This window comes from Pinus tabuliformis, chromosome 3_2 (assembly GCF_031772625.1).
Source record: "Pinus tabuliformis cultivar Carrire ecotype Pingquan chromosome 3_2, CPIR1, whole genome shotgun sequence".
NCBI lineage: Eukaryota > Viridiplantae > Streptophyta > Pinopsida > Pinales > Pinaceae > Pinus > Pinus tabuliformis.
This window is the reverse complement of record NC_142302.1, coordinates 1,050,379,871-1,050,451,959: the sequence shown is the minus strand read 5'-3', so window position 1 is coordinate 1,050,451,959 and position 72,089 is coordinate 1,050,379,871. Positions and strand designations below refer to the sequence as shown.

At 37.3% G+C, this 72,089-nt stretch overlaps 2 protein-coding genes and 2 pseudogenes across 2 annotated transcripts; 2 read left to right on the top strand and 2 right to left on the bottom strand.

Moving 5' to 3' along the window:
* Positions 1-13,292: 13,292 nt before the first annotated feature.
* On the bottom strand, positions 13,293-14,087 carry LOC149184205 (uncharacterized; annotated as a pseudogene).
* A 12,083-nt stretch (positions 14,088-26,170) lies between these two features.
* LOC149184204 (uncharacterized) lies at positions 26,171-44,351 on the top strand. The gene is made up of 3 exons (XM_089415266.1): positions 26,171-27,125; positions 27,286-27,708; positions 43,603-44,351. Exons 1-3 carry the CDS (start codon positions 26,171-26,173, stop codon positions 44,349-44,351), a joined length of 2,127 nt encoding a protein of 708 aa, XP_089271392.1.
* A 1,588-nt stretch (positions 44,352-45,939) lies between these two features.
* On the bottom strand, positions 45,940-46,617 carry LOC149184203 (small ribosomal subunit protein uS5w pseudogene; annotated as a pseudogene).
* Positions 46,618-62,246: 15,629 nt separating this feature from the next.
* Positions 62,247-67,666, top strand: LOC149184202 (uncharacterized). The gene is made up of 2 exons (XM_089417422.1): positions 62,247-63,089; positions 66,949-67,666. The coding sequence occupies exons 1-2, from the start codon at positions 62,697-62,699 to the stop codon at positions 67,633-67,635; spliced, it is 1,080 nt and encodes a 359-aa protein (XP_089273548.1). The 5' UTR covers positions 62,247-62,696; the 3' UTR covers positions 67,636-67,666.
* Positions 67,667-72,089: the final 4,423 nt, after the last annotated feature.

Below are 72,089 nucleotides of genomic sequence, written 5' to 3'. Positions count from 1 at the left end.
GGCAGAGATCAACTTGGAATAGCTATCAGGAGCAAACAAAATCGGTTGAATGAGGGCCATTGGATCGCGGGTGGTAGATCCAACAGCTGATGAGAGCGGAAGGTGTGCGGGAGATAACGAGCAGGAGGAGGGCGGTTTCGCGGGCAGGCGTATTCTCCGCACCTACGGGGCTCGGTGGTTTCCGTATAAACCACCGCGTTCGAATAAGAAAGCAACACAAAAACCGCCACCCCAGCAGGGTAACGTGTGCGCAGGTCATGGGAAGAGGGCTTGTGACTACCATCAAATTAATCAACGAACGGTCAGGCAACAGGGAAACTGTTCGTGATTTATCATGCGGGGAAAATACGAAGACCGTTAGATTGAGGCACGACAATCAATGGATATAGTTGAGGCAGAAGGCTTTATGGGCGCGAGTTCATATTTTTGAACACCTGGGGACCAAAGAAAAGAGGGTTTAAAAGGAAAAAGGATCCACATTTAGTTTCGAAAGGAAACAGGGAAAACAAGGAAAGAAGAGGTTTGTAGGAGAATGGAGGAAATTGAGGAATAAAGATTTATATAGAAGAAATAGAGACAACAGCAGTTAAGAGGGTGCGAGGAAACCGAAGGAGAAGGAGGGAATGACCGTTGCGAGCACCCCTCTCGGCACAAACCAACCATCAGTCCTAAATTTGACCTTCAAACACTGAAGCTGTAGCAAAGCTAACACTGACTCCTTTTGGGGATGAGATCCTCCTTGTGAGGTCTCAAGAACTGCAGACTAATGCCTTCATGCAAAACCAGCTTTAAAAATTATGCCTAGTATCAATTGGGCATGGAGTCAAACGAAGTCTATGCTAAAAGAACACAATTATAACATTAAGGCTGGAAAACTTAAAATTTCAAAAACTGCCCATCTGTTGGACCATCAAAATTGTTGCCTATCATCCGGTTCATCATAGATCAACAAGACAAGATTTATTTGATCCCATACCTCAAATAGTTTAGGACATTTGTGCTTGATAGGTAGATATGGATCAAGTTTCATTCCCTCTCTGTGTATTCTCCTCCTTGGATGTTCTTCTTGGGAGCCTCTGTACACCTGCTGAATAACCATGTCTGTTGTGTACTTTTCTATGTCTTTTGTAGTCTGCACAACTAATATGAAAGATGCACCATCGTATTCTTATGCAAGGGACACAGGGACATTATCTGCTCCTTCATTTTTCTTGAAACAGTCCACATCCAAGTAGGAGTTCCAAGACTGAGCATCCTCTTCCTTTGTTATCTGATAAGCTTCCCTTTCAGTCTGTGTAGAGGCCACCTAAGCAGGCTTCAAAAAATCAAAACTGAGGTGATCAGTCTCAGCCTTGAGCATTGAGCTATTTCCTACCTCAGTGTTCAAGGGGCAACTTTGAGGGATTGTTATTTGAGCAGACAGAGAAACATAAGATGATGGGGAGCTTTCTTCTCCCTCCTTGATTGCTGGTCTGGGGACAAAAGGAGGCTAGCTAATTTGCAAATCTGCATAGCCATGTGAAGATGAGCTAGCTTTAGGCACAGACTCTTGGAGGACAAAGGGATCTGCTATTACTTGGTTCTGTTGATAAACTTGTTGTTCTACAGCTACAACAAACTGGCAAACAGTGCCTTTGGATATTTCTTTTTCATAAGCAGCCCTGGTTAGGAAAGGAGCACCTTCCAAACCATGGACCTCCTCATCATCATCAAGATGCTCTTCTTCCATGACTATATTCTAACAAAGGGTCTTCACCCTTTGATCTTCGTTTGCATCTCTGCTTCTCTGCAAAATCTGCAAATGTTCACATGCTCATGTATATGGATTTAGCTTTGAAGGAGGAAAGGAACAAGGAGCTCCTGCTTCTTCAGAATACTGCTCAGCTTTTAGTTTGGAAACTTCAGAGCTAAAAACTCAATCATCCTAGCTAATTCATCGATCTCAGGCTCTGAGGATGATGAGGATTCAACTCCCTGTCTTCTCCTTTCAGCATCTCCTTTGAGTCTTTCTGCAGCAATGATGTTTGCTTCTACTTCAAAGGCTGCAGCTTGCATATCAGCCAAAGAAGCAATCTTCTTTCTCTTAACAGTAAGCATAATTGAGAATCGAAAGCATTGGCATAAGTAATCATAGCAAAAGTAGGGGTAGGTTTTACTTCAACTGGAATTCTGCTGTACATTTGATTGAATCTGATGTTGAAATTAGATAGCATCTCACCATCTTCTCTCTGCAAGTTACCAAATTTAGTATGATAAAAGAGCAGATCTTTATTATTCCCCCAGTGCTTTAGGAACAAATCATCTAAGGCTTCAATGTCTGCAATATACCTAGGGGGTAATTCTCTAAACCATTTCCTAGCTTCCCCATCTAGGCTTTGGACAAAAACCCTCATCTAGACATCCTCTTCATTGATATCCAAGTTATCAGCATAGTTATAAAAGGCCTCTAAATTCTCTTCAGCTATTACTCCTTCTGCACCAGTAAACTTAGGCATAAATTCTTGATAATCTCCTGCAGGCATGGCATTCAAAGGGGTAGGCAAGACTAAGGGTCCATACCTAGCAGCAACTATTCTTTCTATCTTTGTAAGGGCTTGCTGACCTGCCATGACTGGGGTATATAAAGGATACTGGTAGACTGAGTGGAATGAATCAATGTAAAGGATAGCAGAGACAGAGGAATATAGTGGACAACATAGGATGCCTTTTTGAACTGAGGTCCGAAAGGGAAATGAATGACTAAGGAGCTAAATGAATCTCTGAAGGTGACATTCACTACTAGAGATACATGGAACTTTTAAGGCTTACCTGATCCTGGTGCTCCTTCCTACGAACTTTTCTTTTTCTTACAATCTTCTCAGGGTCAGGCACTGATTCAACTGATGGTTTCTAAGGATTTCTCCAAGCATGCCTCACCAGCTGCGCCAGAACTTCAATGTGGAGTCACCAAATGATGGTCTTCCTCCAGTGGAGTCGCTAGATAGATGATTACATCCAAATCATGTGCCTAGACCTTGCCTATCATCAAAATCTGGAAATGTGTTGTTCTCCCAGGGAAGCTGAGCTTCAATCTTCGATCCCTGGCAACGGCGCCAAATGATGTTATCACCCCAAGAAACTTTCCTAAGTTGTATATCAGAGATGCTCGGGAACATTACAAACTCAACAAAAATTTTGGAAAATGGTGAATGAATGGAAGAAATGCTGCATATTCAAGCCAGATAACCACTCCTACTATGCTTAACCCCAGACATGGGTGAACACCCCCAAACTACAAGGCTTTAGACCACCAACTACTCACAGTTTTAAGGAAAATGTGATGATGGAGAATACTGATCATACCAGTAGATGCACAAGACCCTGTGATGGCCACCTGCAACCAGTTAGAAGGTTTGTAAATCTATTTCTTAATGTACAGACAGGATGACAGCTCTTTGGCATTAAAACAACAGAAACCTGCATACAATTTCAATGATACATGCTAGATTTTAACACAGAGGTGGGATCACAGCCCCTCTAATGCTAAACACCAAGAGTACATGAAAAATGCATACAGACACAACCTGGAACAAAGAAGAAGAAGTGGAAAGTGAGCAATTAACAACAAAAGAAGCTTGCATTAGCTGAAAATGAAGACCAGATGCTGCAGGTATCACAGTAGTTACAGTCTCCAGAAGTTGAACTTTACATCAAAATAACATTCATCAACCTCATTACATTCCGTCTTCTGGATATATATAGAGGTTGATTACAAAATTGCTCTGCATAACCTATCGTGGAGGGGTCATAACTTACCACCAACCATATTTAAAATTTGATATGGGTCTCTGATATAATCTTATTGTTTTAATGAACAAAATGACCCTTTCTAGTATTCTGATGTCCTTCTCAGGCAGCTAGAGTAAATTATGGATGAAATTCCATGCCTGATAAATGCTCATCACTGCTCGAGGTCATCCTTTTTGTCCTTCAGCCATTATGTTGGTTAATTACAGTTGTTGAAGCTTTATTACGCAGGGTACAGGTAGCTGATGGCTTCGTGCTTCGGGTGAATGATACAGGTCAACGGGACGAAGACAACATGGAGGATGCATGGGTGGGACAGGAAGGCAATATTGGTTGTTGGATGAAGCAAACGAACGGTGGAGATCAACTTGGAATAGCTATCGGGAGCAAACAGAATCGGTTGAACGAGGGCCGTTGGATTGCAGGCGGCAGATCCAACGGCTGACAAGAGCAGAAGGTGTGCGGGAGATAATGCGAGGGAGGAGGGCGGTTTTGAGGGCGGGTGGTATTCCCTGCACCGCCTACGGGGCTTGATGGATTCCGTATAAACCACCGCAATGGAATAAGAAAGCAACAGGTGGCACACGAAAATCGTCACCCCCGCGGGTTAACGTGTGCACAAGTCACGGGAAGAGGGCTTGCGACTACCGTCAGATTAATCAATGGATGGTCAGGCGGCAGGGAAACTGATCATGATTTATCATGCAGGGAAAAGACGAAGACCGTTAGATTGAGGCATGGCAATCAACGGCTATAGTTGAGGCGGAAGGCTTTATGGGCGCGAGTTCATAGTTTAAACGCCCGGGGACTAAAGAAAAGAGGGTTTAAAAGGAAAAAGGATCCACACTTAGTTTCGAAAGGAAACGGGGAAAACAGGGAAAGAAGAGGTTTGTAGGAGAATGGAGGAAAGCGGGGAATAAAGATTTATATAGAAGAAACAGAGACAGCGGCAGTTAAGAGGGTGCGAGGAAACCAAAGGAGAAGGAGGGGAATGACCGCTGCGAGCACCCCTCTCGGCACAAACCAACCATCAGTCCTGAATTTCACCTTCAAACACTGAAGCTGTAGCAGAGCTAACAGGTAGCATGAGGGGTTATAGGCTAAATAACAATGTAACAATAGAAATATAATCACTCCATATCTAGGGACTAATAAGGGGCTAGTGGGCCTTATATAGGGGTTAACATGCCCCTCCACTTCAAACAAGTGTTGTCTTTAATATTTGACTAATTTCTAGTGATTTTCGAAGAATAAGTCATCTTAACATGTCATATTTTTCACTTGTAGGTTCTTTTGTTTGATGATGTACTCCACAACTATTGCATTACTTGGCTGCTTAATCATTATTTAAAGGGTTTTTTCTACTTCTAGTATGATTTTCCCTTCTTCATTAATCTCTAGTACACTTCTCGGATGCAAATGAATAACATGGTCATGATCTTGATTAGGTGGAAGATCCTTAGGTATTAATATAAATACATTGGGATGATTGTTGGCAGCTTTATGAAGATCCCTTGGCATATATGATATTGACGTTTGAACATTTAGTGAACATAATTGTGCCATTACGCCCAGGGGTCCCTTTTTGAGTAATTTTGTCATTCTGTTAGCGCTAATCACTTTAGAGGGTTTCCATTGGATACCTCTAAGCCCAATTTCCTTCCTTCTAAGGTAAATATTAGGAATATATCTTAAAAATTAAAGATCATTGTTTCCAATGATTGTAACCATTGAACCCCTAATACAACATCTATTAGAAAATTATATATTACATAGCAATGGAACACATAAAGTATTGCAAAAACACAAACACAAAAAATGCATAAAACAAGAGAGATGCAGATATATGTGGTTCACCTAGTTTGGACTACGTCCATAGAGAAATAGTCAGTCCTTCCTTTATATTATCCATCAAAATGAAGACACAACCTACAATAGATCCATTGTAATTTCCTCTTCGCTCTCACAGTCTCCTCTCTCTTTCTCCCTTAGAATACACACATATATATCCATCCGCAATAAAATTACCTCATATATAGTGAGGGGTTTCCTTCTAGGGAAAAAAAAAACCCTAAATTAAGAATAACTTCTATCGTCAGATCATCCGCCTAATGAACGAATCAGATTGACTACGAAATTACAATAGTTTACAAGGAAATTTTACATCTATTTTTAGCTTCGGGGGCACTGCCCCTGAACCCCTGCCAGGGGCCTCATAAAATCATCATCGCCCCCTGTTGGACCCTGCTGACAATGATCAAATGGGTGGCATTGCCACCTCATTACAAACTGGGGTCCAACGCAGCAAAACCCTCTGAATAAAGAAGATAATCGAGCTCCACACCCAACAATCTCCCACTTGGAGACTGATTATAGTAACCCCACTGCTACTCATTTTTTGGACAATTCTTCCACTTTGGACCTGATTGTTTCTCATCTCAATCATCATACTTGAAGACCAATCGAAACTTAGCAAAATCCCAATTTCTACCTAGTTACAACTTTTGTTAACATATTTGCAGCATTCTAGCTAGTGTGTATCTTCTCTAGCTTCAACTGTCCATCTTCCAACACTAACCGTATGAAATGGTACTAGTGATATATATGTTTAGTCTTTGAATGAAATTATGAGTTCTTTTCAATATGAATGACACTCTCGCTTTCACTATATAACATGTCCATCTCCTGCTTCTTGCCCAATTCATCCATAAACCTTTGCAAACAAATCATTTTGTTACTAGCCTTTGTAGCAACAACACACTCCGCTTCCATCATTGAAAGTGAAACAATATTTTGCATTTTTTAAACCCAACTAACAATTGTTCCACCTACAGTAAACACATACCCTGTGGTGCTCCTCCTATTATTTTTATCACTTGCTATACATGCATCAACATATCTCTGTAGAGAAATGTTTGAACCACCAAAACATAATTCTTGATATGGGATACCTCTCAAATACCTGAGAATCCACTTCACTGCCATCCAATGTTCTTTTCCTGGATTGTTCATGTACCTTCTTACAACTCCCACTACATGTGAAATATCAGGCCCTGTGCATACCATTGCATACATTAAGCTTCCAATTGCTAATGCATATCCATATCTTCCCGAGTCTTGGGACACATCTCCTTACTTAGTTTGAAATGGCTAGCCAAAGATGTACTAACTAGTTTTGCATTCTACATATTAAATCTTTCCAACACCTTTTGTATGTACTCATTTTGAGACAATGTTAATTTATGATTTTTCCTATCTCTAGTTATTCTCATACCAAGGATTTGTTTTATAGCACCCAAATCCTTCATTGCAAGTGAATTTGCTAATTTTCCTTTGAGCACATTTATTTCCTGCATGTTAGACCCTACAACAAGGATCTCATCTACATACAATAACAATATAATATAGATGCCATCATTTTTCCTTTTGAGATAAACGCAATGATCAGAGTGACATCTAGTATAACCTAGTTCAGACATAAACCTGTCAAATTTTAGATACCACTAGCTTGGAGCCTGTTTTAAGCCATACAATATCTTCTTCAACCTGCACACTGGATTCTCCTTCCCTTTGACCTCATATAATTGTGGCTACTGCATATAGATGTCTTCCTCCAAATCCCCATGGAGAAAGATCGTATTTACATCTAACTACTGAAGATGCAAATCTTTTGTTGCTACTAGACTTAAATTAGTTCTGCTTGAAGTCATTTTAACAATAGGAAAAAATATTTCATCAAAGTCTATACCTTTCTTCTGTGCAAACCCCTTCACCACAAGTCTAGCTTTATACTTTTTTCTACCTCCATCTTCTTCCTTCAACATGTAAACCCATTTATTCTGCAATGTTGTTTTACCTGCAGGCAGCTTGACTAGGTCCCAAGTCTAGTTATGTACCAAGGAGTCCATCTCTTCTTTCATGGCTAGATCCCACTTCTTCTTTATTTCTACCTACATTGCTTCTTCATAACATTCTAGTTCACCAGAATCAGTCAACAATACATAATATAATGAAGGAGAGTATCATTTAGGGGGACTACTTATCCTGGTAGATCTTCTAACACCACTTTTAGGTGTTTGAGGTGCATTTTGCTGTTGTGGTTGTTGTTGTTGTTGTGGCTATTGATCATTATGATTTTCAGACACCTTTACTTTTTCTGTGATCTCATCAAGCACTGTGTATTCTCTATTTTCTTTTTCCTGTTTCTTTTCCTGCATTTGATCCTTATATAAGGACCTTTCATTGAATATGACATATCTACTCCTAATTATTTTGTGATTTTCATAATCATAAAAGCGATAACCAAAATCAGTAACACCATATCCAATAAAGGTACATTTCTTTGATTTTGTCTCAAGATTTGTTCTATTTTCTTTATTAATGTGGACAAAGGCTTCACAACTGAAAGTTTTTAAAAATGAGTAGTTTACCTTTTTACATGTCCCTTCCTCCTCTGGAATACCACCATCCAAGGAAATTGAAGGCCCTCTGTTTATTAGATAAAAAATAGTATCTACATCATCTAACCAAAATTGTAAAGGAAATCCTGCATGCAATCTCATGCACCTTTCACACTCCATGATTTTCTTGTTCATCTTTTCTGACACAACATTTTCTTGTGGTGTTTCTGGAATTGTCTTCTCTCTACGAATTATGTGCTCTGAACAATACTTATCAAATTCTTTGCTGCAATATTCACCTCCACTGTATGACCTGAGACACTTAAACCTTTTTCCTGTCTCATTCTCAACCAAATCTTTCCATTTCTTGAAAGTATCAAATACATTAGATTTATTTAGAATACAATAAATCTAGGTTTTCCTGGTTGCATCATCAATAAAAGTAACATAATAGCGAGAGCCACCGAGAGATGATAACTGAGCAGGTCCCCAGACATCTGTATGCACAAGCTCTAATTTTTTGTTCTTCTTTTCTTTCCCAACTTTGAGAAATCTGACTCTCTTATGTTTTCGATAAACACAATTCTCACAGAATTCCAGATCAAAATTCTTCAAACCTAGCAGCAAATTTCTTAAGTGAAGAATCTGCATCCCCTTCTCACTCATGTGCCTGAGCCTATCATGCCACAATGTTGTATTTTCTCCTATTGAGGTTAAAGCATTAACAAAATTAGAAATACCATTACATAAATACAATGTACCAACCTTTTCTCCTTTTTCTGTTACTAGGGCTCCTTTAGTGACCTTCCAGGTTTTATCTGTAAAAGTAGTTACACAGCCTTCACCTCCCAATTTCCCTGTCGAAATTAGATTTTTTCTTCAGATCTAGAACATTCATTACCTCCTTCAATAGTCATTGGTTTATATTCTGCTATTTTATGGAAACTTTACCCATTCCAATGATTTTATAGGGTTTATCATCACCCAAATGAACCTGTCCAAAATCTCCTTAAACATAATCATGAAAATGTTTCCTATCAGTTGTGGCATGGAATGAGGCCTCTAAATCTACCACCCAGGGATCAATAATATTTTCTATTGAAATAATCAAAGCATATTGCAACACGTCACCTATCACATTCACTTCATGATTGTTTTCTTGTTGTGTGTGTCCTTCTTTTCCTTTCCGAGACTTACAGTCTTTCTTCAGGTGTCCTTTCTTCCCGCATTTCCAGCACACTATCCATGATCTAGACTTGGATCTACCTTTCCTTGATTTACTATGATATCATGGGCCCCTAGTATCTACAGTCAAATCATTACCTGATGTCTCACCAAAGCTTTTCCATTGCATTTCCTCGCTAAGGATTGCACCGACAACATTGTCAAACTTTAAAGTAGTAGATCCATAGAAAGAGTTACTAATGGCCATAACTAAATCACTCCAACTGTCTAGCAATGAGCACGTAAATAACATAATCCTAACTTCATCATCAAAATTTACCCCTACAGAACACGGCTGACTGGTAATCGTATTAAATTCACCCTAACTTCCACAAGGTATAATTATGAAAGTATATCAAACCAAATTATGAAAATTGAACTAGATATTCTCTGAGATTTCTCATTAACATGATCTAAGTTTCACTTTTTGAAACCTCACTAAAAAAAAGTTACTGTAAAAATTCCAAATTGACCTATTTGAAACTAATTTCAGGAGCATTCAAGAACCTAGACTTTCTTAGAGCATATATCCAAAATTATAGTGAACCAAGTTCTAAAATTGGAACCGTATGTTCATTGTGATTTTGCCTAAATGTGGTCAAAGTTTCATGGTCGAAAAACTTAAAAGAACTTATAGTAAAAATGTCGAACTGACCTATTTGAGACTGATTTCAGGAGAATTTAGAAACCCTAACTTCCTTGGAACATTTCTATGAAAATATAGTGAACCAAGATCTAAACTTTGAACCACGTATTTCTTGAGATGTCTCATCATTATTCTCCCAGTTTCACCATTAATTTCCCAAATGAAAGGTAAATTCTATGAGACCCACAATCCTTGTCAGATTGTTCGAACTCGGGGAGATATCAATCAAATGAAGGATTTCACACCTAGTTGAAATAATGTAGAGGGTTGGTTCGTGTCTTTTATGCATTTACCTTTCTTATTCTTATTCCAATAGGGGGCAACTAGTTCAAGCATCTTGTAGTGACCCATTGTCCTCATGAAACACTTTCTAGCTTGAAAGCATCTAGCGGTAAAGGCAATTGTCCACATGTATCACCATTAAGTACTTAACTTGGCTTTGACCCTATATCTATTTTGACTTTGCATAAGGAATATATTGCAATTATATTAAAGCCTCTATGTTAAGGTGACCCACAATGAGTAACCAAAATGACAAATATAAAGAAGAGAAAAGTGGTGTAATGGTCCCAACTAGGCACGTACATTTAGTCTTGCTAGTTATTAATAAGGATAAACTTGATAAATTGGGGTTGGTTTTTTGTGCAGTTCAACGGGTACCCATTCTTCCTTATATTGAGATTGTACCTTCTCCTTTTAATTTCAGGTGCATATAGAGTAGCACAATTACCAACTTAACGAAAACTATAGTCTCAATATGAGAAGTCTAGCCCCAAAAACCCATACTTTGCACAAGAAATATGAAAAAGCACCCCAAATCAAAAGCTGGTGATGTCAAATTACTTTTTTTGAAGGTTTAAATTTCCTATGATTTATTAACCATGGAAGAAAAACCAAAATCATGATTATAAAAAATGGTAAATTTCCAACGTTTTTCAACCATTGCATTAAAAACCAAATATCGTCACTAGGAAAAACTTTAAAAATCAACACCCAAAATAGTGAGTTGTTCTATCATATAAACTTTTTTTAAATAAAATTATAACACTTTTAAAATCTTGGCCTAAGACAAGTCGAACCCCTTTTCAACAAAGTATTAAAATTGTGGCACTTTTAAGCCATGGTGAAGAAATTTCATTAGTAAAAAAAAAAAAAAAAACCACTAATTAAAAAAGGAGTTGCCTTTAGTGTGACTTTTTAGAGCTTTTGCGATACATTTTTCCGGTCTAATTTCTTTAAAATCCTGCAAGAATTTATTGAAATCACAATTTTGATGAGTAACCCCTACACAATCCAAGTGCCGTAGGGGTTTTTCAGGGTGTTGAATCCATATATACATTTTAAATAACACAAATCAAGATTTCACCTCAAATTTTCCCTGGCACTGGAAAGTCCAAAAAGTCGCACTAAAAAAACTCCATTAAAAAAAAGTCAATTTATTTTATTAAAAAAAATTAAAAACACTTTATTCTTTAAATAAATTGTGGTTTGAAAAAAATAAAAATAAAAAAGAACATTTAAAAAACAAAGACCGAAAAATTCGTAGTAATTTAAAATAAAATTAAACAAAAATAAGAAAATAATAATAATTATTATATATATGAGAAAAACAATCAAAATAAAAATTGTAAACAAATAAGTTATTAAAAATTTAAAGAAAATTAAAAAATAAAAATAAGAAAATTAATAAGATAGATGAAGATTAATAAGAAAATTAATTATCTTGGTTATAAATGTAATTTGATTAATTAAATTCTATTTTAATTTATTGGTTGGAAAGAATAATTATAAATTAAATTTAAATGTATTTTAATTTTAATTATTATTTTTTTTCCGTAAGAAAAGTCGTAATTTTATTAATGAAAACAAAATTACATTTTGTATATGCTAAGTCGCATTCCATCTGCAAGTCAAATGACCTCATATTAGGGGTTTAATAAAAAAAAGTTTAATGTACATATGGGGAGAAAAACATGTTTTCCTCCCCTTTTTCTTCTCGACCTTGCGCCACTCCCCTTGAGATGGCATCGTGGATACAAGTTAAAGTGGATTTTCAGCGTCTGGTCGGGGATTTTCCTTGTCAGAATCAGAGGTGTCTGATCTGTGTAATCTTTTGGTTCCACCGTTTTCCATTGTATCTCGAATCTTTTCCGGGTGTGATTCCATAGGTCCTTGTGGAGATGTCTCCTGGATTTCTGCTTCTTTGTCTATTTGATTGTTCTCATTTAGTATGGGCCCTTCCACTTCAAACTCCTCCTCTTTAGGATCTGGTGGGGCGAATTTCCAACCCTTGTGTTTTTTCCCTATTTTCTTCTTCCTTCGGCTGTCTTTTTTGTCTTTAGGACATGTATTTTGTAGATGTCGCTGGCATATTTTGCACCTAAATGTTGTGTTTTCATAGTCTAGTGTCTATGTCCAGCTTCATTGTTTATGCTTCAGTTGTATGCGGTCCGATAAGCCTTTACTGAGATCTACTTCCACACATATGCGTGCGAATGTAAAAATTCTTTCCTCCACTCTTTGTGTGTCCATTTTAATATATCTTCCAATGGTGTTGCCTATACCTGCAAGAACCTGTTGGTCCCAGAAGTGTAATGGGAGGTTGTGCAGACAGACCCAAACTGGCATCCTAGAAACAACCATAGTATTGGCATTGAATTCCAGGAACCATGGTGTGATGAAAAGGCCCGTAGATCCCCAAAACCATGGTCCCTCCTGTAACACAATGTCTCTTACCTTTGTTGAATGGAATTTGACAATGAAAAACCCCTTGGAACAAAGGTGGATTTCACAGTGTAGAGTGCATTTTGTGAATATCCAATGGAAAAGTTCAAAAGGTTTTGGCCAGAAACAGTTGAGTCGACAAATGATGGCTTGTGATTCAAAATTATTACATGCCTCATATGTTTCTGGTATATCTATATTTAGTTCTGGTGTATAGTTTAACTCCTCCACAATGTATGGACTAGGTTCTGTTCCAGCTTGGTTTGGGACTACTATAGGAGTTTTCCCCCTTGTAAGATGTTCTTGAAGGATATTCCTCCATTTTTGTGCTTCTGTTGTGGATCTGTGTTGTTTTTTGTTTTTGTGCTTGTCCCACTGCCTCCCTCTGTTTGTTTTGTTGAACTTAAAGTTGTTGCACCACCTTGCAGCCTCAGGTTGAGTGTTATAGTAGATTCTAACATAATGTTGTAGCCGAAAATGGACCTAAGATGCTGTAGGGTTCTACCCCCATATCACAGATGTTGTAGTACAACCAGGTAGCCAATTTGTTGGGCAATGATATTCTTCAAGTTCATAACAAACTTTGTTGCAAGGACCCAAATCAAAGTAGATTTACCTGAAGGAGTTTTAATAAAAAATTGAAAGTGTTTAGAAGTTACCAAGGAAGGGGGTTCTGTGGTCCTCTGGGTCATGCATGACCGTGCAGCTTCAATGTCTTCATAATGCTCTGTAGTCTGTGGGTACTCCTCTAGCATCTTGACGGCCTTGACAAAATTACTGAGAGTTTTGGTCGACCCTCGCAAGGAGGTGAACACGTCTTCGATTCCAGCAAACTGTAGAACCTTCTTAGGCAAACGAGCAGCCACTATTCCGACACCTCTTGGGGGGGGCACAATTCTGACTGTTCTAGTGCCACATTTACCAGTGATCTTGACAGGTACAATGTGGGCTTTCTAGATCTTGTTACCCCAATCCCTCCTCCTCATGGGAATAACCAAAATCTTGGCCAAAATAATGGCTCTGCGTCTGGCCGTGGCCACCTCTTTGCTGCACTTAACGCCAAGCTCGATGTGGCCATTGTCGTTACCCATGATCTAGTGCACCTCAACGGCCAACAAGAAGAGATAATTTTTCTCGAGGGAACGGATTTTCCCGTATTTTACCAGGTGGTCGAGCTTTTTCACGGCTACGCACTTTCCTTCTTCATCTCTTCGAGGTCCTCGGCGTTCACCATGACTATCCCCGCGGCCTCTGTCACCTCGGCCTCGCCCAAACCCGTGCCCGAATCCCCCTCCTCTTTTCGCCATTTCTTCGCTAGGGTTTTCGTTCTGTCTAGTCTCCAATTTTAATTATTATTATTTTATAGATTGTAGTTATTTTAGTTATAAATATAATTTGTTTGATTATTTTATTTTAATTTTAAAAAATAATATATATATATATATATATATATATATATATATATATATATATATATAGGTTTAAATTTAAATTAGTTTGTTATTTCATCGATGTAGTTGAAAAAAAAAAAAACCCCACCTCAAGGGGAGAAAAACAGAAAAGAGAAAAGAGAGAATTACTTCGTTGGTTATTGGCCAAATTCCTATAGTGTTATGGGTTGTTGGGTTTTTGAGTACTGTTTTTTCAAAGCCAGTGATTGGGTATTTGGGAAAAAATTATACGAACGTAAATAAGTCTTTAATTTTAAATGAAAAGTGTTGTGTTTTTTTACCAAAAAATAAAATAAAATTACTCAAATCACTTATTTTCATTTTTCCGTGATTGAAATTGAAATTCGGTTAAAATTTTAAATTATAATAATAAATGGATGGTTTAAAGATTAAATCACTATTTTATGTTAAACTCAAATTTTGTTAAGGGACTAAAAAGAATAAACCATCAAATTAAGGAAGCCATATATTAACCATATCCCATGCTAAAATAGTAGTCGCCCATATCCACTGAAATATCTATCCTCGAAATTTTATTGCTCCGAGAGCTGTATTATAGTTCAATATAAGCACGATGTGTGATTTTCTCGGTATTAACATGGATTGATATATGCTTTAAAAGGGAAAAATACATTTAAAAATATGTTTGTATTTTTTTTATTAAATATCATTATTTTATTTATTATATTTTAAGATAAAATTTAAATTTATAAGAACAGAGAAATTTGATCTCTGATCTAAAATTGTAAGTAACTCTATGGAATAGATCCAAAATTAGATGAATCCAAAGTTACCAAATTTCGCTGTACTACCAATAAAAAATCGAAAATTGGAAGTTCAGTAGAGTGCACGAGAGATTAGGTTGGTTAGTATAGGAAGACCAGCGCGCAGATTTCCAATCATAGTTATAAATTCGAGCATCCCAATTACTCTTCAGAAACCCCTTCCGTAACCGGGAAATGGCATACGGTTACGGCTAATAAATGGTAATCTGGTTGTAATGGTAACGGGAAATTACTTTGATTATAATGAAAGTACAATGTTCCTGAGAAAACATAAATCAGCACATACATAACCAGAGTTCATAGATTCTAGGTTCTAAGTAGCCTGAGCAAAAGAAATATCGGCTCTATCTCTATGTTTGTTCTCCATCTCAGCCTAAACAGACGAGTGAAACACAGAGGATGCAGGGGATGCACATATGTGCAGTGCAAGATCCAAATTCAAATCTTGTAGTCCAACCATGTCAATAATATCCATCATATCAGATAAGAAGTTGGGGGCACAGATTTGTCAACGAAACAGAGTGGGAGATGGAGCCTGCTGAGAGAAATAGACTCGATCTCAATGATAGCCCTCCATATCCAATACAGTCCTAACAGAGACAGAACTATAAAAGTAACAGAGGAGGCTGATACAAAAAGAAAACAGAGTTTTGTAGATGGTGTCTTCAGTCAGCGTTTAGATCATAAAATGTCCAATCCCCTCTAGTGAGCTAGAATTCTTGTGGACTTTGGCTAAACCTTCTTTGGATAGACAATCTGCCTCTCCATTTTGCCTCTGGTATAGATATGTGAAATAGTGATAGAGTGAAACTTTTTGATCAAATATTGAATTCTGCATTTCCAAGCATCAAGATTTAAAGATTTGAAGGAACCTTTGTCTTTGCCCGGTATTAACATGGATTGATATATGTTTTAAAGGAAAAAAATAAAATCTAAAAATATGTTTGTATTTTTAATTAAATATTATTATTTTATTATTATATTTTAAGATAAAATTTAAATTTATAAGAATAGAGAAATTTGATCTCTGATCTAAAATTGTAAGTAGATCTATGGAATAGATACAAAATTAGATGAATCCAAAGTTACCAAATTTCGCTGTACTACCGATAAAAAAATCGAAAATTGGAAGTTCAGTAGAGTGCACGAGAGATTAGGTTGATTAGTATAGGAAGACTAGCGCGCAGATTTCCAATCATAATTATAAATTCGAGCATCCCAATTACTCGTCAGAAACCCTTCTGTAACCGGGAAATGGCATACGGTTACGGCTAATAAATGGTAATCTAGTTGTAATGGTAACGAGAAATTACTTTGATTATAATGAAAGTAAAATGTTCTTGTGGACTCTACGCTGCAACCTTCCTTGGATACACAATCTGCCTCTCCAGTAATTCAGCTCTGGTATGGGATCCCTTTCCACAAGGCAAGGGCTAACGAGCCTGCTATAGGGCATTAAATATGAATGATTTACCTCCAGGATGCTAATGTTAATTGGGAGATACTAGTGCATGGATATCGAGTTCCATAATATGATAATTAGGATCACATGTCTATATACATATATTGTTATGCATACGCTTGGATGTAAGCTAACCTGCATATTTGAAAGGGGACTATGTGATAAACAAAGAACCATAGTAGTAACTCATCGACGTCAAGACATTGAATGAGTAATGGTATGATATCCATTGTATAGTATTAGGGGAAGTGAATGGGAAGAGTAATTTTGGTAAATTTTCGTATGGATTTTTGGGGGGAGTCATTATGATGGAGGAGAGGAAAAACTTGGAGGACTTCAGGCACTACATGGTTTTATTTTTCAGTGAAGATTAAGATAGATGTTGGGCACTTATTGATTTAAGCACTCAACTCGGACATGCTACAGGCAGTGGTTTTGGACTTGGGCACAGAGGACTAGAGAACTTGGTGAGGCTTCCTAGAACTAGGTATATGGATAAGTTGTTCCTAGTTGGCTCGGTGGAAAATTTAGTTGGGTAGGCTTCAAAGGCCACAAGAAGGAAAAATTCTTTATGGAACTGAAAAAATATCCTAGGTACTCTTCTTATGGTTGCAATTATTTAAGTTAATTTATTAATATTGTATATGCATCAAAGAAAAAAATATATATACACATGCTTGCAAAATATATTTTTGAATGACCACGCTAAAAAAATTGTTGCTTTTTGTATCCTCATAATGTGCTATCAATTCTTCCGTAAAAATTGCCCAAGTGATAAATTGTTTATGAGAGCAAAGCCATTGACCATACAAACTGATTTGGTTCCAAATATAAAGTTGCAATATGTACCTTTTGTGTGCTTTGCACATTATTGAGATCGAAAAATTGCTCCATCTGTAATATCCATGTTGCAGGATCCTTGCCATCAAACTTCCTCATATCGATTTTTGGAATATGGTGGGTCTTTAATCCAACATTAGAGTCTATGTAATCATGATTAACATTTCTTTTGTTCTCATCATGAGTTTCCTTTACTACCCTTTCACCATTAGTGACCCTTTCTTGTAGCAACTTATTCATATTTATCTTCAATTCTTCCATGTCTGTCTTCAAATCTATCTTCAAATCATCCATCTTAGCTTCCATGTCATTCATCTTAGCTTATACACCTTTCTTTAAACAATCCATCTTAGCTTCTATGCCTTTCTTTAGACCATCCATCTTAGATTCTGTTCCTTTTTGTGCAAGGGACAGTTGTTGCACTTGGTCTTGTAATTTTGATATATCATGTCGCATTTCTTCCTCTTCTTCATGAGTCATGCTAGAGCTTTCAGGTTCCTTACTAGGGGTTTGCATTTTCTTCCCTCGGGGCAACAGTTAACGATAATAATGCTCTACTATGCCCTTTGAATTCCTTCAAAATAAATTTTCAAACCAAGCTTAAGCAAAAATTTAAGAAAATCTACACACCTTTTTTCACTTTGTAGGAGCTCGATATTGCCTATGATGTATCTCTGTACTTTCCGATCATCTAGATCTAAATTTATGACCTGCAGTAGCCCTCTGTGTCCTCTTTCCAATGCCTCAAGTCTGACCCAAATTGAATTCTCCAAGGAAGAGTTATGTGAAATCTCCCACAGTGACTTGATTATAGACTAGTTCAGTAGAGCGAACTTGTACGACGTGCCACGAGTCACTGTTTTTACCTTTGGATCTAAAAAATGCATACAAAAAACTACATTCCATCCTCTTTCTGTACCTTCTTATGAAATTTCAATCCGATCCCCAGAGAGAAAGTTATGACGCTTTTCCCTAGGTCACCTGTTTGGAATGTAATTCAAGAGTCTGCAAAAAGACCAACTTCCTCATATCATATCTCTGCAAATATAGTGCGAAAAGCTTTGAAATTCAGATCCGAGGTTCAGCATGATTTCTTCTCAAATGGGTTTTTTTTTTAACTTCTAAACCATCGCAGAAAAAAAGTTATAGCGAAAATTCCACGATGACCTGTTTGGAGTAGCGAAACCCTAGAATCCAAAGCTCTGATACCAAATGTTATGAAACCAGCTCAAGAAAAAGATAGAAAATATAGATCAACACCTTAGAATTCAACCTCTTTGAGGAGGCAACCTCCTTTACATTACGTAAATGAGCAATTCTTGGATGATTCAAATGACAAAACCTCCTTTCTATAGAGGAGCCTAAGGAGTCACAATATAACCCAGCCGACCTAACAATAATAATATAAAGCCACAAAAATAACAATAAAGAGATTATATGGGGCACAGTAATAACAATATGGGGATAATAGGGGCACAACAATATTAATAAGGGGTACAGCTACAATAGTTATGGGGTAATCACTAGTATTATAGGGATCCAACATATAGAGACCCAAATGTTGAGACCATGGTTGGAAAGCCTTACATTATTTTCTCGGAGGAAGGGTAAAGTCCATAAGACCCATAATCCTTGTTAGATTGTTTGAACTCAGGGGGAATAAATTAAATAAAGGATTTCAAATCTAGTTGAAATAATACAAAGGGATGGCTCTATATTTTATGCATATGCCTTTCTTATTCTTATTACAGTGGGGGGTGGCTAGTTCATGCATCTCGTAGTGACCCATTTTCCTCATGAAAAACTTTTAGGCTTGGAATTTGTTATGAACCTTGCACCTTAAAAATGATAAGAAGCTAATAATTTTATTCCCCTTTTATGGGGAAACCTCTTTTGTAATGATTATAATGTATAAGACAAATTTGATGATTCTAGGACTAGGTTTCCTTTGTATATATATAGGAGACAAGGGACACAATTATAATAAATCGGTAGTGTTATCACCCCAAGAAACTCTCCTAGGTTGTATAGCAGAGATGATCGGGAACATTACAAACTCAACAAAAATGTTGGAAAATGGTGGATGAATGGAAGAAATGCTGCATATTCAAGCCATATAACCACTCCTACTATGCTTAACCCCAGACATGGGTGAACAACCCCAGACTACAAGGCTTTAGACCACCAATTACTCACAGTTTTAAGGAAAATGTGATGATGGAGAATATTGATCACACCAGCAGATGCACAGGACCCTGTGATGGCTAGCTAGAACCAGTTAGACGGTCTGTAAATCTATTTCTTAATGCACAAACAGGATGACAGTTCTCTGGCATTAAAACAACAGAAATTTGCATACAAATTCAATGATACATGCTATATTTTAACACAGAGGTGGGATGATAGCCCCTCTAATGCTAAACACCAAGAGTACATGAAAAATGCATACAGACACAACCTGGAACAAAGAAGAAGAAGTGGAAAGTGAGCAATTAACAGCAAAAGAAGCTTGCATTAGCTGAAAATAAAGATCAGATGCTGCAGGTATCACAGTAGTTACAGTCTCCAGAAGTTGAACCTTACATCAAAATAACATTCATCAACCTCATTACATTCTGTCTTCTGGATATATATAGAGGTTGATTACAAAATTGCTTTGCATAACCTATGTGTGGAGGGGTCATAATTGACCACCAACCACATTTACAATTTGATATGGGTCTCTGACATAATCTGACTGTTTTAATGAACAAAATGACCCTTTCTGGTATTCTGATGTCCTTCTCGGGCAGCTAGAGTAAATTATGGATGAAATTCCATGCTTGATAAATGCTCATCACTGCTCGAAGTCATCCTTTTTGTCCTTCGGCCATTCTGTTGGTTAATTGAAGTTTTTGAAACTTTATTACGCAGGGTATAGGTAGATGATGGCTTCATGCTTCGGGTGAATGATACAGGTCAACGGGACGAAGGCAGCATGGAGGATGCATGGGCGGGAAAGAAAGGAAATATTGGCCGTTGGATGAAGCAAACGAATGGCAAATATCAACTTGGAATAGCTATCGGGAGCAAACAAAATCGGTTGAATGAGGGCCATTGGATCGCGGGTGGTAGATCCAACAGCTGATGGGAGCGGAAGGTGTGCGGGAGATAACGCGCAGGAGGAGGGCGGTTTCGCGGGCAGGCGGTATGCCTGCACCACCTACGGGGCTCGGTGGTTTCCGTATAAACCACCTTGTTCAAATAAGAAAGCAACACGTGGCACACGAAAAACGCCACCCCCGCAGGTTAACGTGTGCGCAGATCACGGGAAGAGGGCTTGCGACTACCGTCAAATTAATCAACGGACGGTCAGGAAACAGGGAAACTGATCGTGATTTATCATGCGGGGAAAAGACAAAGACCGTTAGATTGAGGCATGGCAATCAATGGCTATAGTTGAGGCAGAAGGCTTTATGGGCGCGAGTTCATAGTTTTGAACACCTGGGGACCAAAGAAAAGAGGGTTTAAAAGGAAAAAGGATCCACACTTAGTTTCGAAAAGAAACGGGGAAAACAAGGAAAGAAGAGGTTTGTAGGAGAATGGAGGAAAGTGAGGAATAAATATTTATATAGAAGAAATAGAGACAACGGCAGTTAAGAGGGTGCGAGGAAACCGAAGGAGAAGGAGGGAATGACCGTTGCGAGCACCCCTCTCGGCACAAACCAACCATCAGTCCTGAATTTGACCTTCAAACACCGAAGCTGTAGCAGAGCTAACACTGGCTCCTTCTGGGGATGAGATCCTCCCTGTGAGGTCTCAAGAACTGCAGACTAATGCCTTCATGCAAAACCATCTTTAAAAACTATGCCTAGTATCAATTGGGCATGGAGTCAAACGAAGTCTATGCTAAAAGAACACAATTATAACATTAAGGCTGGAAAACTTAAAATTTCAAAAACTACCCATCTGTTGGGCCATCAAAATTGTTGCCTGTCATCCGGTTCATCATAGATCAGCAAGATAGGATTTATTTGATCCCATACCTCAAAGAGTTTAGGACATTTGTGCTTGATAGGTAGATATGGATCAAGTTTCATTCCCTCTCTGTGTATTCTCCTCCTTGGATGTTCTTCTTGGGAGCCTCTATACACCTGCTGAATAACCATGTCTACTGTGTACTTTTCTATGTCTTTTGTAGTCTGCACAACTAATATGAAAGATGCACCACTGTATTCTTGTGCAAGGGACACAGGGACACTATCTGCTCCTTCATTTTTCTTGAAACAGTCCACATCCAAGTAGGAGTTCCAAGACTGAGCATCCTCTTCCTTTTTATCTGATAAGCTTCCCTTTCAGTCTGTGTAGAGGCCACCTAAGCAAGCTTCAGAAAATCAAAACTGAGGTGATCAGTCTCAGACTTGAGCATTGACCTATTTCTTGCCTCAATGTTCAAGGGGCAACTTTGAGGGATTGTTATTTGAGGTTTATATTTGCATTTGTGCCCCATCCTTGGGTCCAACACAACTATTATTGTGTCTGCATAAAAGAAAAAATCTCGGGGTGCTGCCTTGGACCCCGTTCAATGGGGGCTACTTCCCCACTGCAAACCCCCCTGCAACCTCTGCTGCACCCGACACAACGTAACAATGTGTAGGACAAGATGTGGAAATAATATAACACACCCAATAGTTACATTACTTAATTTGGAGAACATCAGAATGGCTAAAGTTTTATCTATGAGATTTGAACCATTTTAGATCTAAAAACTTGTTCTATAATACTTTGATATGCCTTGTATATAATTCCACGGGCGTGAATTGAAATTGATGTGCCAAGTGCAAGTTATGGTAACTTTCCCAAAACTTTCTTATTCTCGCCTCTTCCTACGAGTAAACTTGTATAGCATTCCACATGTCCAATTATTCAAATATAATTTTGAAATTTGTAAATGATGTACTTCTATATATCTCCTAAAATCCCCGGAGATTTCATAGTTTGAAAAGTCACAAAAAAGAAGATATAGCAAAAACACCAAGCTAATCTATTTAAAAATTATTTTATAACTATTCACAAACCCTAACTTCCACAAGGTATAATTCTGAAAGTATATCAAACCAAATTATGAAAATTGAGCTAGATATTCTCTGAGATTTCTCATTAACATGATCTAAGTTTCACTTTTTGAAACCTCACTAAAAAAAAGTTACTGCAAAAATTCCAAATTGACCTATTTGAAACTAATTTCAGGAGCATTCAAGAACCTGGGCTTTCTTAGAGCATATATCCAAAATTATAGTGAACCAAGTTCTAAAATTGGAACCATATGTTCATTGTGATTTTGCCTAAATGTGGTCAAAGTTTCATGGTCGAAAAACTTAAAAGAACTTATAGTAAAAATGTCGAACTGACCTATTTGAGACTGATTTCAGGAGAATTTAGAAACCCTAACTTCCTTGGAACATTTCTATGAAAATATAGTGAACCAAGATCTAAACTTTGAACCATGTATTTCTTGAGATGTCTCATCATTATTCTCCCAGTTTCACCATTAATTTCCCAAATGAAAGGTAAATTCTATGACACCCACAATCCTTGTCAGATTGTTCAAACTCGGGGAGATATCAATCAAATGAAGGATTTCACACCTAGTTGAAATAATGTAGAGGGTTGGTTCGTGTCTTTTATGCATTTACCTTTCTTATTCTTATTCCAATAGGGGGAAACTAGTTCAAGCATCTTGTAGTGACCCATTGTCCTCATGAAACACTTTCTAGCTTGAAAGCATCTAGCAGTAAAGGCAATTGTCCACATGTATCACCATTAAGTACTTAACTTGGCTTTGACCCTATATCTATTTTGACTTTGCATAAGGAATATATTGCAATTATATTAAAGCCTCTATGTTAAGGCGGCCCACAATGAGTAACCAAAATGACAAATATAAAGAAGAGAAAAGTGGTGTAATGGTCCCAACTAGGCACGTACATTTAGTCTTGCTAGTTATTAATAAGGATAAACTTGATAAATTGGGGTTGGTTTTTTGTGCAGTTCAACGGGTACCCATTCTTCCTTATATTGAGATTGTACCTTCTCCTTTTAATTTCAGGTGCATATAGAGTAGCACAATTACCAACTTAACGAGAACTATAGTCTCAATATGAGAAGTCTAGCCCCAAAAACCCATACTTTGCACAAGAAATATGAAAAAGCAACCCAAATCAAAAGCTGGTGATGTCAAATTACTTTTTTTGAAGGTTTAAATTTCCTATGATTTATTAACCATGGGAGAAAAACCAAAATCATGATTATAAAAAAATGGTAAAATTCCAACGTTTTTCAACCATTGCATTAAAAACCAAATATCATCACTAGGAAAAACTTTAAAAATCAACACCCAAAATAGTGAGTTGTTCTATCATAGAAACTTTTTTTTAAATAAAATTATAACACATTTAAAATCTTGGCCTAAGACAAGTCGAACCCCTTTTCAACAAAGTATTAAAATTGTGGCACTTTTAAGCCATGGTGAAGAAATTTCATTAGTAAAAAAAAAAAAAAAAACCACCAATTAAAAAAGGAGTTGCCTTTAGTGTGACTTTTTGGAGCTTTTGCGATATGTTTTTCCGGTCTAATTTCTTTAAAGTCCTGCAAGAATTTATTGAAATCACAATTTTGATGAGTAACCCCTACACAATCCAAGTGCCGTAGGGGTTTTTCAGGGTGTTGAATCCATATATACATTTAAATAACACAAATCAAGATTTCACCTCAAATTTTCCCTGGCACTGGAAAGTCCAAAAAGTCACACTAAAAAAACTCCATTAAAAAAAAGTCAATTTATTTTATTAAAAAAAATTAAAAACACTTTATTCTTTAAATAAATTGTGGTTTGAAAAAAATAAAAATAAAAAAGAACATTTAAAAAACAAAGACCGAAAAATTCGTAGTAATTTAAAATAAAATTAAACAAAATTAAGAAAATAATAATAATTATTATATATATGAGAAAAACAACCAAAATAAAAATTGTAAACAAATAAGTTATTAAAAATTTAAAGAAAATTAAAAAATAAAAATAAGAAAATTAATAAGATAGATGAAGATTAATAAGAAAATTAATTATCTTGGTTATAAATGTAATTTGATTAATTAAATTTTATTTTAATTTATTGATTGGAAAGAATAATTATAGAATAATTATAAATTAAATTTAAATGTATTTTAATTTTAATTATTATTTTTTTTCGTAAGAAAAGTCGTAATTTTATTAATGAAAACAAAATTACATTTTGTATATGCTAAGCATAGTTTTACGAAACGGCCGAACCGAAACGGAAACGGCCGTTTCGTTCCGTTTCAATAGCCCCCAGCTTGACCCGGCCCATGACCCGGCTCGGTTGACCGGGTCAGCTATGACTCGGCCGAGTCAGCCAATGACTCGGCCGAGTCATAGCTGACCCGGTCAACCCGGCCGGGTCCCGTCATGACTCGGCCGTTTCACTCAAGTCCGGCTGGGGCAGCGTTTTTACCAAAAAAAAATCATTTTTTTGCAGATTTTTTATAAAGTTAGTTAGGGTTTGTGGAGCTGAAAGGGTTATTGTGATTTGTTTAATGCTTTTGGGGTCCATTTCCCCCTCCCAAACTCTATTTAAGACAGCCAAATGCTCTCATTTCACTCACAACAGTCTTATGCATTTGAGTGAGAGTCTTCTTTGAGAGTTAGTGAGCAGTTCTTGAGCTTGTTTTGGAGCAGCAGTGAGGAGTCTTGGAGGAGCATTGTAGCTGGAGTGAGGAGCTTCTTGGGCAGCCATTTGGAGCAGCATTGAGGAGCTGATTTTTGGAGCAAGCTTGAGGAGGCAGTTTGTGCCTGGAGGTATTTTTTTCCACCTCTATAAATCTGTTTTTACTTAGTAAATTTTAGGTGCATATCAAGATAGCTTAGAGAGTGTTTTTAGTCAAATAAATGAACATTGAATCAATTTTTATTTTTATTTTCATTTTCAGATTGTTTTCCTAGTCAAAAAATGGCACCTAGAGCAAAAGATCCTGCTTGGGCATATGTTGAAATGGTTGATGATGAGATGTGTTGCAAGTTTTGCCATAGGAAAATTAAGTCAGGTCCTGGGGGGATTAATAGGCTGAAACAACACTTGGCAGGGATTAAAGGCAATATTACTGCATGTAAATCTGAGGAAATTGAGGAGATTAGAAAGAATTTCTTGGAAAGCTTTGAAAAATTTAATGCAGAAAAGACTAGGCAAAAAGAGATACAAGCTGAAATTGGGAGGAAGAGGGAGATACAAAGAATGATGGCTGCCAACCCCCACTATGAGTTTGAGGGTTCTTCCTCTATCCCTCAAACTGATGCATCAAACCCTTTCCGTTATGTTCCTCCCTCTTTTGCTTCTGTTCAAGATAAGGGAAAGGGTAGAATGAAGGGTGATGGGACTATCAAAAGTTTTTTCACTCACTCAGGCTCCTCTCCATCAGATGCACATGGTCCTGAAGTTAGTAAAGGTCTTGCTCAGCCCACTTTAGATGACCATTGGAAGAAAGAATTGAGGGAGACTGCTTGTGACTACATAGCTAGATGGTGGTATGATGCTGATATCCCCTTTAATGCTGCTCGTTCACCATATTATGAGCCTATGTTTGAGGCCATACATGCTGCTGGAAAAGGCTTCAAAGGCCCTACTATGCAAGAGCTAAGGGGGTTTCGTTTGCAGAAAGAAATTACATCAATTAATGAGTATTTGCAAGATTTCAAGGAATCATGGGCAAGAACAGGGTGTACCATCATGTCAGATGGATGGACTGATCAAAGAAACCATACCATCATAAACTTTCTTGTCTTCTGCCCACAAGGAACCATGTTTTTAAAATCAGTTGATGCATCTGATAAGGTAAAAGATGGCCACTTGTTGTTTCAGCTATTGGATGAGGTTATTCAGGATGTGGGGGTGGCTAATGTTGTTCAAATCATCACAGACAATGCCTCTAACTATGTTCTTGCTGGTAGACTGTTAGAGGAAAAACACAAGACCATCTTTTGGACCCCATGCGCTGCACATTGCATAGACCTCATGCTTGAGGATATTGGAAAATTAGATTGGGTCAGAAACACTGTAGATAATGCCAAAAGCATAACAAAATTTATCTACAATCATACACTGGTTTTGAGTCTCATGAGGAAACACACTGGAGGCAAGGATATTATTAGGCCTGCCATCACTAGATTTGCTACACATTTTTTGACATTGCAATCTATGCTTTCCCAACATAGAAACTTGCAAAAGATGTTTTCCAGTGATGATTGGAATCAAAGCAGTTGGTCTAACAAACCAGAAGGCAGAGAATTGAAAAGGAAAGTCCATGATGAAACTTTTTGGAGAAAGGCAGCAGAGATTGTGAAGGTTGCTGAGCCACTAGTTAAGGTGTTGCGGTTGGTGGATGGGGAAAGGTTGGCTATGGGCTTCATTTATGAGGCTATGGATCAAGCAAAGGAGCAAATAAAGACAGCATACAAGGATAGAGTGGCAAAGTATGGGCCCATTTGGGCAATCATTGATGAAAGATGGAACAATCAACTCCATCGCCCTATACATGCAGCTGGGTATTTTTTGAACCCACGGTATCATTATAAAGCTAAGGAGTCAGGAGCTTTGAGGGGGGAGGTCAGAGATGGACTGGTTGATTGCATTGAGCGCATGGTCCCATCGGAGTCTGATCAGCTGCTGATACATCAGCAGGTCACATCCTTCAGCAATGCAACAGGTACCTTTGGGAAGAACCTAGCAAAGATTGCAAGAGAAGCAGATGAGCCAGGTAAACAAAAATTTCAATTTTCAATTTCTTAATGGTTTTACTTTTTTTATTAAAGTTTGTTAAATCATTTATAATTTGAAAGTTAGATATAATTTGTAATTTTGTTGAGCTTCAGCCTTCATCTAACTCATAATTCATTACACTCCTATGTTTTTTGCAGCACAATGGTGGGAGGCCTTTGGTGGCCAGTGCCCTGAATTGCAAAGGTTTGCAATTCGTATTTTGAGTCAAACTTGCAGTGCATCTGGGTGTGAGCGCAATTGGTCTGTCTTTGAGAGGATTCACACAAAGAAGAGAAACCGTTTGGAGCAAAAACGGTTGAATGATCTAGTTTTTGTCCAATACAACCTTCGGCTCAGACGGAACCAATTGCTGAACAAAAGACCTGATTCAAATCCCATTGTGTTGGAAGACATTGATCCAACATCAGATTGGGTAGTGGAGAGTCGTCTACCAGAGTTTGATCCTGATGAGGATCTTGATGAAATTGATGTTGGAGATCCACTGCAGCGTGTTCAGTTGAATGCAGATCCCAATCCACCAGCCTCTGTCTCACAGCCAGCTAGTAGGACTCCAGTTGTAGGTGCTTCGCCTTCCTCTGCTCAGCCACGACAGAAGCGCAGCCGCATTTGTACTCTATCTCAGCTTGCATCTGCTGCACAGCCTAGTGGTACTGGCACCACTTCTACAGTTGCAGTTGGAGACGATGATGATGAGGAGGAGCCATGGGGCCCCTTGTCTGACTCTGATGATGATGATCCAGAGATTGGTCGAGATGATCTTGGCTCCTCTGGCAGTAGCTACTAGCCTCCTTGGTTATTTGTATTTTGTTTTGACTCTTGAGTCTTTGATCATGTATGACAGACTACAGTTGACTATGTATTTACTATTTACTATTGCCATTGGGTACACCGTACCATTTTGATATAATGGATTGGTTCATGAGCCTACTTTGATCATATGTTGTCTTCCATGTATATTATAATGTTGTGTGTTTGGAAACTTGAATGAAAATCTTTAAAATTATGTTTAAAATATTTAAAATTATGTTTTTTTATAAAAAAAATAAATATTTAATGTATTTTTTACAACGACCGAGTCATTGAAATCGAGCCGGCCGAGTCATTACCGAGTCCGAGTCGATCCTCGGCCGAGTCCGAATCCGAGTCCGAGTTGTAAAATATTGATGCTAAGTCGCATTCCATCTGCAAGTCAAATGACCTCATATTAGGGGTTTAATAAAAAAAAGTTTAATGTACATATGGGGAGAAAAACATGTTTTCCTCCCCTTTTTCTTCTCGACCTTGCGCCACTCCCCTTGAGATGGCATCGTGGATACAAGTTAAAGTGGATTTTCAGCGTCTGGTCGGGGATTTTCCTTGTCAGAATCAGAGGTGTCTGATCTGTGTAATCTTTTGGTTCCACCGTTTTCCATTGTATCTCGGATCTTTTCCAGGTGTGATTCCATAGGTCCTTGTGGAGATGTCTCCTGGATTTCTGTTTCTTTGTCTATTTGATTGTTCTCATTTAGTATGGGCTCTTCCATTTCAAACTCCTCCTCTTCAGGATCTGGTGGGGCGAATTTCCAACCCTTGTGTTGTTTCCCTATTTTCTTCTTCCTTCGGCTGTCTTTTTTGTCTTTAGGACATGTATTTTGTAGATGTCGCTGGCATATTCTGCACCTAAATGTTGTGTTTTCATAGTCTAGTGTCTATGTCCAGCTTCATTGTTTATGCTTCAGTTGTATGCGGTCCGATAAGCCTTTACTGAGATCTACTTCCACACATATGCGTGCGAATGTAAAAATTCTTTCCTCCACTCTTTGTGTGTCCATTTTAATATATCTTCCAATGGTGTTGCCTATACCTACAAGAACCTGTTGGTCCCAGAAGTGTAATGGGAGGTTGTGCAGACGGACCCAAACTAGCATCCTAGAAACAACCATAGTATTGGCATTGAATTCCGGGAACCATGGTGTGATGAAAAGGCCCGTTGATCCCCAAAACCATGGTCCCTCCTGTAACACAATGTCTCTTACCTTTGTTAAATGGAATTTGACAATGAAAAACCCCTTGGAACAGAGGTGGATTTCACAGTGTAGAGTCCATTTTGTGAATATCCAATGGAAAAGTTCAAAAGGTTTTGGCCAGAAACAGTTGAATCGACAAATGATGGCTTGTGATTCAAAATTATTACATGCCTCATCTGTTTCTGGTATATCTATATTTAGTTCTGGTGTATAGTTCAACTTCTCCACAATGTATGGACTAGGTTCTGTTCCAGCTTGCTTTGGGACTACTGTAGGAGTTTTCCCCTTGTAAGATGTTCTTGAAGGATATTCCTCCATTTTTGTGCTTCTGTTGTGGATCTGTGTTGTTTTTTGTTTTTGTGCTTGTCCCACTGCCTCCTTCTGTTTGTTTTGTTGAACTTAAAGTTGTTGCACCACCTCGTAGCCTCAGGTTGAGTGTTATAGTAGATTCTGACATAATGTTGTAGCCGAAAATGGATCTGAGATGCTGTAGGGTTCTAACCCCATATAACAGATGGTGTAGTACAACCAGGTAGCCAATTTGTTGGGCAATGATATTCTTCAAGTTCATAACACACTTTGTTGCAAGGACCCAAATCAAAGTAGATTTCCCTGAAGGAGTTTTAATAAAAAATTGAAAGCGTTTAGAAGTTACCAAGGAAGGGGGTTCTGTGGTCCTCTGGGTCATGCATGACCGTGCAGCTTCAATGTCTTCATAATGCTCTGTAGTCTGTGGGTACTCCTCTAGCATCTTGACGGCCTTGACAAAATTTCTGAGAGTTTTGGTCGACCCTCGCAAGGAGGTGAACACGTCTTCGATTCCAGCAAACTGTAGAACCTTCTTAGGCAAACGAGCAGCCACTATCGCGACACCTCTTGGTGGGGGCACAATTCTGACTGTTCTAGTGCCACATTTACCAGTGATCTTGACAGGTACAATGTGGGGTTTCTGGATCTTGTTACCCCAATCCCTCCTCCTCATGGGAATAACCAAAATCTTGGCCAAAATAATGGCTCTGCATCTGGCCGTGGCACCCTCTTCGCTGCACTTAACGCCAAGCTCGACGTGGCCATTGTCGTTACATGATCTGGTGCACCTCAATGGCCAACAAGAAGAGATAATTTTTCTTGAGGGAACGGATTTTCCCGTCTTTTACCAGGCGGCCGAGCTTTTTCACGACTACGCACTTTCCTCTTCATCTCTTCGAGGTCCTCGGCGTTCACCATGACTATCCCCGCGGCCTCTGTCACCTCGACCTCGCCCAAACCCGCGCCCGAATCCCCCTCCTCTTTTCGCCATTTCTTCGCTAGGGTTTTTGTTCTGTCTGGTCTCCAATTTTAATTATTATTATTTTATAGATTGTAGTTATTTTAGTTATAAATATAATTTGTTTGATTATTTTATTTTAATTTAAAAAATTATATATATATATATATATATATATATATATATATATATATATATATATATATATATTAAAATAGGTTTAAATTTAAATTAGTTTGTTATTTCATCGATGTAGTTGAGAAAAAAAAAAAAAAACCCACCTCAAGGGGAGAAAAACAGAAAAGAGGAAAGAGAGAATTACTTCATTGGTTATTGGCCAAATTCCTATAGTGTTATGGGTTGTTGGGTTTTTGAGTACTGTTTTTTCAAAGCCAGTGATTGGGTATTTGGGAAAAAACTATATGAACGTAAATAAGTCTTTAATTTTAAATGAAAAGTGTTGTGTTTTTTTCTACCAAAAAATAAAATAAAATTACTCAAATCACTTATTTTCATTTTTCCGTGATTGAACTTGAAATTCAGTTAAAATTTTAAATTATAATAATAAATGGATGGTTTAAAGGTTAAATCATTATTTTATGTTAAACTCAAATTTTGTTAAGGGACTAAAAAGAATAAACCATCAAATTAAGGAAGCCATATATTAACCATATCCCATGCTAAAATAGTAATCGCCCATATCCACTGAAATATCTATCCTCGAAATTTTATTGCTCCGTGTGATTTTCTCGGTATTAACATGGATTGATATATGTTTTAAAGGAAAAAAATAAAATCTAAAAATATGTTTGTATTTTTATTAAATATTATTATTTTTTTATTAAATATTATTATTTTATTATTATATTTTAAGATAAAATTTAAATTTATAAGAATAGAGAAATTTAATCTCTGATCTAAAATTGTAAGTAGATCTATGAAATAGATTCAAAATTAGATGAATCCAAAGTTACCAAATTTCGCTGTACTACCGATAAAAAAATCGAAAATTGGAAGTTCAGTAGAGTGCACGAGATATTAGGTTGATTAGTATAGGAAGACTAGCGCGCAGATTTCCAATCATAATTATAAATTCGAGCATCCCAATTACTCGTCAGAAACCCTTCCGTAACCGGGAAATGGCATACGGTTACGGCTAATAAATGGTAATCTGGTTGTAATGGTAACGGGAAATTACTTTGATTATAATGAAAGTAAAATGTTCTTGCGGACTCTACGCTGCAACCTTCCTTGGATAGACAATCTGCCTCTCTAGTAATTCAGCTCTGGTATGAGATCCCTTTCCACAAGGCAAGGGCTAACGAGCCTGCTATAGGGCATTAAATATGAATGATTTACCTCCAGGATGCTAATGTTAATTGGGAGATACTAGTGCATGGATATCGAGTTCCATAATATGATAATTAGGATCACATGTCTATATACATATATTGTTATGCATATGCTTGGATGTAAGCTAACCTGCATATTTGAAAGGGGACTATGTGATAAACAAAGAACCATAGTAGTAACTCATCGACGTCAAGACATTGAATGAGTAATGGTATGATATACATTGTATAGTATTAGGGGAAGTGAATGGGAAGAGTAATTTTGGTAATTTTTCGTATGGATTTTTGGGGGGAGTCATTATGATGGAGGAGAGGAAAAACTTGGAGGACTTCAGGCACTACATGGTTTTATTTTTCAGTGAAGATTAAGATAGATGTTGGGCACTTATTCATTTAAGCACTCAACTCAGACATGCTATAGGCAGTGGTTTTGGACTTGGGCACAGAGGACTAGAGAACTTGGTGAGGCTTCCTAGAACTAGGAATATGGATAAGTTGTTCCTAGTTGGCTCGGTGGAAAATTTAGTTGGGTAGGCTTCAAAGGCCACAAGAAGGAAAAATTCTTTATGGAACTGAAAAATATCCTAGGTACTCTTCTTATGGTTGCAATTATTTAAGTTAATTTATTAATATTGTATATGCATCAAAGAAAAAAATATATATACACATGCTTGCAAAATATATTTTTGAATGACCACGCTAAAAAAATTGTTGCTTTTTGTATCCTCATAATGTGCTATCAATTCTTCCGTAAAAATTGCCCAAGTGATAAATTGTTTACGAGAGCAAAGCCATTGACCATACAAACTGATTTGGTTCCAAATATAAAGTTGCAATACGTACCTTTTGTGTGTTTTGCACATTATTGAGATCGAAAAATTGCTCCATCTGTAATATCCATGTTGCAGGATCCTTGCCATCAAACTTCCTCATATCGATTTTTGGAATATGGTGGGTCTTTAATCCAACATTAGAGTCTATGTAATCATGATTAACATTTCTTTTGTTCTCATCATGAGTTTCCTTTACTACCCTTTCATCATTAGTGACCCCTTCTTGTAGCAACTTATTCATATTTATCTTCAATTCTTCCATGTCTGTCTTCAAATCTATCTTCAAATCATCCATCTTAGCTTCCATGTCATTCATCTTAGCTTCTACACCTTTCTTTAAACAATCCATCTTAGCTTCTATGCCTTTCTTTAAACCATCCATCTTAGATTCTGTTCCTTTTTGTGCAAGGGACAGTTGTTGCACTTGGTCGTGTAATTTTGATATATCATGTCGCATTTCTTCCTCTTCTTCATGAGTCATGCTAGAGCTTTTAGGTTCCTTACTAGGTGTTTTCATTTCCTTTCCTCGGGGCATCAGTTACTGATAATAATGCTCTACTATGCCCTTTGAATTCCTTCAAAATAAATTTTCAAACCAAGCTTAAGCAAAAATTTAAGAAAATCTACACACCTTTTTTCACTTTGTAGGAGCTCGATATTGCCTCTGATGTATCTCTGTACTTTCCAATCATCTAGATCTAAATTTGTGACCTGCAGTAGCCCTCTGTGTCCTCTTTCCAATGCCTCAAGTCTGACCCAAATTGGATTCTCCAAGGAAGAGTTATGTGAAATCTCCCACAGTGACTTGATTATAGACTAATTCATTAGAGCGAACTTGTACGACGTGCCACGAGTCACAGTTTTTACCTTTGGATCTAAAAAATGCATACAAAAAACTAAATTCCGTCCTCTTTCTGTACCTTCTTACGAAATTTCAATCCGATCCCCAGAGAGAAAGTTATGACGCTTTTCCCTAGGTCACCTGTTTGGAATGTAATTCAGGAGTCTGCAAAAATACCAACTTCCTCATATCATATCTCCGCAAATATAGCGCGAAAGGCTTTAAAATTCGGATCCGAAGTTCAGCGTGATTTCTTCTCAAATGGGTTTTTTTTTTAACTTCTAAAACATCGCAGAAAAAAGGTTATAGAGAAAATGCCACGATGACCTGTTTGGAGCAGCGAAATCCTAGAATCCAAAGCTCTGATACCAAATGTTATGAAACCAGCTCAAGAAAAAGATAGAAAATATAGATCAACACCTTAGAATTCAGCCTCTTTGAGGAGGCAACCTCCTTTACATTACATAAATGAGCAATTCCTGGATGATTCAAATGATAAAACCTCCTTTCTATAGAGGAGCCTAAGGAGTCACAATATAACTCGGCCGACCTAACAATAATAATATAAAGCCACAAAAATAACAACAAAGGCATTCTATGGGGCACAGTAATAACAATATGGGGATAATAGGGGCACAACAATATTAATAAGGGGTACAACTACAATAGTAATGGGGTAATCACTAGTATTATAGGGATCCAACATATAGAGACCCAAATGTTGAGACCATGGTTGGAAAGCCTTACATTATTTTCTCGGAGGAAGGGTAAAGTCCATAAGACCCATAATCCTTGTTAGATTGTTTGAATTCAGGGGGAATAAATTAAATACAGGATTTCAAATCTAGTTGAAATAATACAAAGGGATGGTTCTATATTTTATGCATTTGCCTTTCTTATTCTTATTACAATGGGGGGTGGCTAGGTCATGCATCTCGTAGTGACCCATTTTCCTCATGAAAAACTTTTATGCTTGGAATTTGTTATGAACCTTGCACCTTAAAAATGATAAGAAGCTAATAATTTTAGTCCCCTTTTATGGGGAAACCTCTTTTGTAACGATTATAATGTATAAGGCAAATTTGATGATTCTAGGACTAGGTTTCCTTTGTATATATATAGGAGACAAGGGACACAATTATAATAAATTGGTAGTGTTATCACCCCAAGAAACTCTCCTAGGTTGTATAGCAGAGATGATCGGAAACATTACAAACTCAACAAAAATGTTGGAAAATGGTGGATGAATGGAAGAAATGCTGCATATTCAAGCCATATAACCACTCCTACTATGCTTAACCCTAGACATGGGTGAACACCCCCAAACTACAAGGCTTTAGACCACCAATTACTCACAGTTTTAAGGAAAATGTGATGATGGAGAATATTGATCACACCAGCAGATGCAAAGGACCCTGTGATGGCTAGCTAGAACTAGTTAGAAGGTCTGTAAATCTATTTCTTAATGCACAAACAGGATGACAGTTCTCTGGCATTAAAACAACAGAAACCTGCATACAAATTCAATGATACATGCTATATTTTAACACAGAGGTGGGATGATAGCCCCTCTAATGCTAAACACCAAGAGTACATGAAAAATGCATACAGACACAACTTGGAACAAAGAAGAAGAAGTGGAAAGTGAGCAATTAACAGCAAAAGAAGCTTGCATTAGCTGAAAATGTAGATTAGATGCTGCAGGTATCACAGTAGTTACAGTCTCCAGAAGTTGAACCTTACATCAAAATAGCATTCATCAACCTCATTACATTCTGTCTTCTGGATATATATAGAGGTTGATTACAAAATTGCTCTACATAACCTATGTGTGGAGGGGTCATAACTGACCACCAACCACATTTACAATTTGATATGGGTCTCTGACATAATCTAATTGTTTTAATGAACAAAATGACCCTTTCTGGTATTCTAATGTCCTTCTCGGGCAGCTAGAGTAAATTATGGATGAAATTCCATGCTTGATAAATGCTCATCACTGCTCGAAGTCGTCCTTTTTTCCTTCGGCCATTCTGTTGGTTAATTGAAGTTGTTGAAACTTTATTACACAGGGTATAGGTAGATGATGGCTTCATGCTTGCGGGTGAATGATACAGGTCAACAGGACGAAGACAGCATGGAGGATGCATGGGCGGGAAAGAAAGGCAATATTGGCAGATATCAACTTGGAATAGCTATCGGGAGCAAAAAAAATCGGTTGAATGAGGGCCATTGGATCACGGGTGGTAGATCCAACAGCTGATGGGAGCGGAAGGTGTGCGGGAGATAACGCGCAGGAGGAGGGCGGTTTCGCGGGCAGGCAGTATGCCCCGCACCACCTACGGGGCTCGGTGGTTTCCGTATAAACCACCTTGTTCGAATAAGAAAGCAACACGTGGCACACGAAAAACGCGACCCCCGCAGGTTAACGTGTGCGCAGGTCACGGGAAGAGGGTTTGCGACTACCATCAAATTAATCAACGGACGGTCAGGCAACAGGGAAACTGATCGTGATTTATGATGCAGGGAAAAGACGAAGACCGTTAGATTGAGGCATGGCAATCAATGGCTATAGTTGAGGCAGAAGGCTTTATGGGCGCGAGTTCATAGTTTGAACACTCGGGGACCAAAGAAAAGAGGGTTTAAAAGGAAAAAGGATCCACACTTAGTTTCGAAAGGAAATGGGGAAAACAAGGAAATAAGAGGTTTGTAGGAGAATGGAGGAAAGTGGGGAATAAAGATTTATATAGAAGAAATAGAGACAACGGCAGTTAAGAGGGTGCGAGGAAACCGAAGGAGAAGGAGGGAATGACCGTTGCGAGCACCCCTCTCGGCACAAACCAACCATCAGTCCTGAATTTGACCTTCAAACACTGAAGCTGTAGCAGAGCTAACACTGGCTCCTTCTGGGGATGAGATCCTCCCTGTGAGGTCTCAAGAACTGCATACTAATGCCTTCATGCAAAACCATATTTAAAAACTATGCCTAGTATCAATTGGGCATGGAGTCAAATGAAGTCTATGCTAAAAGAACACAATTATAACATTAAGGCTGGAAAACTTAAAATTTCAAAAACTGCCCATCTGTTGGGCCATCAAAATTGTTGCCTGTCATCCGGTTCATCATAGATCAGCAAGACAGGATTTATTTGATCCCATACCTCAAAGAGTTTAGGACATTTGTGCTTGATAGGTAGATATGGATCAAGTTTCATTCCCTCTCTGTGTATTCTCCTCCTTGGATGTTCTTCTTGGGAGCCTCTGTACACCTATTGAATAACCATGTCTATTGTGTACTTTTCTATGTCTTTTGTAATCTGCACAACTAATATGAAAGATGCACCACTGTATTCTTGTGCAAGGGACACAGGGACATTATCTACTCCTTCATTTTTCTTGAAACAGTCCACATCCAAGTAGGAGTTCCAAGACTGAGCATCCTCTTCCTTTGTTATCTGATAAGCTTCCCTTTCAGTCTGTGTAGAGGCCACCTAAGCAGGCTTCAGAAAATCAAAACTGAGGTGATCAGTCTCAGCCTTGAGCATTGAGCTATTTCCTGCCTCAATGTTCAAGGGGCAACTTTGAGGGATTGTTATTTGAGGTTTATATTTGCATTTGTGCCCCATCCTTGGGTCCAACACAACTATTATTGTGTCTGCATAAAAGAAAAAATCTCGGGGTGCTGCCTTGGACCCCGTTCAAGGGGGGCTACTTCCCCATTGCAAACCCCCCTGCAACCTCTGCTACACCCGACACAACGTAACAATGTGTAGGACAAGTTGTGGAAATAATATAACACACCCAATAGTTACATTACTTAATTTGGAGAACATCAGAATGGCTAAAGTTTTATCTGTGAGATTTGAATCATTTTAGATCTAAAAACTTGTTCTATAATACTTTGATATGCCTTGTATATAATTCCACAGGCGTGAATTGAAATTGATGTGCCAAGTGCAAGTTATGGTAACTTTCCCAAAACTTTCTTATTCTCGCCTCTTCCTACGAGTAAACTTGTATAGCATTCCACATGTCCAATTATTCAAATATAATTTTGAAATTTGTAAATGATGTACTTCTATATATCTCCTAAAATCCCCGGAGATTTCATAGTTTGAAAAGTCACAAACAAGAAGATATAGCAAAAACACCAAGCTAATCTATTTAAAAATTATTTTATAACTATTCACAAACCCTAACTTCCACAAGGTATAATTCTGAAAGTATATCAAACCAAATTATGAAAATTGAACTAGATATTCTCTGAGATTTCTCATTAACATGATCTAAGTTTCACTTTTTGAAACCTCACTAAGAAAAAGTTACTGCAAAAATTCCAAATTGACCTATTTGAAACTAATTTCAGGAGCATTCAAGAACCTGGACTTTCTTAGAGCATATATCCAAAATTATAGTGAACCAAGTTCTAAAATTGGAACCATATGTTCATTGTGATTTTGCCTAAATGTGGTCAAAGTTTCATGGTCGAAAAACTTAAAAGAACTTATAGTAAAAATGTCGAACTGACCTATTTGAGACTGATTTCAGGAGAATTTAGAAACCCTAACTTCCTTGGAACATTTCTATGAAAATATAGTGAACCAAGATCTAAACTTTGAACCACGTATTTCTTGAGATGTCTCATCATTATTCTCCTAGTTTCACCATTAATTTCCCAAATGAAAGGTAAATTCTATGAGACCCACAATCCTTGTCAAATTGTTCGAACTCGGGGAGATATCAATCAAATGAAGGATTTCACACCTAGTTGAAATAATGTAGAGGGTTGGTTCATGTCTTTTATGCATTTACCTTTCTTATTCTTATTCCAATAGGGGGCAACTAGTTCAAGCATCTTATAGTGACCCATTGTCCTCATGAAACACTTTCTAGCTTGAAAGCATCTAGCGGTAAAGGCAATTGTCCACATGTATCACCATTAAGTACTTAACTTGGCTTTGACCCTATATCTATTTTAACTTTGCATAAGGAATATATTGCAATTATATTAAAGCCTCTGTGTTAAGGCGACCCACAATGAGTAACCAAAATGACAAATATAAAGAAGAGAAAAGTGGTGTAATGGTCCCAACTAGGCATGTACATTTAGTCTTGCTAGTTATTAATAAGGATAAACTCAATAAATTGGGGTTGGTTTTTTGTGCGGTTCAACGGGTACACATTCTTCCTTATATTGAGATTGTACCTTCTCCTTTTAATTTTAGGTGCATATAGAGTAGCACAATTACCAACTTAACGAGAACTATAGTCTCAATATGAGAAGTCTAGCCCCAAAAACCCATACTTTGCATAAGAAATATGAAAAAGCACCCCAAATCAAAAGCTGGTGATGTCAAATTACTTTTTTTGAAGGTTTAAATTTCCTATGATTTATTAACCATGGGAGAAAAACCAAAATCATGATTATAAAAAATGGTAAAATTCCAACGTTTTTCAACCATTGCATTAAAAACCAAATATCATCACTAGGAAAAACTTTAAAAATCAACACCCAAAATAGTGAGTTGTTTTATCATAGAAACTTTTTTTTAAATAAAATTATAACACTTTTAAAATCTTGGCCTAAGACAAGTCGAACCCCTTTTCAACAAAGTATTAAAATTGTGGCACTTTTAAGCCATGGTGAAGAAATTTCATTAGTAAAAAAAAAAAACCACCAATTAAAAAAGGAGTTGCCTTTAGTGTGACTTTTTGGAGCTTTTCCGATACGTTTTTCCGGTCTAATTTCTTTAAAATCCTGCAAGAATTTATTGAAATCACAATCTTGATGAGTAACCCCTACACAATCCAAGTGTCGTAGGGGTTTTTCAGGGTGTTGAATCCATATATACATTTTAAATAACACAAATCAAGATTTCACCTCAAATTTTCCCTGGCACTGGAAAGTCCAAAAAGTCGCACTAAAAAAACTCCATTAAAAAAAAGTCAATTTATTTTATTAAAAAAAATTAAAAACACTTAATTCTTTAAATAAATTGTGGTTTGAAAAAAATAATAATAAAAAAGAACATTTAAAAAACAAAGACCGAAAAATTCGTAGTAATTTAAAATAAAATTAAACAAAATTAAGAAAATAATAATAATTATTATATATATGAGAAAAACAATCAAAATAAAAATTCTAAACAAATAAGTTATTAAAAATTTCAAAAAAATTAAAAAATAAAAATAAGAAAATTAATAAGATAGATGAAGATTAATAAGAAAATTAATTATCTTGGTTATAAATGTAATTTGATTAATTAAATTCTATTTTAATTTATTGATTGGAAAGAATAATTATAAATTAAATTTAAATGTATTTTAATTTTAATTATTATTTTTTTCCGTAAGAAAAGTCGTAATTTTATTAATGAAAACAAAATTACATTTTGTATATGCTAAGTCGCATTCCATCTGCAAGTCAAATGACCTCATATTAGGGGTTTAATAAAAAAAAGTTTAATGTACATATGGGGAGTGTTAAACACACATGGATAGTAAAGACAATAGGAAAGATAAATCATTCAGTGCATTTTTTTTATTAACAATAGATATACATTTATAGTACCAATATGTGACTCTTGGGTTTCAGATCCCAAGGTCTCTTGGACTCCTTTGTCCATTCGACTTCCACACTAACCCACTTAGGATTAGGTGTCCAACATTCCCCCCCTTAATCCGAAGGGTTATGTATGAGTCCAAGAAGAGAGCTGTAATACAAAATGTGTTAAAAATGCATGGCAGCACTAGGCTGAATGTGCTCTATGAAATGTTGGTAAAAAAGGGCGGTGGTTTAAGGATGACCACCAACACTGGAACGCTTAGTGCAGTTCCCGGAACTCTTCCAAAACTGGCAAGAAACTGAAGTTTTCTGCTAGAGGAAGTGATCCTATTGTTTTAAAGAGGGAAACCTTCAACCATAAAAGGGAGGCATCACCTCGCATAAAAGGTAAAACTTCAACCTGAAAAGGGAAGTCTCAACCTGTGATGGTTTAAGGATAACCAACAACTCTGGAATGCTTAATGCAATTCCTGAACTCTTCCAAAACTGGCAAGAAGCTGGAGTCTTCAGCTAGAGGAAGTGTTATCAATCTGTGATGGTTTAAGGATGACCAACAACTCTACAATTCCTGGAATTCTTCCAAAACTGGCAAGAAGCTGGAGTCTTCTGCTAGAGGAAGTGTCCCAGATTGCCAACTGAAGGCATGTTCAGGGGCATCTTTGTCTCTGGCTACAACTCTGAAACTGGTGTGGCAGGTTGTGGCTCAGGCTCGCTTGATGTGACTTTGAAGCTTGTAGATGACCATCATTTCCCCCCCTGTCAGGTACAAGGTGAGAAGATGGAGAAAACTCAGCTGCAAGACTGTTCAATACTCTGGAACAAGTTCTGACATGTGTTTGGAATATCTTCTTGGCTGTTGATGCCCATTGCCAAGAAGCGATCCATCCAAGATGAATCTTTGTTCTTGCAGGACGTTTGTATCTGAAGCATCTGTGTGAAGAATGGCTGGTTTTATGACAGTGCTTACATGGATGAAGATCAAAACAGTGATCTTTCAGATGTCCAACTCGATCACAGTGTTGGCATTTCTCAATCTGTTGTTGTTGTTGTTGCTGTTGTGGAAGAGAGGCAGAGTCTGGAACAGCTGAAGCTGAACTGTCATGAGGAGCAGGTGAACTGTCATAAATGAATCCAGCACTCTGAAACTGAATGGGCTTGGCGTAGTCTGGAATATGAAAGGACAAGTCCTTGTCATATCCAAGACCAGTTTTGTGCTTGTTGTGGACAAGCTGTTCTCAAGGTCTGATGATGGGCTTGCGAAGTGCAGACTGAATTTCTGGATCTGCATGTACAATTGCTGCTTTATTTGAATGAACTGTACCATTATTAACATGCTGCTGATGGGTGGTTGTCTCAATGTTCTGAACAAAAACAGGTTCAGAATGGTGTCTATTTTGATGTAGCTCTTCTTGCTGTAGCTGTGATTCAAGCTGCAAAAAATCGATCTTTTCCTGTGCATTTTGTAGACATGTCTGAATTTCTGAGAGAGATCCTTTGCTGATTTGCAATGTGTCATCAACAGTAGATAATATCAGAGTTTTAAGGAACTGTAATACTTCACTGGTTCTGGCCATTTTTTCTTCAATCTCTGATTTACACCTTAAAAAACTGATCACAACTACTACTCAATATCTACTCACAGTACACAGCAATATCCTTTATAAATGTCAGCAAATGATCAGTGTGCAACAAGAAGCAACAGGTAGAATTCGAAGATGCTGAAACCGGAATACCAGAAAGCAACCATAATTCTTTCTTTCTCAAAATTTGCAAGGAGTCAACAAACTAGATAGTGCAGATTTGTTCTTATTGAAAACTTTTATATCTCAACACTTGATATAGACATATAATCTCAGTAATAGCTCACCAACACTGTCTCTTGAATATAAGTTTTATAGAGTATCAAAAAACTGCAGCAATGTCTCTCAAGCAGTTCCTTCTAATGCTTAAGTAGGTCTTCCACCTCCAGCTATTGCAAGTACAGTTAAAAAACCACTAATCAAGTTTTATTGCCTCAGGACAATGACAGCTCCAACGTGCATTCGATCTGCAATTAATCTACTCTAGAATCGCTACCAAGGAGGTCAGACTGCTTCAACAATCAATCAGTGCAGCTTCAGAGTTGCTTCATGCTGCAGCCACAGAGAATAGTCATTCTACAGTTAAGTCAGCTCCAGGAACACTAAACAAGTTAGATCGATTGATTTACAAAATGCACACAAAATTGTTCCACGCTGCCACAAAGAATAGTTGACCAGAGCATGGACCCGCGAAATCAACCAATGCCCAGCACTACTCAGAAGATCGTTCTATGCAACCATCGATGATAGTCGCATGGTTTCAAGATTTGACCAAAATGTTGACCACAGAATCAACCGATATCAGTTTTAGAAGGGTTTTGATAAGTGTACTGCAGCTACCGATAACTCACACCACTTCAGATGCCTATCTCAGAAGGATCACGATCTACTCCAGCGAACTATGTTCAGACAAGTCACACCACCCCAGAATAATGTTCAGTTTCTTTGTCTTCAGGAGATCTTGGCCAGTCCAGGTGACTGGTTACTTCAGGCCCAAAACCTGTGACTGCTTTCAATAATTCTGAACATGAAAACCCTGCTACAGGGAAAACCCTAAACTGCTAACTCAAGCCTCAATGAAAAATGATGACTGTCAAAACCTTTGACTGTTGTTCATTAATTCTGAATATGAAAAATCTGTTACAGGAATATCGATCCTGGGCAATATCAAGTGCACATATATATGGGCGGTATCTCAATGTAAAAAATACACCAGAAATATCATACACAAAGAAATTTCCAAGATTACAATGTGATTTATAAACACTGATCGCACAAAATGACTTTCAACCTCATATACTTTCATGATTATCCTATGCATGAGAACAGTGCAATATGCTATGAAGATAACCACCAGTCATGATCAAGAGACAAGGGATACAACACCGGCAGGGAAAACCTTTCCAAATTTCTTGAAATGAGACCCCATTACTATCAAAAGCAAAGCCGAAACACCAATTCCAACTGCTGATGCAAATGTTGGCCTTGATGGAAGTTGAGTATGAACATAGTAGAGCACTAGCGCTGACAATCCTCCTGATACAAGTGATTTGTTGCTTCCACTTTCCTTTTTTTTAAATAGCCGATAAGTTCACCAAAAAATCATCGGCCACTCCAACAACCGTGTGTTAGAACATTTACAAGGCTCGATAAATCACAAATATGGCTTTTGAAATTCATTGGCTATAACATGATTATCGTTGAGGAACATCCAGTCGAATATTCCCAAGCATTATAATGAGAGAGATTATCTGTTCAAAATCTTCAACATTTGTATGTTCGGTCAGAAAACATGTTATTTCGGGTAACACTTCTAGAGATGTATAGAACTCACCCACGACAAAATGACAGAAGGAGACAGAGGAGTTGTCCGGTTAATTACGAATAATAGTAATAAGCAAAGGTAACTACAGATCAACAACACGCTGAGGCTGCTAAGACGGCGCACAATGAAAACAGCAGGCCCTGTCAATAACGTTCTTGATTGATTTCTTCGGCGTGCTGCTGCAGTATTGCTGTCGTACATCAGTAGGGTATTGTTCAGACGTCTGAAATTCGATGGCGTTTCTCTTCTTGTCGTTGGCCATTCGATCCATTCTCTTCTTGGGACACACACGCCCTCTCACTGTTACCTTCTTCTGCCTCACGTCTACCACGTATTCCAGCAAATCAGACAGCCAAGGAGTCCACGATCCCTTCCATGCTTCCGCTGCTACACGCTCAACGCATCTCCACGCATGAACAGCACATCTCCACGCATGAAAAGAAGGTCACAGCATATCTCCAATTCCCATCAATGGCAGTCATACAATGTATCAATCCTCCAGGATAGAAGGCAAGAAGGCGTTATAATGCGGTGGGACAAATCCGGTAAGGAGTATATAACAGGCGAGCAGCTATTCGAATCCTGTCAGAAATTGATACAATCCGCAATATCCACCAGCTTCATAAGAGTCTGCCAGTTGAATGTCAGGCGACCAATATTTAGCAGAATTTCCAACGCATGTCAGGTGAATGTCAGGCGACGGTTTGATGGAATATGGCAGAAGAGCAACCGTTCATCAAGCAGACAAAGAGGGCAGGTAAGGAATATGGCAGACGATGGCGCCACGATGGCAGATAACACTTCAATGTTTAAATCAAAGGACCAGCGTTACAAGTTCAAGAATGCGCAAAGGCCATGGTCAGGAATGCATTGCAGTCAGAGATACGTTCTTGCTGGGGCAGAGATGGCAGGTTTGAGCAAGGAGTGTTTTTAGAAGGCAGGTGAATAAAAATAGCACTGGGAAATAACAGATTGCAGCTAAATTTTAGCTGAGAAAATATTCATGACTTCAGGCATATTCCTGCCCTGGGTAACTCCAGGTTGAGAGCTGCTCTGTCATCTATTGTTAATAAAAAAAATGTACTGAATGATTTATCTTTCCTATTGTCTTTACTATCCATGTGTGTTTAACAGGGAGAAAAACATGTTTTCCTCCCCTTTTTCTTCTCGACCTTGCACCACTCCCCTTGAGATGGCATCGTGGATACAAGTTAAAGTGGATTTTCAGCGTCTGGTCGGGGGTTTTCCTTGTCAAAATCAAAGGTGTCTGATCTGTGTAATCTTTTGGTTCCACCGTTTTCCATTGTATCTCGGATCTTTTTCGGGTGTGATTCCATAGGTCCTTGTGAAGATGTCTCATGGATTTCTGCTTCTTTGTCTATTTGATTGTTCTCATTTAGTATGGGCTCTTCCACTTCAAACTCCTCCTCTCCAGGATCTGGTGGGGCGAATTTCCAACCCTTGTGTTGTTTCCCTATTTTCTTCTTCCTTCGGCTGTTTTTTTTGTCTTTAGGACATGTATTTGTAGATGTCGCTGGCATATTCTGCACCTAAATGTTGTGTTTTCATAGTCTAGTGTCTATGTCCAGCTTCATTGTTTATGCTTTAGCTGTATGCGGTTCGATAAGCCTTTACTGAGATCTACTTCCACACATATGGGTGCGAATGTAAAAATTCTTTCCTCCACTCTTTGTGTGTCCATTTTAATATATCTTCCAATGGTGTTGCCTATACCTACAAGAACCTGTTGGTCCCAGAAGTGTAATGGGAGGTTGTGCAGACGGACCCAAACTAGCATCCTAGAAACAACCATAGTATTGGCATTGAATTCCGGGAACCATGGTGTGATGAAAAGGCCCGTAGATCCCCAAAACCATGGTCCCTCCTGTATCACAATGTCTCTTATCTCTGTTGAATGGAATTTGACAATGAAAAACCCCTTGGAACAGAGGTGGATCTCACAGTGTAGAGTCCATTTTGTGAATATCCAATGGAAAATTTCAAAAGGTTTTGGCCAGAAACAGTTGAATCGACAAATGATGGCTTGTGATTCAAAATTATTACATGCCTCATCTGTTTCTGGTATATCTATATTTAGTTCTGGTGTATAGTTCAACTGCTCCACAATGTATGGACTGGGTTCTGTTCCAGCTTGCTTTGGGACTACTGTAGGAGTTTTTCCCCCTTGTAAGATGTTCTTGAAGGATATTCCTCCATTTTTGTGCTTCTGTTGTGGATCTGTGTTGTTTTTTGTTTTTGTGCTTGTCCCACTGCCTCCTTCTGTTTGTTTTGTTGAACTGAAAGTTGTTGCACCACCTCGCAGCCTCAGGTTGAGTGTTATAGTAGATTCTGACATAATGTTGTAGCCGAAAATGGATCTGAGATGTTGTAGGGTTCTACCCCCATATAACAGATGTTGTAGTACAACCAGGTAGCCAATTTGTTGGGCAATGATATTCTTCAAGTTCATAACACACTTTGTTGCAAGGACCCAAATCAAAGTAGATTTCCCTGAAGGAGTTTTAATAAAAAAATTGAAAGCGTTTAGAAGTTACCAAGGAAGGGGGTTTTGTGGTCCTCTGGGTCATGCATGACCGTGTAGCTTCAATGTCTTCATAATGCTCTGTAGTCTGTGGGTACTCCTCTAGCATCTTGACGGCCTTGACAAAATTTCTGAGAGTTTTGGTCGACCCTCGCAAGGAGGTGAACACGTCTTCGATTCCAGCAAACTGTAGAACCTTCTTAGGCAAACGAGTAGCCACTATCCCGACACCTCTTGGGGGGGGCACCATTCTGATTGTTCTAGTGCCACATTTACCAGTGATCTTGACAGGTACAATGTGGGGTTTCTGGATCTTGTTACCCCAATCCCTCCTCCTCATGGGAATAACCAAAATCTTGGCCAAAATAATGGCTCTGCGTCTGGCCGTGGCCACCTCTTTGCTGCACTTAACGCCAAGCTCGACGTGGCCATTGTCGTTACATGATCTGGTACACCTCAACGGCCAACAAGAAGAGATAATTTTTCTCGAGGGAACGGATTTTCCCGTCTTTTACCAGGCGGTCGAGCTTTTTCACAGCTACGCACTTTCCTCTTCATCTCTTCGAGGTCCTCGGCGTTCACCATGACTATCCCCGCGGCCTCTGTCACCTCGACCTCGCCCAAACCCGCGCCCGAATCCCCCTCCTCTTTTCGCCATTTCTTCGCTAGGGTTTTCGTTCTGTTTGATCTCCAATTTTAATTATTATTATTTTATAGATTGTAGTTATTTTAGTTATAAATATAATTTGTTTGATTATTTTATTTTAATTTTAAAAAATAATATATATATATATATATATATTAAAATAGGTTTAAATTTAAATTAGTTTGTTATTTCATCGATGTAGTTGAAAAAAAAAAAAAAAGCCCACCTCAAGGGGAGAAAAACAGAAAAGAGGAAAGAGAGAATTACTTCGTTGGTTATTGGCCAAATTCCTATAGTGTTATGGGTTGTTGGGTTTTTGAGTACTGTTTTTTCAAAGCCAGTGATTGGGTATTTGGGAAAAATCTATATGAACGTAAATAAGTCTTTAATTTTAAATGAAAAGTGTTATGTTTTTTTTACCAAAAAATAAAATAAAATTACTCAAATCACTTATTTTCATTTTTCCGTGATTGAAATTGAAAGTCGGTTAAAATTTTAAATTATAATAATAAATAGATGGTTTAAAGGTTAAATCACTATTTTATGTTAAACTCAAATTTTGTTAAGCGGCTAAAAAGAATAAACCATCAAATTAAGGAAGCCATATATTAACCATATCCCATGCTAAAATAGTAATCGCCCATATCCACTGAAATATCTATCCTCGAAATTTTATTGCTCCGAGAGCTGTATTATAGTTCAATATAAGCACGATGTGTGATTTTCTCGGTATTAACATGGATTGCTATATGCTTTAAAAGGGAAAAATACATTTAAAAACATGTTTGTATTTTTTTTATTAAATATCATTATTTTATTTATTATATTTTAAGATAAAATTTAAATTTATAAGAATAGAGAAATTTGATCTCTGATCTAAAATTGTAAGTAACTCTATGGAATAGATCCAAAATTAGATGAATCCAAAGTTACCAAATTTCGCTGTACTACCAATAAAAAATCGAAAATTGGAAGTTCAGTAGAGTGCACGAGAGATTAGGTTGGTTAGTATAGGAAGACCAGCGCGCAGATTTCCAATCATAGTTATAAATTCGAGCATCCCAATTACTCTTCAGAAACCCCTTCTGTAACCGGGAAATGGCATACGGTTACGGCTAATAAATGGTAATCTGGTTGTAATGGTAACGGGAAATTACTTTGATTATAATGAAAGTACAATGTTCCTGAGGAAACATAAATCAATCAGCACATACATAACCAGAGTTCATAGATTCTAGGTCGTAAGTAGCATGAGCAAAAGAAATATCGGCTCTATCTCTATGTTTGTTCTCCATCTCAGCCTAAACAGAGGAGTGAAACACAGAGGATGCAGGGGATGCACATATGTGCAGTGCAAGATCCAAATACAACATCCAAATTCAAATCTTGTAGTCCAACCATGTCAATAATATCCATCATATCAGTTAAGAAGTTGGGGGCACAGATTTGTCATCGAAACAGTGTGGGAGATGGAGACTGCTGAGAGAAATAGACTCGATCTCAATGATAGCCCTCCATATCCAATACAGTCCTAACAGAGACAGACCTATAAAAGTAACAGAGGAGGCAGATACAAAAAGAAAACAGAGTTTTGTAGATGGTGTCTTCAGTCAGCATTTAGATCATAAAATGTCCAATCCCCTGTAGTGAGCTAGAATTCTTGCGGACTTTGGCTGAACCTTCCTTGGATAGACAATCTGCCTCTCCATTTTGGCTCTGGTATAAATATGTGAAATAGTGATAGAGTGAAACTTTTTGATCAAACACTGAATTCTGCATTTCCAAGCATCAAGATTTAAAGAGTTGAAGGAACCTTTGTCATTTGCCCAGTCAATAGCAAATTTGGAGTCTCCAAAAACTAAAAGATATGTAAGCCAAAAAACACAATACAAAACTCCCCAGAATGCAAGTAATTCAACTCTAGTATTGGATCCCTTTCCACAGTGCAAGTGGAATCTATAAAAAGTCCTAAGCCCAAGATGAATGGCCATTCCGCAACCACATAGTCCGAAGAAAGATACCCATAAAAAGTCAACATACTTTATTAACATGTTTTCCTATTGTGTGGTGCCTTTTGATGGCACAATGAATACTGGACTGACCCGATATGACGCAGTTAATGGGGGCCCTTTTTGATGGTTGATTGAACACTCTTGACTTTAAGCCTCTCCACATATTTATGACCTCGTTGGCGATAGCCTAATAGATATTCCTACTCGGCTCTGCTCCGGCATTTCAGCGAGGCAGCACTAAAATCTTTCTGCGACTAACAACTAACAGCTTGATCGGCTACTAAATGGCATCGAATCCACGGTTTCTCTTTGAGTACCCTTCCTCTCTGTACATCCAAGTAGTGGCCGTGGTCCTCCTTCTGCTAGGAATTATGTTAGGATTGATGGAATTCAAAGGCATTAATCTCAAATTCTCTAAATTTGCCGGTTCCAAACCAGGTTCTTCATCTAGCCAAATACCCAGCAAGCTGGCAATGTTCGTTGTCTATGCGCCTGCCTTCTTAACTTGCACACTAGTTCTCTTCAGCAAATTAGACTGGCCCAGTGCAAGCACTTTTCTTCACAAATTGGGTCTCTTGCAGCTTTCAACAAGTTTGAATCTGCACAAAGAAGCAGAGCCCCGTTTCCTCATCCTGGCTACTGCTCTGGCCATTCATTTCCTGAAGCGAGTTATGGAGGTATGTGTTATTGAATAGAATTGTCTATATCTAGATAACTCTGTTTCAAGCAGATTCTAATATATACATCAGCATAACAGGTCCTGTTTGTTCATCGCTATTCTGGAGGTATGACCATCGATACATTTGTGTTCCTACCTTTGAGCTACATTTTTATAGTTGGCAATCTGCTTTATGATATTCAACTCTCTGTGGAGTACCTGGGTCGTCCATCTGTGAATTTGATACCATTGGGAATAGTTCTGTTCATTGTGGGTATCAGTGGGAACTTCTATCACCATTATTTGCTGTCGAAGCTTCGCAAAGATGGAGTGAAACTGTACTGTATTCCCCAAGGAGGCCTATTTGGGTGTGTGGTTTGCCCCCATTATTTTTTCGAGCTTATTGAATTCCTGGGCGTAGCTTTCATCTGCCAGACTCCGTTTGCTTTCTGTGTAGTTGCCATGATGTTCTTCCTTCTGGTGGGTAGAAGCATATCACCCAAGTCATGGTATATGAAAAAGTTTGAGGACTTCCCTAGTCACCGAAAGGCTCTGATTCCATTCCTCATGTGACACAGTGCAATTAAGGTTCTGAGATTGGCTAATTGTTATTGCTGTTCAAGGTATTAAATTTGGCAGTGGGTTACCTAAGGTGCTGTAATGTAATGAGAAAAGTTAGGTTACAGAACTTCAGTTGTTCCTGTCATGAGTTGATTGGATCATGTACAATTAATATCTTTATGTTTGACCCATATTCACATAATTGTGATTTGATCTGATCATATGTGTTTGAACCCAAAATTTGATATTGGCAAAATTATGTTTTCCTGTGTCTTTTGGCATGTGGTCTCTGTGTGAAGGTTTCCTGTCATGAGTTGACTGGATCATGTACAATTAATATCTTTATGTTTGACCCATATTCACATAATTGTGATTTGATCAAATGTGTTTGGACCCAGAATTTGATATTGGCAAAATTATGTTTGCCTGTGTCTTTCGGCATATGGTCTCTGTGTGAAGGTAAATAACAAGACCCAGAATAATGATATATAAAAAAGCTTGAGGAATTCACAAATCACCTAAAGGCTTTGATTCTTTTCCTCACATGACATACTGTCATTAAGGTCCTTACTTTGTCTGATTTTTATTTCTGGCCCTAAATGTGGCAGTAGGTACCTTGGTGGGATTCCATAGTTGTGATTTGATTTAATTCATGCAATTAATATTGGTATGTTTAGACCCTAAATTTTACAAAGGTGTGATTTTCTTTTTTTGTAGTCTGAACCCAAACGTTTACTTTGGCAAACTATGTTTGCATCTCTCTCTTGGCTTGTGGGCTCCGTGGGAAAATCATAAGTCTATGTTGTAATAGTTTTAACAGATGCAAAAGCCATCTCCTTGTCCCTTATTGATTATCTCAGATGTGATTTTTAACATTTCCATTCATCATGAGATGGCCACGCAGAGGGCATTTGATCACTGCTACGTATTTATGAGATAGTCTAGGATGAGAATTTTCCACAGGTATGGCCTTGCAGAGGGCATCTGGTCACTGCTATGCATTTATGAGATAGTTAAATGGAGACTTAGATGACAATAGCAAAGAATAATTCACAGAAACAGACAAATGGAGAAACAACAAGATTACTTAGTCAGAAACAGCGGAATAGATAAAACAATCACTGGAGAACAGAAATCACTTTGCATTACATAACAGGCTTGGGCCTTGGCTTGCTTTCCTTGGCCAGAGAAATTACATTTTTATAGAAGCAGAAGAAGGATCTAGAATCCTGTGTGTGATTCAGATGGAGATCTGGAATGATCTAGAAACCACTGGCGGTGTAGGAGGATCTAGAATCCTGGAGATCTAGAAAAATATAATCTAGAAGGATCTAGAATACTGCATGAATTTGGCTTCACACTTAACATTCTCCCACTTGAAGCCAAATAAGAGTCATCAAGGCACACCGAGTCCTACCATGCCTCTACATAACTCATGTTTATTCGTGGTAGAATCTTAGTGAGCATATCAGCAAGGTTCCTATCTGTATGGATCTTTTCCAAGGATAACTGTTCTTCCTCCAACACATGCCGGATCCAATGGTACCTTAAGTCAATGTGCTTGGTTTTTGAATGAAATGCTGGGTTCTTCGCCAAGTGAATGGCACTCTGACTATCACAATATAACACATACTTGTCCTGCTTTATTCCTATCTCTCCTAGGAATCACTGCATCCACAACATCTCTTTACGAGCTTTTGTTGCAGCTATGTACTCTACTTCTGTTGTAGAGAGGGTTACTATTCTTTGTAGCCTTGACACCCAAGATACTGCTGCCCCAGCAAATGTATACAAATAACCTGTAGTGGACTTTCTGGTATCCATATCTCCAACCATATCCGCATCTATAAATCCTTCAAGCACAGTCTCATCATGACCAAAGCATAAACAATAATGACTAGTACCCTTGAGATACCTTAAAATCCATTTTACTACTTGCCAATGTTGTTTGCCTAGATTAGTAAGGAACCTGCTCACTACTCCCACTGAATATGCAATGTCTGGTCATGTGCATACCATGGCATACGTTAAGCTGCCAATTGTTGAAGCATAAGGAATCTTGCTCATCTCTCTTTTCTCCTTGTCATCACTAGGACATAATTTAGTACTAAGCTTGAAGTGGGCTGCAAGGGGTGTACCAATTGGCTTGGCATCCTTCATATTAAACCCGTCAAGCACTTTCTTGATATATTTTTCTTGTGACAGCCACAACCTTTTATTTTTCATGTCACGCATAATCCGCATGCCCAATAACTGTTGTGCTGGTCCCAAATCCTTCATTGCAAATTTGCTACCCAAATATTTCTTCAACCTATTGATCTTATTCTTATCATGCCCAACAATCAACACGTCATCCACATATAACAATAATATGATATACTTTCCTTGATCATACCTCTTGATATAGACAAAATGGTCAACTTCCAACCTCTGAAAACCATGTTCCAACACGAATGAATCAAATTTCTTGTACCATTATCGAGGTGCCTATTTCAACCCATAAAGACTCTTCTTCAACCTACAAACAAGGCCTTCTTTGCTTTTTTCTATGAAGCCTTCTGGCTACTCCATATAAATTTCTTCCTCCAATTCACCATGAAGGAAAGCAGTTTTTACATCTAACTGTTCACATTCTAGGTCTAAAGCAACAACTAGACCAAGAATTACTCTAATGGATGACATTTTAACAATAGGTGAGAAAATTTCAGTGAAGTCAATACCTTCTTTTTGGGCAAAACCTTTCACCACCAGTCTTGCTTTATACATCTCCTTTTTGTCACCTTCATGCTTAATCCTGTACACCCATTTGTTTTGTAGATTTTTTCTATCTTTTGGGAGCTTTACCAACTCCCAAGTTTTATTTTTCTGCAAAGAGTTCATTTCTTCTTCCATTCTTTACTGTGCTCGACTTTACAAGCTTCTTGAAAAAAATTAGGTTCACTTTCATCAGTCAACAAAATATAGTTTGTAGGAGGATACCTTTGTGAAGGCTTATGAGGCCTAGAAGAACTGTGAACCAACTGTGGTGGTGCATTATCAGGTTGAATCTCCTGTAAAGGTTCCTACAAGATTCCTTCTTCTTCTTGTTCATTATTTTCCACTTGTTGTTCTTCATGCTCCTGAATTTGTTGTTCATTTTCTTGTATTGGTGGTATGTTTTCCTGCTGCTCTTCAAACCTGTCAATAACCTTCTTAACCTCCAACTCACCTACAGTCCTCTTGAACATTTCTGACTCATTAAATATAACATCCCTGCTTCTAATAATTTTATGTTTGACTGGATCCCATAGACGATAACCAAGATCTTCATCTGCATATCCCCAAAAAATGCATTTCATAGATTTATCATCTAGCTTAGTTCTATTTTCTCTGGGAATATGTAGGAATGCTTCACATCCAAAGATTTTCAAGTGAGAATACTTCAAATTCTTACCAGTCCAAAGTTCTTCAGGGATACCGCCATCCAAGGTTGTAGTTGGAGATCTATTTATGAGGTAGAAAGCGGTTCTAACTGCTTCAGCGCAAAAATTCTTCTCCAAACCGGAATTGGACAACATACTTCGCACTTTTTCCATAATGGTGCGACTCATCCTTTCTGCGACACCATTTTGTTGAGGAGTACCAGGCACAGTCTTCTCATGCTTTATGCCAAACCTATTACAATATTCCTTAAATGCATTTGAACAATATTCTCCACCATTATCCGTTCTTAAACATTTCAACAATTTGTTAGTCTCTCTTTCAACAACAACATGGAATTTTTTAAATATTCCAAACACTTCACTTTTATTTTTCATAGGATATGCCCAAACTTTTTTGAATGAATCATGTATAAATGTTACAAAATATGATGTTCCTCCTAATGATTTGATGTTAAAAGGCTCAAACACATCCGAGTGTACCAATTCTAACACATTTTTCTTTTTGTCATGGCCACCTCTAAGGAATGAATCCCTTCTTTGTTTGCCATATATACAATGCTCACAAAGATCAAGATTGTAGGATTTCAATCCTGGCAATAAATTTTTACCAACAAGGATTTTTAAGCCCTTCTCGCTCATGTGACCTAAATGCTTATGCCACAAATCTGTTGAATTTCCTTCCTTTGTGACAGCAGCCAAATCTGATTTTCCTATCAATGTCTTCAATGTGTATAATGTTCCTATCTTGGGTCCTTTGGCCACGACCAATGCATCTTTGCTAATTTTCCAGCCTCCTTTTCCAAAGCTTGTCGAATAGCCTTCATTATCCAGTCGTCCCATAGAGATTAAACTCATGCGCATTTCTGGTACATGCCTGCCCTGTTTCAACAATATATCTTGTCCATCTTTCATCTTGATCTGGACATCTCCCACTCCAACAATACTGCAAAAATGATTATTCCCCAAATGCACTCTACCATAGTCACCAGGATTATATGAAACAAAACTATCTTTGCATGGGGTTACATGGTGAGATGCCCCAGAGTTAAGGATCCAATCAAAGCTATTGCTAGATGTATATGCACATGCATCCTCTACTGAAACAGTAAACAACACATCACCATCTATGGCTACAGCAGTAGTCCCACCTTCATTTGTGCTGGATGACTTGTGATTTGTACTAGACGGCCTCTGATCCTTTTGTCCTTTCTTCCAGAATTGACATTCTTTCTTCATGTGCCTGGGTTTGCCACAATGAAAGCAAATGATCCTTCCTCTCCTTGATTTTGATCGGCCTCTTGATCTTGATCGCCCTTGTTGGCCTCGATCCATTCTCCTTAGAGCTAGAGCCTCTCCTCCCTGGTTTTTCGCAATTGACTTATGACGCAGCTCCTCATTCATTAAACTGCTGCTGACATCATCAAATTTCAGGGTCCCTGTAGTTGTTGAAGTGCTCATAGCTACAATTAAATTTTCTCATCTGTCTGGCATAGAACACATTAGTAAAATAGCTCTAATTTCATCATCTAAAATGATTTTAACAGAGGCAAATTGATTAGTAATAATATTAAATGCATTCAAGCGCTCTGCAACTGAAGCACCCTCCTTCATTTTGAGATTATAAAGCTTTTTCATCAAGAACACTTTGTTTGATGTTGTGTTTTTCTCATATAGATCATGGAGCTTCTTCCATAATCTTTCAGCCGTCTTTTCTCTGGACACATTGAAATAAACATTATTTGCTAAATATTGGCAGATTGTTGCAATTGCCTTTCTATCTAGCTTATTCCACTCTTCATTTGTCATCGATGAGGGTTTCTTTGTTGTGCCCTCAATTGGTAAATATTGATCCTTTAAAATCAGTATATCCTCCATCTGTGATTTCCATAGGGCAAAATTAGCCCCGCTCAACTTCTCCATATCTGTAACTGTTGTCTCCATTTTCAATCAAATTCATGCCCCAAAACACAAAAACTCCACTTAAAAATAAAACTTTAATTATTACTCTTTAAAATTTAGTAATAATGACCTTCCTCCTTTTAAAATACCCTTTCCAAAGTTCCTGCTCCTTTTTAAAATATACTTTTCAAAATTCCAACATATAATTATATATGTTTCATAATAAATATAAAAACATATATAATGTTTTAACCTTTTCACATTTCACACATACATATGTTGGTTTGAGAAAAAAACTTGACGTATACGTGCAAGCTTGATGTAAAAAAAACTTACGAACACCACGTTTCAACTCCAATCTCCATGGATCTCCACTTTTCAAACTCCAGAAACACATTTCAATATAGGTCCATGACCTTGTTTTTCTTGCAGCAACTGTCTTTTAGTTCCAGTGTTCCTAAACTATTTCCTGGACAGATCCTTCAACAACTCCAGGAATAACAACCAATGTTTTAACGAACGCTGTCAGAGCAAGGCGATGGAACTAAGTGGCTTGCACAGTGGATATTTGACCCTAGCTCTGATACCAGTTGTTAGATCAGAGCATACATAACACACAACGGATTTATATTTAGAGACTTAGATGACAATAGCAGAGAATAATTCACAGAGACAGAGAAATGGAGAAACAACAAGATTACTTAGTCAAAAACAGCGGAATAGATAAAACAATCATTGGAGAACAGAAATCCCTTTGCATTACATAACAGGCTTGGGCCTTGGCCAGAGAAATTACATTTTTATAGAGGCAGAAGAAGGATTTAGAATCCTGTGTGTGATTCAGATGAAGCTCTGGAATGATCTAGAAACCACTGGCGGTGTAGGAGGATCTAGAATCCTGGAGATCTAGAAAAATCTAATCTAGAAGGATCTCGAATACTGCATAAATTTGGCTTCACACTTAACACAATGATAGCCCTCCATATCCAATACAGTCCTGATAGAGACATACCTATAAAAGTAGCAGAGGAGGCTGACACAAAAAGAAAAGAGAGATTTGTAGATGGTGTCTTAGTCAGGATTTAGATCATAAAATGTCCAATCCCCTGTAGTGAGCTAGAGTCAAAAAACTGGAAAAAAATTCTTGCAGACTTTCGCTGAACCTCCCTTGGATAGACAATCTGCCTCTCCATTTTAGATCCGGTAGATATGTGAAATAGTGATAGGGTGAAACTCTTTGATCAAACACAAAATTCTGCGTTTCCAAGCATCAAAACTTAGAGAGTTGAAGGAACCTTTGTCTTTTCCCTAGTGAATAACAGATTTGGAATTTCCAAAAACTAAAAGATCCTTAAACCAAAAAACACAATACAAAACTCCCTAAAATGCAAGTAATTCAACTCGAGTATTGGATCCCTTTCCACAGTGCAAGTGGAATGTATAAAAAGTCCTAAGTGTTAGAAATCTGCAGTTTCTAAATCTTAATGTGACCCGATTAATTAAGTCATAAATAAATCATTCTATAATTGAAGCATTAAAGCGTTAAAAGCATTAAAGCATTAAAGCATTAAAGCGTTGAATTGGTATATGATGGACGTACCAGATTAAGAGTTAAATGATATATATAAAGGATTGGGTCCTCTCTCTCCCCACAAGAGTTGTATTCTTCTCCATCAAGAAACACATAAGGAAGTGAGGGCAAGAGGAGAGAAACCGAATTCTGAGAAGAAGACAGAAGACAGAAGACAGAGCAGAAGACAGAAGACAGAAGATGGCAGCCATTACATCTTCCACTGTTAGTCAAGGTATGTCATCTTATTAAGTTCTGAATGTGAAATATTTGGTATTGATGATCTTTGGGCTGTTAAGGGAAATTTTTACATTTGGTATCAAAGCCATATCAATAACTGAATGTTTCCTATGATTGCGATTGATCTGTTCTGTGCTTTACCCATGATGAAATTAATCAAGTTTCCGAAATAACTGTGAGAAGGGATTGCGAGGGAAAAGGTTTACGGGTTGTATTTTTCATTTTTCTGTTTCGGCTTCTGCTTTAGTTTCGTTTGCGTTCCTGGTAGTAATTGAAGGAGGATTAGGAGATTTATATTTAGACATTCAGGTTCGCACCTTCTCCTTCGTATTTGTTGAATGGTTTTAGGATTTGGTGAAGGTTTTCTATTATCCATTTGATTTTAGATTTTGGGATTTCACATTTTACATGATATGAATCATTGGTCGAATTTGGACACTGCAAATTTACTTAGGCCAGAAAAAGATATGTACCATTCGGCTTAAAATAACCTTCCTATTTCCCAGTTAATCGGACCCAGAATGCGGCATCGTTTAGATTTCAATCCCTATGTATTAGAGGACGAATGCGATCTCTGGATTAAGAATTGATTTTGACGGGCTCATGGTTTAGGTTTTGTCGTGTGGCTTTTGGTGAAGAAAACCTAAAAATGGTTGAAAGGTGGGAAACCAGTTATGACGGTTGCAGTTGGTAAATATTTAACAAAAGTCCCTTTTTAAAGTTGCATTGAGAAATATGCTCTTGACACGAGTTCCTTTGGTAAATTTATATGCCAGTTGCAGCGTCATCCCTTGTCATGTGTTTGCTGGCTACCACAATGAAAATCGAACCCTGGTAATTGGCATTGTTGATAATATACCAATTGCCGTCAGAAACACATTACCGTATTAGAGACAAGCGTAATGGTTGAACCTCCTTTGCCCTCTCTCCAATTTGCCTAAATTTGGATATTGGGTGTTTAGAAATGCATGATCTGAATTGAAGTGTGAAGAAGTCCTTCGGTGGTTCGATGTATGTGGATTTCTTACCTCTATGTTGTAGTTTCTCTGATTTATGAGAAAATTTGTTTGAATTTCCATGCTATAAGGAGTTACATGAAACTAACATATATGATTGGATGGCTGTGATGAGATGATTTTATGGTTGCATGTGATTCTAATTACGAGACAAATGTAGTTCTAGTTACAATTATGAAGTTGTGGCAGTAGCATTAAGGATTATGTATGATGAACAAGTTCGTTGTTATGTTTGTGACTCTCATTACTTAAAGGAGTAGCTACATAGTAGGTAGCTGCTATGGCTTGGGGCTATGAAGCCATCTTACTCATTATGAAAATTGCATGGGACCATTATACGGAAGTGGAACAAATTGTAATAACCTTGTTGTGGGATGTACATATATGGGTGTATGAGACATCTAGTAAATCTAAGTGCAATCATTATTACAAAAAATATGATATCTAGTAAATCTAATCATTTGCAAACAGTGTCTTTATGATTTATGATTTATGATTTTGTTAATCACCAAAGTGATCAAAATCAGAATGTTGTTTTGCATAAGGTATGTGTTTATGCACATGAGATTTATGATTTTGTTAATCACCAAAGTGGTCAAAATCAGAATAATCATTTAGTGCATAAGTGACATAATGATTATTGATAGAAAGTGCCAGTTATAATAATACCAATTAAGAACTGGCGTCACTAATGATAGAACCTGAGAACTTACCCAAAGGAAAGTCTTGTTCTATAACTAGTTGACATGATGAGGTTTGATAGATATTTTGATTAAATAAATATTGATCATCCAAAGATGTCAGTTCTATTTAATTGAATATATTTATTACCTACTTATGTTTTGGTATTTAATTATGTTAAGTATAAGATAGTATCTACCCAAAGGAGTGCTATATTATACTATTATGTCTACATCTGAATCGCGTTAGTTATGCGAATTCCTTGTTGAATGTAGTAAATAATGTTGGATGTAAACGTAGCAGGTTGAATGAAAATTCTGCTTTCTTGTGGCATAAATGACTAGGTCATATATCCAAAGAAAGAATGATGAGATTAGTAAGTAATGAAATTTTGTCAAATTTGGACTTTAGTGATCTAGAATTATGTGTGGATTGTATTAAAGGTAAACAAACCAAACATAATAAGAAAGGAGCCACTAGAAGCAGTCAGCTTTTGAAATAATACACACTGATATTTGCGGACCTATGGACACTCCAGCCTTTAATGGAGAAAAGTATTTCATCACTTTCATTGATGATTTTCCCCGTTATGGTTATGTCTATTTGCTTCATGAAAAATCTCAATCTGTGAATGTCCTTGAGACGTTTGTAAAGGAAGTTGAGAGGAAATTAGATAAAAAGGTGAAAATCATAAGGTCTGATAGAGGTGGTGAATATTATGGTAAATATAATGAGTCAGGCCAGTGTCCAGGTCCATTTGCAAAATTCCTCGAAAGTCATGGCATATGTGCGCAATACCAATGCCAGGTACACCACAGCAAAATGGTGTAGCAGAAAGGCGCAATAGGACGTTAATGGATATGATTAGGAGTATGATGTCAGATTCTACACTACCTAAGAATTTGTGGTCGTATGCTCTCAAAACCGCTAATTATTTGTTGAATAGGGTTCCTAGTAAAGCTGTTCAAAAGACTCCTTTTGAGTTATGGACTAACAGGAAACCTAGCTTAAGACACCTGCATGTTTATGGACTAACAGGAAACCTAGCTTAAGACACCTGCATGTTTGGGGTTGTCCAGCGGAAGCGAGAATTTATAATCCACATGAAAAGAAATTAGATTCTCGAACGATAAGTGGGTATTTTTTTAGGTTACCCTGAGAAATCTAAAGGGTATGTGTTTTACTGTCCTAATCATAGTCCAAGAATTGTAGAAACTGGTAATGCAAGATTCATTGAGAATGGTGAAGTCAGTGGGAGTACTAGAAGAGAAATAGTAGAAATAAAGGAAACAAGGGTAAATGTTACATTGCCTAGAATAGTTCCTCCATCTACTATTACTCCAAATGTTGTTCCAGCTGTTGTAGAACAGCATGATGATGATGAACAACATATAAATGAAGAAGTACTTCCTGAAGGAAATGACTTACATAATACTGATATGCATGAACCACAACAAGTAGCATTAAGAAGACCTCAAAGAAATCGTAGGTCAGCTATTTCTGATGATTATGTGGTTTATATGCAAGAATCAGATTATGATATTGGAATCAATGAGGATCCAGTTTCGTTTTCACATGCTGTAGAAAGTAAAGAGTTAAAGGAATGGATTAATGCCATGAAAGAAGAAATGAAATCCATGCAACATAATGAAGTTTGGGATCTCGTTGAGTTACCACATGGCTGTAAAAGAGTCGGATGCAAATGGGTTTTTAAAACCAAACTCGACTCTAGTGGTAATATCGAACGATATAAAGCTAGACTTGTTGCTAAGGGTTACACTCAGAAAGTGTTGATTACAAGGAGACATTTTCTCCTGTTTCGAAAAAGGACTCACTAAGAATAATAATGGCATTAGTAGCTCATTATGATTTGGAGTTGCATCAAATGGATGTGAAAACAGCCTTTCTGAATGGAGATCTTGATGAGGATGTTTATATGGATCAACCTGAAGGTTTTTCTGTAGAAGGTAAAGAACAATTGGTGTGTAAACTTAAGAAGTCAATATATGGGCTTAAACAAGCATCCCGGCAATGGTATATTAAGTTAAATACCATTATTACATCTTTTGGTTTTAAGGAAAATACGGTTGATCACTGTATATACCAAAAGATCAGTGGGAGCAAGTTTATTTTTCTGGTCTTTTATGTTGATGACGTCTTGCTTGCTGCAAATAATTTAAGTATATTGTATGAGACTAAGGAATTTCTCTCAACAAACTTTGAAATGAAAGACATGGGAGAGGCATCCTATGTGATTGGATATAGCGATTCAGATTTTGCTGGATGCATCGATACTAGAAAATCGACTTTTGGTTACCTGTTTATGTTTGCTCAAGGTGCCATATCATGGAAAAGTGCGAAACAGACTATCGTTGCTTCATCCACTATGGAGGCAGAATTTGTGGCATGTTTTGAAGCCACAATTCATGCATTATGGTTGCAGAACTTTATTTCAGGACTTGCGGTTGTCGACACCATTAGCAAGCCGCTGAAAATTTATTGTGATAACTCTGCAGCAGTATTTTTCTCAAAGAATGACAAGTACTCTAAAGTATCTTGTTGTGAAAGATGAGGTTCAGAAACAAAGAATGTCAATCATGCACATAAGGACAGAACTTATGATTGCAGACCCTTTGACGAAAGGGTTACAACCAAGACAATTTAAGGAACATATTCAAAGAATGGGTCTTGGTTGTATTAATAATAATTGATGTATGACATTCTGAGCTCTTTTATGTGTTTCTGATATACAATTATGTATCTCTTGTTTTAATATAGTAGTACGTATTTTATGTAATTTTAAACAAGAAAGAGTCTTATAAAGATATTATGTTTAATCATTATGATATAAGACATTATGTGGACCATTATGCTGTTTTATATAAATTATGAGTATGAATTGATGGATTGCTGGTATTGTAGTATATGGAAGGGAATGCATTGATTTAATAGTGCACAACCACCATAACTCTCAGCAATTTATCATAGTATGATGTTCAACGCTTAATATTATGAACAGTCGGGTCAAGTGGGAGAATGTTAGAAATCTGCAGTTTCTAAATCTTAATGTGACCCGATTAATTAAGTCATAAATAAATCATTCTATAATTGAAGCATTAAAGCGTTAAAAGCATTAAAGCATTAAAGCACGCATTAAAGCATTAAAGCGTTGAATTGGTATAAGAGTTAAATGATATATATAAAGGATTGGGTCCTCTCTCTCCCCACAAGAGTTGTATTCTTCTCCATCAAGAAACACATAAGGATGTGAGGGCAAGAGGAGAGAAACCGAATTCTGAGAAGAAGACAGAAGACAGAGCAGAAGACAGAAGACAGAAGATGGCAGCCATTACATCTTCCGCTGTTAGTCAAGGTATGTCATCTTATTAAGTTCTGAATGTGAAATATTTGGTATTGATGATCTTTGGGCTGTTAAGGGAAATTTTTACACTAAGCCCAAGATGAATGGCCATTCCGCGACCACATAGTCCGAAGAAAGATACCCATCAAAAAATCTAACATACTTTATTAACACATGGGCGAAGCCCAGGAGGTCTGAAGTTCAAATCTCATGGAGTACAGTGACCTGCTGTGGTGGCGGCTAGAGGGGCGGACCCCCCTACCGTGGGTGTGCTCTTGCCAAAATCATAGGATCTTAGTATACCCGACCTGCAGGTGGTTGGGTGTGCTCTTGGTGTTATAGTGGCAGCAATGAGGTTTGATCCTGGGTCTCCCGTGGATTAAACTTGATAGTTGCCGATTCACCATGTGTTAAAAAAAAAAACATGTTTTTCTATTGTGTGGTGCCTTTTGATGGCACAATCAATACTGCACTGACCCGATATAACGCAGTTAATGGTGGCCCTTTTTGATGGTTGATTGAACACTCGTGACTTTAAGCCTCTCCACATATTTATGACCTCGTTGGCGATACCCTAATAGATATTACTCCTCTGCTCTGTTCCGGCATTTCAGCGAGGCAGCACTAAAATCTTTCTGCAACTAACAAATAACAGCTTGATCGGCTACTAAATGGCATCGAATCCACCGTTTCTCTTTGAGAATCCTTCCTCTCTGTACATCCAAGTAGTGGCCGTGGTCCTCCTTCTGCAAGGAATTATGTTAGGATTGATGGAATTCAAAGGCATTAATCTCAAATTCTCTAAATTTGCCAGTTCCAAACCAGGTTCTTCATCTAGCCAAATACCCAGCAAGCTGGCAATGTTCGTTGCCTATGCGCCTGCCTTCTTGACTTGCACACTAGTTCTCTTCAGCAAATTAGACTGGCCCAATGCAAGCACTTTTCTTCACAAATTGGGTCTCTTGCAGCTTTCAACAAGTTTGAATCTGCACAAAGAAGCAGAGCCCCGTTTCCTCATCCTGGCTACTGCTCTGGCCATTCATTTCCTGAAGCGAGTTATGGAGGTATGTGTTATTGAATAGAATTGTCTATATCTAGATAACTCTGTTTCAAGCAGATTCTAATATATACATCAGCATAACAGATCCTGTTTGTTCATCGCTATTCTGGAGGTATGACCATCGATACATTTGTGTTCCTACCTTTGGGCTACATTTTTATAGTTGGCAATCTGCTTTATGATATTCAACTCTCTGTGGAGTACCTGGGTCGTCCATCTGTGAATTTGATACCCTTGGGAATAGTTCTGTTCATTGTGGGTATCAGTGGGAACTTCTATCACCATTATTTGATGTCGAAGCTTCGCAAAGATGGAGTGAAACTGTACTGTATTCCCCAAGGAGGCCTATTTGGGTGTGTGGTTTGCCCCCATTATTTTTTCGAGCTTATTGAATTCCTGGGCGTAGCTTTCATCTGCCAGACTTCGTTTGCTTTCTGTGTAGTTGCCATGATGTTCTTCCTTCTGGTGGGTAGAAGCATATCAACCAAGTCATGGTATATGAAAAAGTTTGAGGACTTCCCTAGTCACCGAAAGGCTCTGATTCCATTCCTCATGTGACACAGTGCAATTAAGGTTCTGAGATTGGCTAATTGTTATTGCTGTTCAAGGTATTAAATTTGGCAGTGGGTTACCTAAGGCGCTGTAATGTAATGAGAAAAGCTAGGTTACAGAACTTCAGTTGTTCCTGTCATGAGTTGATTGGATCATGTACAATTAATATCTTTATGTTTGACCCATATTCGCATAATTGTGATTTGATCTAATCATATGTGTTTGAACCCAAAATTTGATATTGGCAAAATTATGTTTGCCTGTGTCTTTTGGCATGTGGTCTCTGTGTGAAGGTTTCCTGTCATGAGTTGATTGGATCATGTACAATTAATATCTTTATGTTTGACCCATATTCACATAATTGTGATTTGATCTGATCATATGTGTTTGGACCCAAAATTTGATGCTGGCAAAATTATGTTTGCCTGTGTCTTTCGGCATGTGGTCTCTGTGTGAAGGTAAATAACAAGACCCAGAATAATGATATATAAAAAAGCTTGAGGAATTCACAAATCACCTAAAGGCTTTGATTCTTTTCCTCACATGATATACTGTCAGTAAGGTCCTTACTTTGTCTGATTTTTATTTCTGGCCCTAAATGTGGCAGTAAGTACCTTGGTGGGATTCCATAGTTGTGATTTGATTTAATTCATGCAATTAATATTGGTATGTTTATACCCTAAATTTTACAAAAGTGTGATTAATTTTTTGTAGTCTGAACCCAAACGTTTACATTGGCAAACTATTTGCATATCTCTCTTGGCTTGTGGGCTCCGTGGGAAAATCATTAGTCTATGTTGTAATGGTTTTAAGTTTTAACAGATGCAAAAGCCATCTCCTTCTCCCTTATTGATTATCTCAGATGTGATTTTTAACATTTCCATTCATCATGAGATGGCCACGCAGAGGGCATTTGATCACTGCTACGTATTTATGAGATAGTCTAGGATGAGAATTTTCCACAGGTATGGCCTTGCAGAGGGCATCTGGTCACTGCTATGCATTTATGAGATAGTTAAAGAGGAGAATTTGCCACAGGTGTTTTGTTATTGATAGGATTATTCATCCCTTTTCTTCCCATTTTCAATCATTATATTCTCAACTTTTCCTCATCTGTTCTCTGTTCTTGATCGTCTAAATCAGCATAAAATGATCTGGTCGTGAGTGGGATTGCGACCCACTGAACTGCACAAGGATTCAACATTTCACCAAGCTAAGATAGTAATCAGGTAGAAGAAGCTTGCGCTGAAGACTAACACAGGGAGACTGCAGTAAAGGATGGCGCCAAGTAATATCTGGAACCTAGTTAAAGAAACATACTAGCTGAGTGAAATGAACCAGTACACAACCGGTAATGAAACAGGTTACGTATAATCTGTTGAATTCCGCAAACAATATGCATATGTACCTTGCAATATCAGTGGATTGGATAAAATGCTGTATAAGCTGGGATATATATCCGATTGGACCAATCATATGGTGTATACACCCTATTCCAGGGTTGATTCAATGATTGATTTAATGATGCATATATCCCAACTTATATAACATTTAATATACGGACAACTTATATAACATTTAATGTACGGATAGTTTGCTTTTGAATAGTTCAGAGTTGTATATATCTCAACATATATAACATTTAAGTTACTGATTGTTTGCTTTTGAATATTTTAAAGTTGATTCAATAATGTGTATATCCCAACATTTTTTGAATAGAAAAATAAAACGTTTTTTTATTGATTATAATGAAAGTACAATGTTCCAGAGAAAACATAAATCATCACACACATAATCAGAGTTCATAGATTCTACGTTCTAAGTAGCCTGAGCAAGAAAAATATCAGCTCAATCTCTGTGTTTGTTCTCCATCTCAGCCTAAACAGTTGAGCGAAACACAGAGGATGCAGAGGATGCACATATGTGCAGTCCAAGATCCAAATTCAAAACTTGTAGACCGACCATGTTAGTCATATCAGATAAGAAGTTGGGAGCACAGATTTGTTGACGAAACAGAGTGAGAAATAAAGCTGCTCAGAAAAATAGACCCAATCTCAATTATAGCCCTCCATATCCAATAGAGTCTTAACGGAGACAGTCCTATAAAAGTAACAGACGAGGCAGATACAAAAAGAAAACAGAATTTTGTAGATGGCCTCTTCGGTCAGCATTTAGATCATAAAATGTCCAATCCCCAGGCTACCCCAGCCATGAACAAGAGTAAAAAAACTCTTAAGGAGGTGGGCTGAAAGTTTGGATTTATGGGATGGGGTGAAAATACATATATCTGTTTATAATAAAAGTAATCTAACTTAAAAAGTTACAGTTCATTTTCTGGTTATCCAACTTTGAAAGTTGAAAACTCTGAAACATGAGTAAGATTCATTTGAATGACACTGCAAAGTACAGACTGTCCCATGGTTCCATAAGGATCTCTGGATTAATGTGCCCGCATACAAATGTAATGAACCTCAAACGGCTACCTCTGTGTGATCTATGACAATCCAGAAAACGTAAACCAGGAACGTCCATGTGAATTTTATGTTGTATCTAAATCAGTTCATAACTTTGTAACTTCATACAGATATGTATGTATGATTCCGAGCACTGAAGGGATCCATTGGCATAAGGAAGGGATCGACAATCTCGCAAAGTCTCAGGAAAGTTCACCCTTTCTTCTTGGAAAATCTTAGATGGAACCTATTCTCGGGTTCTAGCATGATAATTGGCTTTGATTCTATTTTAAATGGTCAGGATTTCTCTTTCCCTTCTCTGTTGGTACGCTTCCTTCATAGATTGGGATGCTTCTTGTGGAACAAATTGATCAAAAACTTGGTCAGATTCTATCCCTGTCTGGAAGGATGGGGAGGACCTGCACCTGACACAAACTCTGCTCCCTCTCTGGATCTCTGTAAAAGAGAGACTTAATAGCCTGGGGATTTTTCGATCGGGATCCAAGGATTGTTTGGTCTGGTCTCTTCCAAAAGCAAAACTGCCAGTGCATGTAAAGGATATCTACGCAAAAATGATCTCTGTCCACGCTCGAAGTCATGGTCTGCTTTTCCCTCCTTGCCTCTGGGAGGCAGCATGTCCTCTTAAAATGATTATATTTTCTTGGTTGGTTTTTGGGAACAGGAATCTTACTTGGGAGGTCCTTCAAAGGAAAAACTGGCAGGGCCCAAGTAGATGTGCCATGTGCCACAACGGAATCAAACCTGCATATGTTTTTTCAATGTGCCTCGTCTCTCCATATCTGGTATGATCTATTTTTGTCTTTTGGTTTTCCTTACCTTATCTTTCCTTTTGTACAGGATGGTTTTAAGTGGTGGAGCGAGCAATGTCTATCCTGGAGATCTTTGTTTATTATTTCCTGTTGGTTCTTGTGGAAATGGAGAAACGCACAAATATTTCAAGAATCAAAGGAGCCTCTTAATTCAATTCTACAACGCATTATGGCATGCTATGACTCTTTTCATCGGGGCGATATACAGTCAAAAAAAGTCTGCAAAAAGATGCTGGATATCTTTTCCTTTCAGACTCCTGCTGCGTTCTTTGATGGAGCTGAGCGCAACAATAGCTGTGGTTGCGGGGTCTTCGTCGTTATAAATGACAACCTTCACTATTCAATATCTTGGCATGGCGGTTTTGGCTCAAACTCTTTGGCGGAGGCTAGGGCTCTCACAGGGCTGCTCGCCTTTTGTGTCTTCTTAGGCATCCAGTCTATTTCAATCTTCGGTGACTCGAAATCGCTCATTGATCATGTAAATGGCTTGGGCCTCATAAACAGTCCACACCTCCTTGGATGGCTAAGCCGTATCAAGTTCTTTCGGAACTCGATAAACCAGATTTCGTTTCAGCATATTCCCCGTTCCAGGAATGCCCAGGCTGATATCCTCTCAAAGGATGGTCTTGGCATGCCGCCAGGTCTGTGCTCATTATCAGTCATGCATGAAGGAATCTCTTTCCTCATTCAGGATTTCAGTATCAATGGAATGTGACTCTTATCCTTGGCAAGGCCTGCGAGCTCACTGAGCTTCTGTTCTTTATGAATGTGTATTATCTTGCAATCCTTAGTTGTTTTGTTACTTCTGCAGCTGAATGTTTCTGTATCAAATCTGATAAGTAGATATGGTTATGTTTCTGCTTTAGGTTTTGATGAACTGGAAAAATCTGTCCCTTTATATAGTATCTGTTTCTGGGCACCTCATTGCCCCCTAAAAATTGTTATGTATTGCAAATCTTTATATTTTCTTAATATAAATCCATGATGGTTTTTTTCCCAAAAAAAATCCGAACACTGAAATACTAAATCATCGCATGAAAGCACAGGAAACAAGAAATACACATGTAGGTCAATTGCGGTGCGTGCTACAAATGATTACAAAATTCAGTGTTGCCATCCGAGAATGGGTAACTTTATAGTCCAGATTCGAGTAGGTGCCATATCTAAAGCCAATGCATAATGGACATGCCTCATTTTAAGAGTTACAATTATTTTTTTTTTCAATTTTTATAGTTACAATTATTTTATTTTTATTTTTTTCAATTTTTATGGTTGGCGAAAGTCAGGTTATATTGTCATTAATTTAGGCTAAAAAATTAACTTTTAAGTTTTTTTAAATAATTTTTAAAATTTATTGATGGTTTTCAAAATTATTATATTAAAAATAATTTTTTAAAAATTAAAATTATTTTTAAATTTTTTTAAATAGAAAAATTTAATCTTTTAACTAATTTTATGGGGTTTATTTCATATTTGTTAAATATAAATTGTAATATAAAAAATAAATTTCTAAAAATTATAGGGGAGAGTTTTTTATTGTTGTTTTATGGGGTTTATTTCATATTTGTTAAATATAAATTGTAATATAAAAAATAATTTTCTAAAAATTATAGGGGAGAGTTTTTTATTGTTGTGCAGAGACTAATACTAGTTATAGTATTGGTCTTACACATTCATCAAAAAATCATCATAAACCATAAAAAAGATGCACATAAATAGTTTATATTAAGTTATATAATTTAGTTCAAAATAAGCTCATATATTGATTGGGCCATCAAGTGTCAAACACCAAACCTTCACATCACAAGTCGACAAGACATAATATCCCAAGTACATGGAGCTTTGAATTACCAAATAAGTCAAAATGCACTATAAAACATTCCATTAAATTCTATTTAGGAGTACATCTATCCCATCAAAGATTCACGCGCTGATTCCACTAGAGCAACACATCCCATTGCTCAATAATACCTGCACAAGAATAGGTGAAATGTGTGTCAGCCATATGTGTACATGTGTGTTTAATCATTCAACCTATTGAAGACAATAAATGACAACATTCAATTCAGAAATTAGTTAAGAGGACGCAATAAATGACACCAACCCTTTCAATTCAGGGATTAAACACGCCAACGTTCTCAATTCAAAAATTAAACAGAGGAAAGCACAAGGATCAAGCATGAAAGATTATAATCTAGACCAAACATTTGAATTTGGGAGATGGCAATCCATGCCAATCTTCCCTACCAATTAAATTTTATATCAAAAAACTATAAAACATCAACTCTTACTGATTTTCATTTCAAACATTCATTCTACTCATCAGTTGTTGGAGACGTACAATCAAAGTGTTCAGACACTATTACATTCATTCTATTCATAAGCTACTAGAGATATACAAACAGAGCGTGTGCACTGTTACATTCATTCTATTCATCAGCTGCTGGATACATGCAAACAAAGTGTGTGCACAGTTTAACATTCATTCTATTCATGAGTTGCTAAAAACATACAGGTTTGTTTTTGTTGAATAATGTTATTTTTGTTGAGAAACAAGGGTAAATTAAAGCCATTATAGCCAATATCACTTGTTAAATAGATCACAAGATCATATTAGAGAAGCATTTCTATATGAATAACAGACCCACTGATTTAGAAACCAATTTCAATGCTACTGTAACCTCAAATTTGATCCCCTGCAATTCAATATTAGACTACTATAATAACAAAGAATATCCTTTCAAAGAGCAAATTCTGATGTCAGGTAGATTCCCTGTCTCATTAGAGAAGCATTTCTAAATGCATAACAGACCCACTCGTTTAGAAATTCTCTTTTAATTATTAGAATATCAAATTAAGACGAGATAGCTACAAAATTGGAGCAGAACTACAAGGAATTAGACAATTGAGATGCAACATATAATCATTTATTTTGTTATGAGGAATACTATGAGCAAGGTGTTTAAGATCCTACAGATTGGACCATAGACATTAAAATGCTATTTAATAATGATGATAATGTAAAGGTAACAGAGGACTTTATTTCCTTTGATTCCACTGGTCTGCTCATGATGGGGGATGAAGAAGAAGTGTAGGAGGAGGAAGTGTACTTAAATGATGACCATCCCTTAAACTTGTCCCCTACCCAACTCAATTTTCACCATGATTTATCATTAAACCATCAACATTATACCCACGGGTTATGTAGCCCTTAAAACCCTCAAAGGACGTCATTCCCAACAAAGTATGATCAACTTATTTATGATTCAAGGGGGCCGAATTGATGTAAACAGAGGCATTCCCATAATAAACAGCCCTGTCACTTTGTTGGGTACCCAACAGAGCATGATCAACTTGTTTATGATTCAAGGGGGGCGAATTGATGTAAACGAAGGTATTCCCATAACAAACAGCCATGTCACTTTGTTGGGTATGGTTGCGTGAGACACAAATATATATACGTGTCAACTTTGCAGATTTTTATTTTTGTAGCCATTTATTGATCAATTGCAACAGAAATGGGTTACAGCCTTACTATTGAAAGGTTTGTATGTATAATTCTTGCTACTATGTTGTCTGTTGATCATTAGTTTGTGTTGGGTGAGTTTGACTACAAAGATGCTCTGCATAAATCTATTGCTCTACATAAACCTATTTTTTTGTTGGAGGCTCAACGTTCAGGAAAATATTCCAGCAGTAACAACATGATAAGGGGGAAAGGAGATTTTGCTCTCACAGATGGACAAATCCAAAATATAATAACAATATTTTCTCATTTTGGTATTGCCATGTGTTCCTGAATGTTTATTATGTTTTTAACAACATTATTATTGATACTTAGCCTTCCCCACAATCCAGGGAAGAGAGCTTAACCTTGTGTGTTTTATTTTATGTGCTTGCTTCTATGCTTACATTCTGATTGGGGATTACAAGACAAAATATGTATGTGCATTTTAAGTTGCACTTAAATCTCAAACGCTAACAAGGTTGTTCTTGGCAATGTAAGGACAGTTGCAGGGTTGAGCTATCTTATTTGTTTTCTTATTCATTTTAATCTTGAATTTTTAAATATAGAGAAAAAAATATGCCAAACAATTTTTACTCGGTAGATTTTAATCTGATAGTTTATATATTTTAGGCTAAAATGGGGAGCAATTGGTGATTAACTGATTAACTGTAGTGTTAAGTCACTATTTAGGCATAGAACAGTTGGTAATAGAGTGTAAAATCACTCTTGAGGCATAGACTCGGTAGATTTTAATCTGATAGTTTATATATTTAAGGTTAAAATGGGGAGAAATTGGTGATTAACTGTAGTGTTAAGTCACTCTTCAGGCATAGATTCGGGCATAGAACAGTTGGTAATAGAGTGTATTGTTAAAACACTATAGTCTCAAATTCAGGAAAAAGAAAGAAAGAAAATGAAAAAGAGAGGGTTAAATGAATCTATACTCATACACTTAAATTTGTTTTATATTTTAATCTTTCTCGCTCATGCACTTAAATTTGTTTTATATTTTAATCTTTCTCGCTGGGTAGCTACCAAGCAGGCTTAACACCTAAAGGACTATGCTAAAACTATTGTCCTTTACATTATCGAGATTATAATTAAAATATCTTCCCTTGCTTCCTGTTGAACATAGATATTTCCCATGATTTGATTGATTTCAGAGTGTTGGAATTTGTTTTTTTCCAACGACTGTATTGCCCAAGAGCACAAGCAATATTTTTCACTTGAACATTGGGACTGTAATCAATGTTGTTATAGCCTTAAGAGTAATGATTATTTCAGATGGAATTTTATATGGCTTACTAAACATACGTAACTTTGAACCTCTAAATTTTTGGAAAATTTCAGTTACATTCTGTAAATATGGCTTACATTCTGTAAATATGGCTTTCATGTTTTGAGAAAGAAAATTAGCCTTATTGTTTATGTCTTGAACAAAGTTCAATTTCTTGGAACTTTGAGTTGGTAGTATGTTAGTTTGATAGTCGTTTGTCCAAACATAAGTCTTATTTTCATTGCATCATGAGATCAGCAGCCTTGAATTACTTTGTTCTGCTATTTTTTTTCCATGCCCTCTAAATGGACCTGTAGACTGTAATCAATCTTGAGACAGTTTTGAAGATTGTTATTATTTAAGATGGACATTTATATATAATAAT

Bases quoted from the DNA above. Each gene is read 5' to 3' on its own strand.
- LOC149184204 (XM_089415266.1), top strand. From the start codon at position 26,171: ATGTTTTTAAAATCAGTTGATGCATCTGATAAGGTAAAAGATGGCCAC. The intron at 27,126-27,285 runs GTAAACAAAAAT...TGTTTTTTGCAG, and splicing joins AAGAGAAGCAGATGAGCCAG to CACAATGGTGGGAGGCCTTT. The intron at 27,709-43,602 runs GTGCTTCGCCTT...GTGCTGCTGCAG, and splicing joins TAGTAGGACTCCAGTTGTAG to TATTGCTGTCGTACATCAGT.
- LOC149184202 (XM_089417422.1), top strand. From the start codon at position 62,697: ATGGCATCGAATCCACCGTTTCTCTTTGAGAATCCTTCCTCTCTGTAC. The intron at 63,090-66,948 runs GTATGTGTTATT...CCTTTTGTACAG, and splicing joins TCCTGAAGCGAGTTATGGAG to GATGGTTTTAAGTGGTGGAG.